The sequence below is a fragment of the Cervus canadensis genome, chromosome 10 (genome assembly GCF_019320065.1).
Source record: "Cervus canadensis isolate Bull #8, Minnesota chromosome 10, ASM1932006v1, whole genome shotgun sequence".
In the NCBI taxonomy this organism is placed as follows: domain Eukaryota; kingdom Metazoa; phylum Chordata; class Mammalia; order Artiodactyla; family Cervidae; genus Cervus; species Cervus canadensis.
This window is the reverse complement of record NC_057395.1, coordinates 39,961,330-40,025,178: the sequence shown is the minus strand read 5'-3', so window position 1 is coordinate 40,025,178 and position 63,849 is coordinate 39,961,330. Positions and strand designations below refer to the sequence as shown.

Sequence of the window (63,849 nt, the reverse complement as noted above, 5' to 3'; positions counted from 1 at the left end):
CTGAGTGCCTACCTAAGTTGATTAGGTGCAGCCTGAATCAATGAAAGCTTTAGCAAAAAGATGCTCAAGCTACCCACAGTGAAGTCTGGTCATTCTGCAAATGTGGGCTGGCCCCAGAAATCCTTAAGGGGCCCATGATGCATCAGAACAAAAGTGAAAGTGAAAGTCGCTCAGTCATGTCTGACTCTTTGCAACCCCATGGACTATACATCCATGGACTTCTCCAGGCCAGAATACTAGAGTGGGTAGCCTTTCCCTTCTCCAGGGATCTTCCCAACCCAGGGATCAAACCCAGGTCTCCCGAATTGCAGGCAGATTCTTTACCAGCTGACCACAAGGGAAGCCTGTGTCAGAACAAAGGGGCAGCTCTATTATGATTGTAATAACAGAAAGTAGGTTCATTGAGCACCAGCATTAAACATCCTTCAGGCCAAGTAGGCTGCTAAACCTTCCCACACTCTGTCCCCCTGGTCTTCGAGGTCATACTGAATTCAGGGAATCGAGACACAGAAAAATCTCCAGGCTTTGGCTCCAGGGGCTGTGCTGCCAGTCATCCTGCGGAACTAATCTTCCAACCACTCCGACCGCAGGGCTCTGTGTGCTTCTCTAAATGAACTGCCATCTGCTTGCCCTGCCTACTCAGAGCATCATTCCAAAAGCAATCTGCCCCCCTACACTCCATGGCTTTTGGTTTCCTGCAAGAAGTGAGAGCATCTGTATCCGTGATTCTCATTCCTCACGACACGCTGAAGTGGGTGCTGGTCTAGAACCAGGAGAGGTGAGCAGTGTGGGCACAGGTGAGTGGCAGACTCAGGGCGCACTGTCCCTCTGCCCTAGAGCTTGGGTCCCTGTGGTCCACGCACAGTGAGTGAATAAGCATGGCCAGTTCTTCCAGGCTGTCCTCCATACAGCAAAAACTTCTTAAATAATATTTTGGGTTAATGTTTTTGTAAAATTTACTGTTTTCCTTGCATTTTTTCTTCTTCTACTGTCAGACTTAATTTTAGCAATTTTGATGGAAAATTTTCTAAGTGGCTTTACATGTTTCTTTACATTTTTCTTTCAGGGCAGCTTGAAAAAAAAACTTTATTATGGAGAATTTTGAAGATACACAAAAGTAGTTCATAGTAGAAACCCGCAGTGTGCCCTCTGCCAGGTCTGGCCTCTGGGCTCACATCACATCTGTGGAACCAATCACGCTGTGAGTGTAGCAGGAATATGGTCATTATCATGGTGAATGTCTCTGCCAGGCATTTGCACTGCTATGAAAGATTATGTTGAGTGAATAGATCACAGTTTATCTGTCCTTCTGCTGATGGACATTTGAGTTGGTTTTGATTGGAAGATGGAGCCAGCAAAAATACTGAAAATGTTCCTGCCTGTGACACTGGAGACTCTGTACGCTCACTTCTTGCCCTTCTTACTTTTATTTAAGTATAGTTGATTTATAATTGGGTTAATTTCTACTGTACAGCAAAGTGATTCAGTTACATGCATATGTGCATTCTTTTTAATATTCTTTTCCATTATGGTTTGTTACAGGATATTGAATATATTTCTATGTGCTATACAGTAGGATCTTATTGTTTATCCATTCTGTATATAATGGTTTGTATCTGCTAATCCCAAACTCCCAACCCATCTGTCCCCCACCATCCCTCCCCTTGGCAACCACAAGTCTGTTCTCTATGTCAGTGAGTCTGTTTCTATTTCATAGATATGTTCATTTGTGTCATATTTTAGATTTCACATATAAGTGATTGTATTTGTCTTTCTCTGACTTACTTTACTCGGTATGATAATTGCTGCTGCTGCTGCTAAGTTGCTTCAGTCGTGTCTGACTCTGTGTGACCCCATAGACGGCAGCCCACCAGGCTCCGCCATCCCTGAGATTCTCCAGGCAAGAAAACTGGAGTGGGTTGCCATTTCCTTCTCCAATACATGAAAGTGAAAAGTGAAAGTGAAATCACTCAGTCATGTCCGACTCTTCGAGACCCCATGGACTTTAGCCTACCAGGCTCCTCTGTCCATGGGATTTTCCAGGCAAGAGTACTGGAGTGGGTTGCCATGGCCTTCTCCATGATAATTGCTAAGTCCTTCCATTTTATTTTAAATGGCATCTCATTTTTTATGGCTGAGTAGTATTCCGCTGTATATATGTACCACATCTTTATCCATTCATCTGTCAATGGACATTCACATTGTTTCCATGTCTTGCCTATTGTGAATAGTGCTGCTATGAACATCGGGGTGCATGTTTTTTTTTTTTTTGAATTACAGTTTTCTCTGGATATATGCTCGGGAGTGGGATTGCTGGGTCATAAGGTAGTTCTATTTTTAGTTTTCTGAGCAACCTCTATACTGTCCTCCATAGTGGCTGCACGAATTTACATTTCCACCATCAGTGTAGGAGGGTTCCCTTTTCTCCATACCCTCTCCAGTATTAAGTATTTGTAGAATTTTTAATGATGGCCATTCTGACCAGTGTGAGGTGATACCTCATTGTGGTTTTGATTTGCATTTCTCTAATAATTAGTGATGCTGAGCATCTTTTCACTTGCTTGTTGACTTTCTGTATTTCTTCTTTGGAGAATAGGTCTTCTGCCCATTTTTCAATTGAGTTATTTGCTTTTTTTTTTTTTGCTGGGTTATATGAGCTGTTTGTATATTTTGGAGATTAAGTCCTTGTTGGTCACATTGTTTGCAAATGTTTTCTCCCATTCTGTAGGTTGTCTTTTCCTTTTGTTTATTATTTCCTTTGCTGTGCAGAAGCTTGTAAGTCTGATTAGGTCCCGTTTGTTTCTTTTTGTTTTTATTAGTGTTGCCTTGGGAGATTGCCCTAAGATGACACTGGTGCGATTTATGTCAGAGAACATTTTGCCTATGATCTCTTCTGGGGGTTTTATGGTATCGTGTCTTATGTTTAAGTCTTTAAGTCACTTTGAGTTTATTTTTGTATATGGTGTGAGTGGGTTCTAACGTCACTGACTTACATGAGGCTGTCCAGCTTTCCCAGCTTTGCTGAACGGACTGTATTTTCTCTATTGTATATCCTTTCCTCCTTTGTCATAGATTAATTGACTCTAGGTGTGAGCATTTCATTTATCTTGAGCATAAAAATTTAGGAGTGAAATTGCTGGATCAGAGACTAGAGGTGAGTTAAGACTTAGGAAATGATGCCAAACAGGTTTCCAAGGTGATTGTGCCAATTTATTCCTGCCTGGGATTAGTAGCTTTAAGAGCTGGGAACATGCCTTCAAATATTAAAATAATTTAAATATTTGAACCACTCAGTTGAGGCCTGGTATGACTTGAGTGATCTGAACCATCTTCATTTCAACAGAGATATGGAAAATATTGCTCAAGGATACAGAGAGGAAGGTCGTTTTGGGAGATGCCCAGTGGTTTTCTCACCTCCAGGTATGACCCTCTGCTTAGAGCTCCTCTCTGTTAAGTTTTATGCTCAGGGGAATCCTCCACCAGCTTCCAAGGTGGAAAGCAGAGTACCTGGATCCTGCCTGTCCCAGCTATAGACTCAGCCTTAGAAAATAACAAATCGGAAAATCCTTGCATGGCCCTGTAATGAAATCTTACAGTAAAAGTAAATGTATAAGTTAAATTTTAGGTGAAAGAATTGCTACTTGTGGGTGATATGATTGTGTATCTGGGAGATTTAACTGAAAGATGAATAGAAATAATAAGAAAATTCAGTAATGTGACTAATTACAAATTTAACATTCAATAAGCAATGGCTTTCTGATGTTCAAGGAACCTGTTAGAAAATATAACGGAAGGAAAATTCACTTGCAATGCCCACAAACGACAGAATATCTAGGAATAGACTCAATTAAGATGAATTTAAAGGAACCAAAACTTTATAGCTCCAGTAAAACTTAAAAAATATTGAACAAATAGCAAGATACACCCTATTTATTAATAACAAGAACTGACATTATGCTTTTTCCTCCCTATGCTCAATCACTTCAGTCATGTTCAACTCTTTGTGACCCTATGGACTGTAGCCCACAAGGCTCCTCTGTCCATGGGATTCTCCCGGCAAGAATCCTGGAGTGGGTTGCCATGCTTATCTAAAAATTTAATGCAATCTCAATTAAAAATATCTATTTCTTAATTAGACAAGCTGATTCTAAAGTTCATATGAGGACTTCCCTGGTGGTAGAGTTGTTAAAAATCCACCTGCCTGTGCAGGGGACATGAGTTCAGTCCCAGGTCCAGGAAGATCCCACATGCTGTGGAGCACCTAAGCCCATATGCCGCAACTACTGAAGCCTGTGTGCATAAAACCTGTGCTCTGCAACAAAAGAAGCCACCTCGATGAATAGCTAGCACACTGCAACTAGAGCAGCCCCCACTCACTGCAATTGGAGAAAGCTTGCACAAAGCAAAGAAGACCCAGTGCAGCCAAAAATAAATAAGTAGAAGTATAAGATTTACACAAAGAATCTATGAAAAAATTTAGACATCAAAAAAATAAAGTTCATATCATGCAAAACTAGCCAAGAAAATGCTATAAAAGAAAGCTAATAGGTGAGACTGCCCTTCTAAATAATGATAACTAGGGCTTCCCTGGTAGCTCAGCTGGTAAAGAATCTGCCTGCAATGCAGGAGGCCCCAGTTTGATTCCTGGGTCAGAAGATCCCCCGGAGAAGGGATAGGCTACTCATTCCAGTATTCTTAGGCTTCCCTGGTTGCTCAGTTGGTAAAGAATCCACCTGCAATGCGGGAGACTTGGGTTTGATCCCTGGCTTGGGAAGATCACCTGGAGGAGAACATGGCAAACCACCCCAGTATTCTTGCCTGGAGAATCCCATGGATAGAGGAGCCTGGCGGGCTACAGTCCATGGGGTCGCAAAGAGTCGGACATGACTGAGTGACTAAGCACGCATAAAACTGTACTTACTTAAAGGTGCTTGAAACAGCATATGAATGTACAGTGAGATCAATGGGACAAATAAGAGAGCCCAGAAATAGACCCCAACACATATGGAAAGATGACATTTCAAAGCAATGAAAAAAAGATAGATTATTCAATAAATGACTCTAGGACAGCTGAGTGCCAGCTGGAGCCATGGCTTGCTCCTTACACTGAAGAAAATTCCAGATGGAGAAAAGTACTTTAAAAACATAAAAGCACGGAAAGAAGCTTGAGGGTTGTTTTGTTTTTTTAAAAAATCTCCAAATAGGGAAGATTTTTCTAAATAAGACATAAAACCCAGAAGCCATAAAGGAAAAGGCTGCTACGTTTACACACCCATAAAGGTTTTATAGACGATTAACAGGTACAAACTATTATGTATAAAATAAGCTATAAGAATATATTATACAGTATGCAGGCTACAGCCAATATTTTATAATGCCTATAAATGGAGTATAACCTTTAAAAATTGTGATTCACTATATTGTGTACCTGTAATTTATATAATACTGTACATCAACTATACTTTTTTACAGTAGATTAATTTTCTAAGGAAAAAAGTTTATTTAGGGAAAAATAGTTATTTCTAAAAGTTTTTTGAAATGACAGACTTGGAAAAAACATTTGCTACTAAAACAACAAAGGTCTAACTGCCTTAATACTGAAAGAACTGTTATTTAAAAAACAGAAAAAGCTGGTTAATATGCGTAATCCAACATCCAAAGGAAAAGTGAACAAAAGACAAGAGCAGGTAGTTTATATATGAAAAGGTGCTCAACCTAATTCACAATAAAAGCAAAATGGAAATTCCAACCAGACAATAAAAATTGAAACGACGGATAATCCACATTGGACACCACCAGAGGCGGTGCTGGTGAGAGGCCAAAGACTCTCTGTTCTCCAGGGCTCATTGGTTCAGTGTCAAAAACTGGACGCATGTACCTCTGCATCCGGCACTTCTTCCTCTACAGATTCTGAGGGCAGAATTCCATAACTGAAAATTGTTTATAATAGCACTAAACTGGAAACAATTCAAATGGCCTTTCAGTAAGGCCTGGCCAAGTGTGCTCTAGAATTGGGACTGACAAGCTGTTTCTTAAAGGGCCACATAGTATTTTAGGCTTCTGGGGCGAAGAAGCAGCACAGAGTTTATTACGTAGGGACTTCTTTAAAACTATTCTCAGTCAAATATGAAAACAGATGTCTTTGGTCTCAGGTCTAGGATATCTGCACAATGAAATGCTATCCAGAGTATGACGAGGCATGTCCAAATATTTATTGTGTGAAAAAGCCCCAAGACATATGTTTTAAAAAGTAAGAGGTAGTCAGTTCAGTTAAGTTGCTTGGTCGTGTCTGACTCCTTGCGACCCCATGGACTGCAAGATATGCAATCAACACACAAATATCAGTTGTGTTTCTATACACTCACAATGAACAGTGCGAAAAGGAAATTAAGAAAATAATCTCATTTACAGTAGCACAAAAAGAATGCAATACTTAGGAATTAATTTAACCAAGGAGGTGAAAGACTTACATACTGAAAAGTATAAAACATTGCTAAAAGAAACTAAAGACACAAATAAATGAAAGGCATTTTGTGTTCATGGATTGGAAGACTTAATATCATCAGGATGTTACTATTACCCAAACTGATCTATAGAGTCAAATATAATCCCTATCAAAACCTCAAAGATATTTTTGCAGAAATAGAAAATTTCATTCTTAAATTCATATAGACTCTCAAGAGACTGCAAATAGCTAAAACAATCTTTAAAAAAAACAGAGTTGGAGAACTCATACTTCAGTATGGTACTGGCATAAAGACAGACATACAGACCACTGGAACAGAATACAGAGCTTGGAAATAAACCTCACATACAGGGCCAAATGATTATTGGCGAGAGTACTAACACTATAGATGAGGAAAGGACAATCTTTTCAACAAATGGTGCACAGAAAACATTCAACTCTACACAGATGGCCAATAAACACATGAAACAATGCTCAAACGTCACTCATCATTAAGGAAATGCAAATCAAAACTTTACAGCAATAAGGATGGCTGTTATCAAAAACCCAGAAAAGAACAAGTGTTGGCAAGGATGTGGAGAGATTGGAACACCTATTCACTGTTGGTGGGAATGTAAAATGTTGCAACTGTTCTGGAAAACAGCTTGGTTATTCCTTGAAAACTAAAAAATAAAATTACTATGTGATCCAACAATTCCACTTTTGGGTTTATATGCAGGGTCTATAAAAAAGCAGGGTTTCTTGGAGAGAGATCTGTGCACCCATGTTTGTAGTAGTATTATCCATAGTAGCCAAAAAGGCTGAAGCAACCCAAGTATCCATTGACAGATGAATGGATAAACAAGATATGAGATACACTCATACACACACACACACACACACACACACACACACTGAAATATTATTCAGCCTGAAAAAGAAATGACATTCTAATATACACTACCACATAAATGACATTATTTGAATGGAACTTGAAGACATTATTTGAAGTGAAATAAGAAAGATACAAAAGGACAAATATTGTATGATTTCACTTACATGAGGTACCTGAAACAGTCAAATTCATAGAGACAGAAAGTAGAATGGCAATCACCATGGGCTGGGGGCAGGGGGGTATAGGGAGTTATTGTTTACTGGGAATAGATTTCAGTTTGGGGTGATGAAAGAATTCGGAACATAAAAAGTAGTTATGGCTGAACAATAACATGAATATACTTAAGGTCATTGAATTGTACACTTAAAAATGGTTAAAATGGCAAATTTTATATTATATATATTTTATCAGATTAATAAAAGAATATTATATAACTTTTAGAAAGCAAAGGATGTAATAATAAGCTGCCAATTATACAAATTTATGTACATATATATGTGTATATAGGAAATTTCTGAATGACATGTGAGAAATATGGTGGGTTTCTGGGATGGCAGAGAGCCTTGTTTAGTCACTAAGTCATGTCAGCAACTCTCTTGCGATCCTATGGACTGTAGCCCACCAGACACTTCCATCCATGGTATTTCCCAGGCAAGAATACTGGAGTGAGTTGCCATTTTCTTCTCCAGGGGAATCTTCCTGACCCAGGGAATGAACCCGCGTCTCCTGCATTGGCAGGTGGGTTCTTTACCACTGAGTCACTAAAGAAGCCCAACAGAGAGCCTTACTCTTTCAATAAAAACTCTGGATTTAGAAAGAAATATTTGCCATAAAATAGTAAACTGTTTTCAACAGTCATAGATCATCAAAATCCCTTCTGCCACACCAAACTTATAATTCCCAATCTACTTCCCACACTGGTCACACCACACCTACTGCTAAAGTCAACATCAGCCTACTCAGCACCTTTGTGTAATTAGAATAAGGCAACCACTCCTCTGGGTGGATATGACTCTCAGTCATGCAGCCTGGAGGGCAGAAAGAAGGACGGGTTTCAGGCTCACTAGCCCTTCATTGGGGTGCCATTTTTGCAGTGCGCAACATGTACAGCTGTTCATGGTGTTTCTGCCTGGGGCCAATTTTTCCCTACTTGACCAATGTTATTTTTCATAGACCAAGAAAGAATACATAGCACCTTTGTTAAAAATACAATTTCCTTTAAAAAAAGTTTCTTTGAAAAGCTTACGAAAGATAAGGGGAGTAGTCCACTCTTTTCAGTTGATACAGTACAAAAAGCACCATCCAGATTTTCTGTTAATTGTTGATTACAGTGATATTCATAACCATATGACCTGTGAAACTTTCTGGTTACTTGAAATTTTAATTTTTCTCTCAGAAAGTCCTAACTGTTTAGTTACTAGGGAAAACTCTCTTGTTCTTTATTTTTCTTTCTATCAGTTGGATCCCTATAACCAGCTGTGTTGAGTGATGTGGTCTATCTGGATGTGGTCTGAAGACTTTGATGCACCACTGTGAGGCCAGAAGTTATAGGGTCAGTGTGATGTCTGATTTCAGATAAACAAAATGCACACCAAGTGGTTTCTGTATTGCCTTTTTTTTTTTTTTTAAGAATAATGTTTGAAAAAAAAAAAGAATAATGTTTGGTACAAGCCTTATGACCCCATGAAAGAACTGTGATTATTTGTCATACTTATGCACCACAGATTCATTACAAATCTGGAAAATGAAAATGACCTGGAAATACTGAGTCAGCAGCCATGAAATTAAAAGACACTTACTCCTTGGAAGGAAAGTTATGACCAACCTAGACAGCATATTAAAAAGCAGAGACATTGCCAACAAAGGTCCGTTTAGTCAAGGCTATGGTTTGCCAGTGGTCATGTATGGATGTGAGAGTTGGACTATAAAGAAAGCTGAGCGCCAAAGAATTGATGCTTTTGAACTGTGGTGTTGGAGAACTCTTGAGAGTCCCTTGGACTGCAAGGAGATCCAACTAGTCCATCCTAAAGGAGATCAGTCCTGGGTGTTCACTGGAAGGACTGATGAAGCTGAAACTCCAATACTTTGGCCACTTGATGCGAAGAGCTGACTCATTGGAAAAGACCCTGATGCTGGGAAAGATTGAGGGCAGGAGGAGAAGGGGACGACAGGATGAGATAGTTGGATGGCATCACCGACTCAATGGACATGAGTTTGGGTGGACTCCGGGAGTTGGTGATGGACAGGGAGGCCTGGTGTGCCACAGTTCATGGGGTCGCAAAGAGTCGGACACGACTGAGCGACTGAACTGAACTGAACTGAACTGAACTGAAGTGGCCAAGCAAGAAGGAAGGTCTCAGCTACACTGACTGCTGGTTTTGGCCCTTTCTCCTTAGATAAACATGTTTGCGAATCTCGATGACCCTAAGACCATGATAAGCAGGTGCTTTGTAAAACCAGACTGTTCTGAACCTAAAGGTAACTCTCTTCCTATTAAACATAAAAAAGACCTACTTTCAAATGTATTCTGTCCTTTAAAAATATTTTTCAACTTAGAGAAAAGTTGATTACTTACACTTTACCCAGATCCCCCTAATGTTACTATCTAGCATAATCATTTAAAAGTTAAGAAGTAGTCATGGGTACAGTATTATTAACCCATCTGCAGACTTTATTTGGACTTGAACAGTTTTCCCACATCTGCATTTGGCTGTCACATATCCTTAATCTCCTTAGATCTGCGACTTTCCCTGTCTTCCCTTGTCTTTCATGGGCAGGAGGAGAAGCTTTCATGAAAAGCACTGGCCACTTATTTAGCAGGACATCCTCCATTTGGGTTTGTCTCACTTCCTGTATCCTATCAGGGGAGCAGCATGTTGACATCTTTTTACAGTGGTATTGTCTTTGATCACTTGGTTATGGTGCTATCTCCTGACCATAAGATTACTGTTTTCCTCTTTGTAATTAATAAATATCTTGTGGGTGGGGACACTTGAGACTGCAAATATCTTGTTTGCCCACAAACTTTTGCTGACAACTTGAACATTCATTTGTGGATCCGAGAACTATTAGATTGGTTTTCTCCAGGAGATTTTCTGTTCCCCTCTTTCTTTCTACATTTACTAATTAGAAATCTTTTATACGGAAGAGCTGGCATTTCTCCCTTATTTACTTGTTAATTTTGAAAACTTCATTTACTTATATCAATATGTGCTTATGGATATTTATTTTATTCTATGGGTTATAGTTCAACATTGTTATTTATTTTATTGCTTCCATTGCTCCAACTTTAGCCATGAGAAGTTCTGTCACGTTGTTCCTGAAGCATCTGCCACATCCCCATTCTTTTCAAGTACTTCCTTCCTTACTGATCCGACAAGATGCTTTAGGCTCTTCATAGCAGCACTATTTACGACAGCCAAGATCCAGAAGCCACCTAAGTGACCATGAGCAGAGGAGTGGATAAAGAAGATGTGGCACATAGATACAATGGAATATTACTCTGCCTTAAAAAAGAGTGACATTTTGCCATTTGCAGCAATATGGTTGAACTTTCAGGGTATTATGCTTAGTGAAATAAGAGAAGGAAATACTACATGATTCACTTAAATGTTGAATCTAGGGGACTTCACTGGTGGTCCAGTGGCTAAGACTCCAATGCAGGGAGCCCAGGGTTTGATCCCTGGTTGAGGAACTAAACATGCCCACAACTAAGAGTTCAAAGGCCTCAATTAAAAGGTCTCACAACACCACAACTGTGTGCAGCCAAATCAACAAATAAAGATCTGGTACAGCCAAATAAATACTTTTAAAATGTGGAATCTAAAAAATAAAACAAGCTAGTGAATATAACAAAAAAGAAACAGACTCACAGACATAGAGAATAAATTAGTGGTTACTGGGAGCGGGGGGAGAAAGAAGGAGGAAGCAGCAAAATAGGGATAAGGGATTAAAAGATACAAACTACTATATATTAAATAAATAGGTATAGGGATACATTGTACAGCACAGAGATTACAGCCAATATTTTATAATAACTGTAAATGGAGTATAACCTTTAAAAATTGTGAATCACTATGTTGTAAACCTGAAACTTACAAAATATTGTAAATCAAGTATACCCCAGTTTGAAAAAAATTTATGCTTCTGGCTCACCTTGTATTTTCCCCATCTCGCTGCAAGAAAAGAAGCACAAGCAATATTGCTATCTAATTAATCATGAATAAAAGTAAATATATTTATTGACAGTGGTGTGATAGGATTAAAATAATACCCTAGACCTCCATATCACCTCCATTCAGAGCCTCTGCAACTAGCTTAAGTACCATGGTTTCATTCATTTTAGGTACTTTCTAGAACAGTGCAGGACACATGTATGCTGCATGCTCAGTCGCTAAGTTGTGTCCGACTCTCTGTGACCCCATGGACCATACATACCCCACCAGGCTCCTCTGTCCATGGGATTCTCCAGGCAAGAATACTGGAGTGGGTTGCCGTGCCCTCCTCCAGGGGGTCTTCCCAACCCAGGGATTGAACCCAGGTCTCTCACATTGCAGGCGGATTCTTTGCCATCTGAGCCACAGGGGAAGCCCACAGGACACATAGCTGGTCATAAGATAACATCTCTGAGAATGCGTGTTCCACACAGGCATTTTTCTTTCTTAGCCTCAGAAAAATTATCCTCTTGGCTAAATTCAGGTTTCTCTTCCTTAGGACACTGGAGAAAATGGATACATCACATCTCTGTTCACCTCATGCTCAGAACAGCCCTCAATTCTGGACCTTAATTCCAGAGCCCAGGATGGAAAAGGTAAGGGAAAAGACAGTGGGACACAGCAGGGATTCAATTCAAAGTCAAAAAGTCACCACCTCCAGAGGGCCTCTGAGCCTGTCAGTCCCCAGTCAACAGGGCTCCCCAGCTCAGTTTCCAGGTTGTTATTGCTGTTTTTCCCTAAATCTGCTCATTCTCAGGCTTGGCACTGTTTAAATCTTGATGAGAAAGGGCAAGAAAGCAAAGTAAGCAAACATAAGGACTTTTCTCTGCAAATGTTGCCTGGGTATGTTGGCTCTGGCCTCCAGCCAAGAAAAACATAGATGATCCAAGAATCACCACCCTCCAACTTGGACCTGCCACCCTTCAGCTCAGAGGTTTTCTTATTTTGCAGGCAGCGATAAAGAAGTGAGTCTGGTTTAACCCCAGTCCTGAGGCCCCTTGGCTGGTGGCTCTGTCTTACACATCTCAGCTTGTCCCAAGCATGATACAGGGTACTGCTGGGCACTTTTTCCGTGGCATCCAGCAGAAAAGCTGGGTGGTGTTTAAGAAAAAGCAAAGTGAATTAAAAAACAGAAGATTGAGGTTCAAGAACCCCCCCCCCCCGCCCCGCCCCCCCGCATCAGTCAACCTTGGGCTCAGAGAGGGAATAAAACCAGGCTGATGCAAAGATACCACCTACTTTCTAGGTTCTTGAAAATGATTTTTTTGGGGGGGTCCTGTTGACTGATAGCAAGTCCTGTAGCAACAATAGGAATTCCTAGGATCAGGCCAGGCTTAGAGTTGACCAAAAGCCCCAGGTTTAAAAGCTACATGATACTGAAGTTCTGACTATCAGAGCTAAAAGAACTGACTAGATGGGACATTCAAATCATTCACTTTGTAACAGCGGTAATAATCATACTAGTGACCACACATTCACATGCCTAATATCTGAAGGATATTCAACTCCAGTCCCAACCACCAGCCCATACAATAGGTAGTTTTACCTTTCATGGCAGTTTTTTTTTTTTTTTAATGGCCACCAGTCTTTGACTATAAGAGCTTTGTCCCTCGCCTTGAATCCTGCTACTTCTAGACAAACCTGCTCCATCTTGATAACTTGGTCTTCAGTTGCCAAGACCCAGCCACCATAGGTTTTTCTTTCCCAGGTGAGGACATCCAGCCACACAGACTGATTAAACTTCAATTGTCGGGGACTCCCTGGTGGTCCAGGGGTTAAGAATCTGCCTTGCAATGCGAGGGACACAGGTTCGATCTCTGGCCAGGGAATTAAGATCCTACATGCCAAGGAGCAACTAAGCCCGTGGACCACAACTACTGAGCCCGCTCTGGAGCCCGTGAGCCACAACAAGAGAGTCCCTGTGCTGCAGCAAAAGATCCCACATGATGCAACAAAGATCTTGTTATGCTGCAAATAAGACCTGATGCATAAATAAACATTGAAATTAAAAAATAAATAATATAAAGGCCTGACACATAAACATTAAAATAAAATAAATAAAAATTAAAAATAAATAAAAATAAAATAAATAAACATTTAAAAAAAAACCCTCCAATTGTCTCTCCAGTAGACAGCGGACCTATATTGCTAGAAGGGTCTAAATAAGTACATAAAGGTTAAGCTTTTCTTTTTGTTCCTTTGAATTAACATTCCTATTTGGCATGGCTTGTGCTTTGAGTAAAGCATTTGCAGGTTGCATCGTTTGACTCCCTGCATTTTCGGATGGTTGTCTCTGCCTCTGGGCGGTGGAGTCCATCAAGTCTTCTGCTGGTGGATGTGAACAGACGGCACATAGGGCTGTGCTCACGTGGCTGCTTGGCACCCCTTCCTGCCCTCTGTGTCCAATTGCCCCTGTGTGCCCAGTGAGATAATTCTCCAGTGGCACATGGCAGTAAAGGACCAGTAAGTAACAGAACCAGGGTTTTACCAGGATGTCCTTGTTAATTTTTCTCAAGCGGGCTCTCTCTGTTTCTTCATTTTCCTTTTTTTTGGCTGCAAGCACAGCTTCCCAGGTGGTGCTAGTGGTAAAGAACCCACTCCTGCCAATGCAGGAGACTTGGGTTCAACCCCTGGGTTAGGAAGATCCCCTGGAGGAGGGCATGGCAACCCACTCCAGTACTCTTGCCTGGAGAATCTCCATGGACAGAGGAGCCTGGTGGGCTACACTCCATAGGGTCACAAAGAGTCAGACATGACTGAAGTGACTTAGCACGCATGTACAGCTTGCAGGATCTTAGTTTCCCAACTTGGGATAGAACCCATGCCCTTGGCAGTGAAAGTACTGAGTCCCAACCAGTGGACCACCAAGGAATTCCTCTTTGTCTTCTGAAATAACTCAGAATCCCTGTGCCCCACCAGCAAAGTTGGAAAATCATCAAGTTACATGAAATAGCCTCTTAATAAAGTCCAATTAATTAATGTTTCCTTTGTGTTCATGCTTTTGTTTGTGTTTCCACTTTACTGCTGCATGTTGGCCCTGCCTATGGTCGCCTCTCAGAAAACTTGTGATGAATGATCAGATGGAGGAAGGAACAGACCCTGTAGGCCCAGACTTCCACGGCTCAGTGAGACAGTCTTGTTTCAACCTGCCTGGCCTGACCTCTCCCAGAGCTCTCCAGAACCATGAAGAAGGCCAAGGAAACCCCTGGGAGGCAAGGTGTTTTCGCAGAGAGGACAGCTGAGGCAGTTAAATGGGTGACATCCACAGAAGCTACTTTTTGCCAGGTCAGAGCGGTCTGCTTGGCAGCTGTGGCAGACCCTTGTGGATGGTGAGTTTAGAAAACTCAGGGTAGGGTCCATAAGGACCCAGGAAAGGCCAGAGAGTAAATCGTCTGTATGGTCACCACTCAACTCTGCCCCTACAGTGTGGAAGGAGCCCTAGACAACACACAAACCAGGGGCGTGGCTGTGCTTCACTTTACCTACAAGACCTGGCGGTGGGGAGGCTGTAATTTGCTGACTCCTGACTCAGGAGATGGTGGTCAAAAAACAGGGCTGGGCCTTGCCCTCAGCTGTTCAGATGGAAAATTTCTTTTTTTTTTTTTTTTTCATGTCTTCATTTAACAAACACTTAAACAGCCACATTAGGCCACAGACGTTTGGAAAGTGAAAAGTGAAAGTTGCTCGGTCGGTCCGACTCTTTGCGACACCATGGACGGTATAGTCCATGGAATTCTCCAAGCCATTTCCCTTCTCCAGGGGATTTTCCCAACCCAGGGATCAAACCCAGGTCTCCTGCACTGCAGGTGGATTCTTTACCAGCTGAGCCACAAGGGAGGCCCAGACATTGGGAAGAACTTTATAAATATCGATGCACTTAATTATCACAATGATCCTATTAATATTAGGCAAGTATTTACTATTATTCTCCCTGGTTTGGTACAGAGAGGTTAGGTAACTTGCCCAAGGCACACAGCAGTAAGTGGGAGCATCAGGGTTTGAATGCAAGCAGCCTGTGTTCTTTCCCATCATCCTGTGCTGTGCAGAGGCAGGCTGGCATTCATGGAAGGAACACACTGGGCACCCTGGTCTGTGTTGGCCTAGAGGGAGGGGACAGGGACTGAGGTGATGAAGACCCAGTTCTGAGATGGGCAGGATCCTTATGGGGCCTTCTCAGGACAGACTACCCCCGACTTCTGAAGTCTTCCACCTCCCTCTTTTCTGTACAAAATATTTAGCCAAAGAATAAATTTCATCAGAGAGATGAGAAAATATAGAAACAAAGGAAAGCAGTCCAAGACCAAATAATAATAGTTTTGTCACGAAGCAAACTCTCATAAACTGTCTTTAGTTCCTTCTCAAGAGCTGCAGATAATATTGAGCCATATCCTGTGAGCTATCTTGTAGATACTGAAACCCCCACCAGATGCAAGAAGTTAACTACTTGATGACCAGACTGTAGCCATGACATAAGCTGCCACAATTCCAGGAATTGGCTTCAAAGAAATGGGAACAAATTGACCTTGGAACTGAAGATTAACCATACCTATAACCATCAAGATGATGCTGGTCAGACCACCAACGACCAATTTCAAGATGACTGTCAGAGCTGACTGTGCCGCTTCTCTATGTAGCCCCTCCCATAAGAGCTTTTGCCCACTGACGGTGGGGGGAGCTGGCCTTTGGATAGGAGTCTGCCTTCTCCCCTGGTTGCTGGTCTCTGGAATAAAGCAAACTTTCCTTTCCACCAACACCTGCCTCTCAGGTATTAGCTTTGGAGCAGTGAGCAGCTGGACCTGAGTTCTGTAACATTCCTACCCTCAAGGAACTCTGTGGGAACTGTGCAGATCAACAAGGAAAAGCTTAAGATGCAGGATGACTCTACTTCTAAGAAAGCAAAGTTGCAAAACTCACCTTCAGGGATAAAGGTCAGAAAACTGGTGGCCTTATAAAGGACAATGGAGGACACAGAGACATTCTGCAGTGCTGGAAGGGGCGTCTTCAACTAGGCATCCCATATATTTGGGTTAAAAAATTGTCAAGCTGACCCAGTAAAATACACACATTTGAAAGGAAACAGACCTGGGGGTGTTGGGTGGAAGCTGGCAGGTGGTGAGGCAGCTGTCCAAGCTGTTGCTCTCCAAGGTCTCATCCAGGTACTGGAGGGTCCTTTGGCCCCAGTGGAGGTCATCTCCCAGAGGAGATGGAGTCATGGACAGTGACATGAACTCTGAATGAGTGCCTCTGGGGGCAACACTGACCTCCCTCCTCAGCAGGCAGACAGCTGGGAGCTGCTTCCAGACCGGAGTCAAGGCCTTTCCCACAGACCCCTTTGGGATGGACTGTGATACTTGCCATGAAGCCTGGGTACAGATGTAGGATCCACAACACACTCACCCAGGGGACCCCACAGACAGGGAGAGGGTCTCTCTTTGGCCATCAGCCAGGACTGTGTCCCTGACCTTACTCAGGGCCCTGTGGGGTGGGCTCAGACTGTCAACTCCTTGCAGACAGGAATCCTCTTGGGAATCTGGTGCCTTGCACAGAGACTTGGGAAATGACCTGCCCACGCCCTGGCACTGGTTTTAGGCAGAACTGTGGCCATGCCATAGGCACGTGATGTAATAGGATTATATGACCTCAGAGTCACGGAGGAGTCAAACAAGATGCTCTGTGTAGAAGTGCTCAGCCCACTGCCAGGCAAGAGGCAACACTGCATGGATGTTAACTGCCATCCTTGGAGAGGGACTGTCCGACGTGAAGGTCACGGCTATGACCTCAGCCAGATCAACTGTGCCAGAGGTCTCCACTAGAGCATCCAACCAGCTGTTCAGGTGCCATCTGCGGCCCCACCTCTGGAAGCCTGGGCTCTGCCTGAAATGTCAATCAAAACCTTGATAAAGTTATATAATGAACAGATGTGTGAACTAGCTGAAGAGGGATGTTCCAAGTCTGGCTGACACATGGAGAGGCTGAACTCCCTACAATATCAATATGAGGCCCTGCTGCAGACAGCAAGACGGGTTCTAACAGTCTCTTGTGTCCAAAGAGAAACATGGGAGGGCTGTTCCAGCCACCTCTGAAAATGCTGGGCTTGTGTGCAACTGGACACGAGGTTATGAGCAGATGGCCTCTGGAGACAGGCCTCACTCCCACAGCCCAACAGCCTCAAACACGGTGGATTGTGAAGTTATGTGTTGTATGAGCTGATCTGACTGAAATTCTAATTCCAGAAGTGAGTCATGGACTTGGCACCAATACTGTGGGTGATGTGCACACGAATGGTTTTTGCTGCCTTGTTTGTAGTGGCCAAAAAAACTGGAAACCACCAGAATGTCTAACATTAGGGGCATGGTTGAAGAAACTGATACACACCTCTGTTTAAAAATAAATTAAACCTGTGTCTTTTGACCTAGAAGGAGTTTTACAGTGTCTTGTTAAGAGAGAAAATCAAGTTGCACAGTGTTTAATGCACTGAGAATAATCCCATTTTAATAAAAGGATAAAAGCCCATCTTTTATATGTAAACATTCGCATATGTTTGTGCAGGGGTGGAAGGGGTATGGAAGGATACACAACTGAAGGAGTAGGGAGAGATTATTAGCTTTTCCTTTCTCTTCATTTTTTTTTATTTGGAGATTTCAAATTTACAGAAAAGTTGCCAAAATTAAAAGTGGTACAAAGAACCCTTACATATCTATTGTCAAGATTCATCTGCTGTTAACATTTTATCCTTTAGCTTTATGATTTATACATGTTTCCTGCCCACCCTTCACTTACTTGCAATTTCTACACACACACACACATACACATTTTTTTTTTGCTGATCCATGTGAGGGTTAGTTACATACATCATGGTCATTCACCCCTAGACTCCAGAATGTATTTCCTAAGAACAAAGAGGTTCTATTACATCACCACAGCACAGCCTTTGGCTTAAGGAATTAAACACTGATACAAAGTATGTTCTCTGATAATGAGAATTAAACTAGAAATCAGTAACAGAAAGACAGATGAAAACATTCCCCCAAGATATGGAAACTAAAAAACTTGCTTCTAAATAATCCAGGAGTCAAAGAAGAAATCATGAGAGAAATGAGAGAACAGTATGAATTTAACAACGTTAAGTAATACAATCTTTGACCTAATCCACCGATTACACTCGTATAATTCTTCATGTCCTTTGCATGTGATTTGACACTACTGTACGACCAACTGGCGTGAGCAGAATTTATCTCCCCCGCTCTAACTGAACCGAGGATGGGAAGCATGATTTGCTTGAGCTGAAGGAACGGGGGCTGAGTGAGAATGTGCCGGTTCCTGAACAAGGCTTGACATTTTGGCGAAATGTAAACATATGAGTGATCCCTGGGCTGGAAAGATCCCTTGGAGAAGGGAATGGCTACCCACTCCAGTAGTCTTGCCTAGAAAATTTCATGGAGAGAGGAACCTGGTGGGCTACAGTCCATGGGATCGCAAAGAGTCAGACACGACTGAGCATGCATGTGCACACAGACACACACACATACACAAAGATACAAGCAGTATATTTGCTTTTCAGCCACCACTTATCCTCAACTCAAAACTCAAGATGACACGAATTAGCAGGTGTCACTCAGAGCGCAGATCAGTCTGTCTGGAATCCCTGACATTTCATTGCAGAGGAATGAGACAACAGGTCCACCCGTGGGGACACACACACACCCGGGGCTTGTATATACAGCTGTCGGCTCTCCCTTGAAGAGCCGGGTTGAAGAGCTGGGTTGGAAAAACCCATTAGTTCAGTTCAGTTCAGTCGTGTTCAACTCTTTGTGACCCCATGGGCTGCAGCATGCCAGGCTTCCTGTCCACCACCAACTCCCGGAGCTTCCTCAAACTCATGTCCATAGAGTCAGTGATACCATCCAACCATCTAATCCTCAGTTGTGCCCTTCTCCTCCCACAGTAGTATATATAATGGTCATCTGAGTTAAATTCGCCCATTCCAGTCCATTTTAGTTCACTGATTCCTAAAATATTGATGTTCACTCTTGCCATCTTCTGCTTGACCACTACTAATTTACCTTGATTCAAGGACCTAACATTCCAGGTTCCTATGCAATATTGCTCTTTACAGCATCAGACTTTACTTCCATCACCAGTCACATCCACAACTGGGTGTTATTTTTGCTTTGGCTCTGTCTTTTCATTCTTTCTGGAGTTAGTTCTCCACCGAACTCCAGTAGCATATTGGGCACCTACCAACTTGGGGAGTTCATCTTTCAGTGTCCTATCTTTGTGCCTTTTCATGCTGTTCATGGAGTTCTCAAGGCAAGAATATTGAAGTGGTTTGCCATTCCCTTTTCCAGTGGACTATGTTTTGTCAGAACTCTACACCATGACCTGTCTGTCTTGGGTGACCCTACACAGCATGGCTCATAATTTCATTGAGTTAGACAAGGCTGCAGTCCATGTGATTAGACTGGTTAGTTTTCTGTGACTGTGATTTTCAGTCTGTCTGCCCTCTGATGGATAAAGATAATACATTTATGCAAGATTCCTAATGGGAGAGACTGACTGAGGGGGTCACTTAAGCGTTAAAACAGATACACTCAGAGAGTAGAATATGACACACCTGTAATGTTAAAAACCTAAACCTTAAGGCCAAGTGTACATCAGATGACAGCTGGCCCCCCTCCCAGTCTGCTGGGGGTCCCTGGAAGGCCAGGCTGGGGAAATGCTGGTGCTGACTCTCTGAAAGGGAAGAGGGTGAAAACAGCCCAGAAGACCCTTTTTTAATTTTTTTAATTGAAGGGTAATTGCTCTACAGAATTTTGTTGTTTTCTGTCAAACCTCAACATGAATCAGCCATAGGTATACATATGTCCCCTCCCTCTTGAACCTCCTTCCAGAAGACCCCCTTCTTGAAGGCTGATCATTGTTGCCCTGGGAAACCTGGTACCTGAGTGACCCCATGTGTCCAGCCTGTGTCTCGTGGGGGGAGGGGAAAGGGACTGGCTCCCTGGAGCCCTGAGCCCATCCCACTTATCAGAAACAAGCAACAGGACAGCCTCAGATTTCCACTTGGGGAAGACACACACATTTCCCTTGAATGAAGGGATTCCAGTTCCCTCTAAGCACAGATTCGAGAACAGAGGTCCTGGTGTACAAGGATCACAGATGCAAAATTTTACACGTGCAGAGCTTTCTTTGCATTCTCAAAGGGATTTGTGTCCCACCACCCCCCAAAATAAGAACTAGCTCTTAAGAGAGTTGGAAAGCAAACTGGTTAGACTGGCCATAGGTTGTCACAAGAAAATATTTTATTTGAGAACATTTGATACTGTGGGAAGCATTTCTACTAAATCCAAAAGCACCCGACTGATGGTCCACTTCCACTCCCCACAAGCCCGCCAACAGCCTCGGCTGGCAGATGCGAGGTGTGTCTGTCCACGGCTGACCCCTCCCACCACCGCACACCTCTGTCGGGGGCACAATCAAACAGCAGGCTGCCCAGCTCCTCCAGCCCCAAACTGACCTCACTTCACAGGACAAGGGAACAGCTCCCACCTCCCAGCCGGGGCCTCAGCCGGACATGCTCACAGGAGAAAGGTGAGGCGAAGTCACACACCGACACTGTGACCAAAGTCAGCGCGTGCCCCGCTCTGGGGACAGCACAGCCAGGTTGGGACCAGCTGGGCCAGCATGTGGTCGTCACCAGGACAGCACAGGGCCTCGCGGACACAGCAGGGACCTTGGACCACAATCACCCTGCTCACTTTAAATGGGACAGAACTTCTCTCCTCAGGAACATCAGCTCAGGCCTTTCTGGCTCAATGGGATGTCGGCTGAAGGTCTGCACACCTGTCAGTCTTGGCAGACCTTGGGAGTCCAAGGTGCAGGCGAAAGCCTGTCCAGTGACTGTGCTGAAAAGGCGCTCACCACTTACGCCGCCACCCAAGCCCCTCAGCTCCGCGGAGCTCAGAACCTGCAGTGGGTGAGCACCTGCCGCCGGCCCTCCTGTTGGCCCTTTCCTCCAAGCGCCTGTGCCGTGAAGAGCCGCGCTCACGTCAGCCCTCTCCTCCAAGCGCGTGAGCCGTGAGGAGCCGCACTCACGTCAGCCCAGTCAGCCCTCTCCTCCAAGTACATGCACGCCGTGAGGAGCAGCACTCACGTCAGCCCAATCAGCCCTTTCCTCCAAGTACATGCACCCTGTGAGGAGCCGCACTCACGTCAGCCCTCTCCTTCAAGCGTGTGCGCTATGAGGAGCCGCGCTCACGTCAGCGTCGTAGACGCAGAAAGAATGCGTGCTTACACTCCGTGCTCTCCAGGGGGTAATACTTGTCATAAAAGTCTAAGACGTACTCTTCCGTCTTGAACCCGAACTTCTGGTAGAGCAGCATGGCAGGGTTGCTGGCGGAGACATGCAGGGTCACGTCCTTGCCCATGCACGTCTGCAAGAATGGAGAAGCACACTGAGAATGAGAGGGCCTCGGGGAAAAGGAGTGAATGGAGAGAGTCCCTGACGTGCAGGCAGTCAGGTACGGAGGTTGGAGGAGTCTGGCCTGAGGCTGGGGCGCGGAACCACCAGCCAGCGCCAGTGCGGGGACCCAGGCCCGCTCAGCCGTGGCCAAAACCCTCGCTGAAACGTTCCAGACTGAGGAGGTGGACGGTAAGCTGATTGAATGTTTTTCTCCAGTTTTTAATGAAACTTGCTCAGTAATTCCCACATGTTGGTGTCTGTCCACCTTTGATGAGGCCTCTTAGTTTAGGAAGCTTTAAGGACCCTGGGGTTGTAAAACCTCCAGTTTTTTCTCTCTGGAGCAAAGAGCCACCGGGGATATTCCATTGCCAACTGTTTTATAATTCAGTTACATTTAAGTATATCCAGCGTAACAATACCAGACACTATGACAATCTTGAAGAAACAAGGGACGAGACCAGACGTTCTGTTTTTAAAAACTAGATGTCATCCTGCAAGACAGTCATAAACGCTCCCTGCCTGGACCTACTAGGAAAGATGTCAAGGTATGAAACCTCAAGACTTCTGTTTAATTATACAAGCTGGGTACCCCCTAGGGACATTCTGAATCCCAAAGACACCCTCAGCACTCCCAGACTTCTCCGAACTGAGGTTTCTTCATGCAGCACCAGCCTTATCCTGTGGGGAAGAGGGGTATCTGTTCTACTGCAGCTAGGCAGGTTCTCAGACTCTAATTAGCCACACAGAAGACAGCACCGGAAGTTTCATGAACTCAGAATTGGCTCTTTAGTGAGGAGATGCTAAGATTGTGGACTTCATGAATCCTGGAGGTTTTACAACCCCAGGGTCCTCCAGGCTTCCTATACTAAGAAGACTCATCAAAGGTGGACAGACACCAACATGTGGGAGTTATTGAGCAAGTTTCATTAAAAACTGGGAAAAAACATTCAATCACCATCTCCTATTTAAAAAGAATCTTGCCCACATGACACACAATGCTCCATACTGAATGGCTTCTAAGTAAGTCACCAGATGAATTCTGGGGTAAAAAAAAACCTTGCCTGTGTTTCTGGTGTTAGTGTATATATATATATGGTCTATCTTCCTCAAAGGTGATACAGATACATCAAAGGATGGATTACTTAGATGGTTCACAGCAGCTTACACAGTGACAGTAACAATAACAGAATGTACCTACTACTGATAGCATGAGTTTTTTGTTTTGTTTTGGTCATGCTAGGTGGCATATGGGATCTAGTTCCCCCACCAGGGATGGAACCTGCACCCCCTGCACTGGGAGTGCAATCTTAATCACTAGACTACCAGGGAAGTCGCTGATAAATGGTTTTGTTAAAATGTTTAACAATACCCAAGAACTAAAAATTACAGGTTCACCCCCACTTCTCAGAGTCACCGCAGTGGTGACTCCCAAGACCAGAAGCAGTTACAAGATGGATGGTCCGGGACTTCCCGGGTGGTCCAGTGGCTAAGACTGCATGCAACCAAGGCAGGGGGCCCTGGTTCGATTCCTGGTCAGGGAATGACCAGGAATTTGATTCCCATGTGCTGCAACTAAAAGTTTGCTGCAATGAAGATCAAAGATCCCACGTGCTGCAAGTAATACCTGGTGTAGCCAAATAAAAACTAATTTAAAAAAAAGATAGTCTGAGTGTTGCAGGCTCTCACCTCTGTACTTGTCTCATTTTATTTATTACACATGTCCACAAACTGATTTCTTTGAAACTTGGGTTTAAGGAGTGACCTCTTTGGGGGTGAGGCTTCTGTCTGGGCGTAAATAACCTTGTGGACAACAGAGCTGGCTCCCCTTCACCTGGTATTGCCTGGCTCTGGCCCTGTCCCCACTCCAAGCCTTTCAGGGCAGCTCAAGGCAGGTGGGCAGACAGTAAGCAGAGACAACATACCTGAATCAGATGATAAATCATGAAAGTCGCGATCCCCGCTCTTCTCCAGTCAGGATGGACAAACAGAAACGAAATATAAGCTTCGTTGTACTTCACGTCGGGGACCATGAAGCCGAAGGCTATGATGACTTTCTTATAGAGGACGACGACGCTGAAGTCAGGGTACTGCAGGCACTCGGACAGGTCGACGCCTACAGAGAGAGGCGATCAGAGTCAGCGCAGGCTCTGGGATGAGTGAGCGGCAGGCTGTTCAGTCTGTGCTTCAGCTGCACCTGCCTGCTAAAAAGACCCAGGCTGCAGACAGAGACACCACTGCAGATGCCACACATAAATACCAAAATTAGCATTGTGTGGTCTGTGTACATAAGTTAAAAGAAGGGAAGCAGGACAGGGTGGGTAGGAGAGAGCACGCAGGCTGGAACTGGACACACCTGGCTTTGCGCGCCAGCTGGCACTTACCCCAACGCCCTGCCTTGGGAATCTGCCTCAGGTGAGATGAGAGATACCCAGACCTGAAGGGAAGATCCGAGACCGCCCAAATCGTTGTGGTCTTTACCTCATATACAGACCACTGACAAGCTCTTTGGTACAAATGCCACTTTTTACAATAAAGGAGTTAAATATCACATAATTCCATGCTTATTGTTTGGAAGCCACCTCGCACAGAGGCAGGAAGAAGCAGACACTCCCAGAATGTTCCTTTCAGCCCCATCCCAGCCCCCACCAAATGCACTGACATCCTAACAAAATTTTATCCCCTAGAAGACGTATTGTTTCCTTTACATTTCAAAGCAGAGCCACAAAGAACATACTTATATTTAGCAATGAGGGAGTCCTTTAATCAGTGACTTCAGAGACTATATATAATATGGTAAGGCTGATAAAATGACAAATCGCACTGGGTCTATTATTTTCAAAGTCTGTGATTGGGGTTTTTGGCTTTTTAAAAACAACTTTTGGCTGTACTAACACTAAGGACCAGTTAGTAAACAAAGCACACAGAAATTATTAAGCAAACATCAAAAGTGTCCAGACACACCCAAGCCACCAGCCCGTGGTGCTGATGGGTATAACCTGGGATCTTGACACATGCGGGAGAAAACAGGGTAAACCGTTTCTTCTGAAACCAGAGACAAACAGGGAAGAGGAACAAACAGCACTGTTTATTGCTTTAACTGCTTGCTTCTTCCCGATCTTGGGAAAGAAAGAGACGTTCATATTTTAAACTGTCTATATAAGCAGAGACAAACTGAGTGAAACCATATGAGTAAAGGTTTTGGGGTCACATGACACACACTAGTTTTAAAAACTGCTGAAGTGAACAATACGGAAGGTGGATCTGCTGAGCTTGGATAGGGAGAACATACCAGGCCAGAAGAACTCCTGACACATGGAGTTTATGGTTGGGATGTGATTTGGCCGGACATAGCAGTAATCGAGAGGGGCATCTGGCTCCGGCGTCCAGTGCGGGTCCCCCCTGTGTCGGTGGGAGCGGATCTGGGAGAGCAGCTGCAGTTTGGGTGGCTTTGTTTCGTAATCACGCCTCCAGAATCCAGAAAAGAAACATGGAAGACAAGGAAAATACCCATTACTCCCAGTCATCTGATTCACAATGCTCCTCGATCTGCTCAAAATTTTAAATTAATTCTCACTACTTTCTACGTCAGCCAACTTAAGAGCTACAGCATTCTTCTGGTATGACACTTAAAATGATCTCTACTAACATTCGTCAGACCAGACCTGTTGGAACCTGCCAGGAAGTCCACTAGTGCTGGTGAGCCTTAATATGGACTGCGGAAACAGAAATGGCTTCCTAATTCCACCCTCTGACCCAGGACAGAGCCTGGGGAGGAAGGCCCAACCACGCCTGGACAGCTGGGGACCCCGGGGCAAGGAGCAGGCTCGTATGCTGACGCATGGGTCTGCCCGGGGGGACGATAGGGGGCTGGGCCAGGAGGACACGTGACGGGTGGCAGAGATAACTGTCAGTCATGCACAGCCCAGTGCGGGTGGGGGTGGGAACTCTCTGGCCAGCTCGCTGTCCATGTGCTGCCTACATGTGAAATTCATCATCAGTCCACGGACAAGTCCCACTGTCCCACTGTCTCCTTTTGCAGACAACTATGTACAATTTGAAATTTAACATAAAACAATGAGTATGATAATCAGAATGAAATCTCAGAGTTGACTTATCCTTGCCTTGTATATTTCTTTCAAAGGGACCAACTTTTCTGCAATAATATACAGTTGAAACAAGCTGTATATTGTTTCAGAAGGAGACTAGACACAGAGCAGAAGCCTGGTCCTTGCCGATGCCAGGTCATAGATATGGGGGGGATGGGGCTGGCTCAGAACCTACAAGCATCACTGCTCGTGCCACACCCAGTGTCACAGTTCTCCTCTGTGTACCTGATGTAGGGTTTCAGGATCCGAGACGTGTACGGGCTGACGATGCTCTGGTCCACAGCCATATCTTCTGATCCCACCAAACGGTACAGAAACTTTGTGCTCTGGTGCCGGAATCCTTTCCTGGATGGCAAGGCAGTCTATGAGAAAGACAGGCCAGTTATACCAAAATAGAATTACTCAAAGGGCTGGTTTCATTTCTACAGATGAGTAGTACTTAGGACATTTTTATGTGTCAGAAAGTAGGTCTTTCCATAGGACTTAGCTTGAAAATTTAAGGTTCATAAAAACTTCATAGGTACCTTTGCATAAAACTTGATATGAAAACCTAATTCCAGTTTAATAGTTTAAAGGCAAAATAATTAAAAATATTAAGTTACATATAGCTTCTCCAAGTTTCACGTTGTCTATAAGGCACCTTGAATCCATTCATCAAATATCAGTCAGCCCAAGCATCAAGTGGGTCACACACACACACACACACACACACACACACACACACACACACGGCTCCTGTCTCATGAAGGATCTCTGTTACCATGGCAGAAATCACTGCTGCATGTGTATATGGATTTATTACAGTACGTCTCTACTGAGTAAATCTCACAAAAGTAGGACTGACATAGATTATTATCCCTACAACACAGTGTGAGTGGAGAGGACTGACCAGAGGGTCCAGGGGACATGGTCCCTGCTCCCCACAGGCCTGCAGACGCCTGCTGTCCACATAGGGCTGCTTAAGGGCCCTCGGTCACGTCGTAACAGAACACGGACAATTAGGTTTCACAGCAAAGAGCTCAGACAGAAGATTAAAAAGTACATTTACAAAGCGGTCTGCCAGGGGTTGGATGAAGTTTAGAAACCTGAGTTGTTTTTGTAGAATCAGCTTGCTCTTGGCCTAGAAAATAACTTTGTTGGGAGAAGAGCATGAATTCCTTCCTTAATAATTTTGCTTTGATTACTTTCCCAAACTGGACACCAAAACTTTCAGAGGCCAACCAACTCTGAAATTCTGCCAGGACTTTGAGTTTTCAAGTGAAATTCAAACTTGGGGTACACAGTTTCCAAGTATAGCCCATGTTTCCTCCTGAGCCTGAAGGTATACTCCTCTCCTGTATCAAAAGGCGAAGTCAATGTCCCCTCCTCTGGAACCTGGCAGGCCTGAGGTAAGCCTGACTGGTCAGAACATGGCAGAAGTAATAACATTCTGGGACCTCTGAGCCCAGGCTGTAAGGGAGCTGGTGGCTTCTGCTTCCTTCCTCCTCGAGTCCAGCTGCTGCGGTGCCCAGGTGGGACACTGAAGGCCTGGTGGCCACATGTAAACAGGCTCTAGTGGACCAACCTCCAGCTAAGTGGAGCCACAAGATACCCCTTCCTTCAGCTCATGAAGCAGAAGAAATACCCAACTGAACCCAGTCAACCCACAGTCTCGGAAGAATTAGTTATTGTTTTAAGCTACTAAGTTTTGGGGTGATGTGCAACATGAGAACAGGTAACACCAGCCACCAAGCCTATGAACAGCATCAAGTCAGCATGTGGAGGTGAGGTCTGTGAGACCCCCAGATATGCACAGTCCTCACCCTGTCTGTCTCCCCAGCTTCCACATCAGTTTAACTATCCTTAGCTTCTGCCTGGTCCACGAACTACCCCTGCCCCCTACCAGGCTCCTCCCTACAACACTCACGCCACCCCATCCATCTCCACACAAGGCCAGAGCCTACTTTTAAAAACTAATAAAAGTCACCTTCCTGGTCTGAAACTCCTACGTGGCTTCCAGCTGTGCATTCAGAATACGACGCAGACTCCTGTCCCACGCCCTGCAGGATCCACAACCCCATCGACCAGGTCCACGGTCCACCACCATTAAGACATTCCCACCCCACGTGCCAAATGAAATCCTGCCTCGGGGCCTTCCTGCCCTGAACCTTCCTGGATGGGCTCCTCCTGTGGATCAGGACATGGATCGAGCATCACCTCCACAAAAGGTGCAGTCCGCCCCCCACCCCCGCTCCCCATGGCACTCACTTGGAGGAAACGTCCCTGCTGGTTGAGTACTGTCATCTCCCTGCTCCTGGTGTCAGAGATATCCTCTGTCTGAAGTCACTGTCTAATCCACAGCCAGGCCCTAACTCCTTTCAATTCCATGAAGGCTGAGAGGTGAGGAAGCTGCAGAAAAAAAGTCTTAGGCTTCTGGAGGTTTAAGGGTCATGAGGTTTAAGGCAAGAAGACATCTGTTTCCACGACAGAAGTGCAAGCGCTGATGCAGAAGCTGTGGCAAGTCACACAGAATACTTAGGTGAGATAAGTGACAGAAGGTGGCTGCACTAAACAACAGATTGTCAGTATAGATAGAACAGCCATCCACTGGAAGAAGCTGCCATCCAGGGCTTTAATAACTAGAGAGGAGAAGTCAGTGCCTGGCTTCAGGCTTCAAAGCTGCAAAGGACAGCTGACTCTTTTTTTTTTTTTCTCTTAGGCTGACTCTCTTATGAGGAGGGGCTACTGCAGCTGGTGGTGTTAAGCTGAAGCCAGTGCTCACTCACCATCTGATTTATGCTCCGTCTACACAGCCTGTGCTCTGTAAATGGAACAACAGAGCCTGGATGACAGCACATCTGTTTTCAACATGGTTTTCTGAATACTTTAAGCCCACTGCTGAGACCCACTGCCAAAACTGAAAAGCAGAGAGGAAAAAAAAGGCCAACCTCCTCCCCCACCCCCAGAAAGGAACAGAATATCTAAAAACTGTGGCGTAACTACTAAAAGTGTAATATAGGCATAATGGGAATAGCAGGAGGAGCACATAGGACACAAGAAATACCTGAAATGGTAACAGCTGAGAATTTCCCCAAGTTAATCAGACACCAAACCAAAACCACAGATCCAAGGGGCTCACAGAATGAGGAAGATAAATGCTAAGAAGCCTATCAGTCACCTGTAACAAAAGGGCAGAGGTGCCAGGCAAGATAAATGTGAGCAAAAGCACTTCAAGTGTGTGAATACAAATAAATATCAAAAACAAAGAAAAAATCTGAAAGCTAACAGGGCATATGAGAATAAGAGAAGACCACCTATAAAGAAGCAAGCATTAAGAATGACAATGCAGCTCCAGGAACAAGCTGATAGTGAGATGATGATGCTAAATGTCAACAGGAAAAAAAAAATGACAATTTTATATCCAGCTATACTATCATTGAAATGCGAGAGTGAGGATGTTCTGAACCTCAAAAAGACCACATTTTAAGAACTGTTACAAAAAATGCTTCAGCAAGAAATTAGCCTGGAAGAAATGATGGGAAGTGAGGCTGAATGAAAAGTTTAAGTTTAGTGAGGTTTACTGTCAACTAAATAAGCAACACAATGGAAAAAAAAAAATGAGAGCAGGCAGAGGTAGCTTTTTGTTTGCAGGGCGAGGATCACATGGTAATACTAAAAAAAAAAAAATACAGAAAAAGAAATACATGTCTTAAGTTAGGACCTATAAAAAGAATAAAAACGGAACATACGATTTTCTCTATAGAAAAGAACCAACATCACATAGACTATTTTCTCTGACTACAATATAATCTGATTAGAAATTAAATCAATTACTAAAAAATAGTATAAAAATTCTCACGTATCTGAAAACTAAGAGTTATTTAGCACTAAATAACTCTCGGGTTAAAGAGGAAAGGCTAACAAAAATTGCAAAACACTAAATACTGAACTATAAAAAAAGTCACATCATTTCAAAAGTCATGAGTAATGGCTAAAATATCACAGGGACAGTTACAGCTATGAATATACTGATCAGAGGATGAGAAGGCAAGTGGACTGAACAAACGCATTTACGGCTGCTCCCCTATGTAACCGTATTAAAGTGATACTAATATTCCAGAGTAAGATGGGGGATGATACACAAACATTTAATTTTACTTCTTCCCAAAACTCCACCACAGCTATAGAAATAGACTTTAAAAATAAATAAATAAAAGACAAACACACAAGAACAAAAAGATCAAAAGAAACCACAGTAACTGGGGAGCAAACAGATACAAATTAAGAGATTTCAAGCCAGAATCTGGAGCTGGCTTTGGGTGAAGTGAGAACCAGCCCAACCTGTACTGCAGAATCCTCTTACAATGCAAGTGGCAGCACAAGTTTCGTCTGGAACCAGGAATAAGGCAGGCAGAGAACTAAGGTGCAGGTTAAAGCTGTGTGCAGAGCAGTAAGACCCCTCAGCAGGGCTGTGCTCTCTGAGACTCCAAGGGACAACCTATGCCAGGCCCTTCTCTTGGCTTCTGATGTGGCTGCAAGGCCTGTGCCCCTCAGTTCTGCAGACACACTGCTCGAACTGCTGCCTGGGCCGCCACAGGGCGTCTCTCCTGTGTGTCTCTCCTGTTCTTGGAAGGACACCAGTCACGCTGGGCTAAGGGCCCCTTTGCCCCATGCAACCTCAGCTTAACTACTTATATCTGCAAAGGCCCTATTTCCACGTGAGGTCACATGCACAGGCACCAGGAGTCAGGACAATACACACTTTTGGGGACACAATTCAGTCTGCATCAGTGACCCGCAAAACCCATTAAGCCTGTCTTCTTCCGGAAGCCTTCATCTAACAGCAGCAATGTCCTCACATGGCTCCATCCATGCTTCCTACACTGTTTATGGATAAAGAATTTAAAAAGGCAGAGGGTATGGTTAACACTAAAAGTGAGAGTCACTTCCTCTGGGGGAGCAGGCAGTCTGCAGAATTAAGGTGGTTTTAATGCCCTTTTTCTTAACCCAGGAGCTAGATTCATAGTTATTGATCTAATTAACCTCTAAACTATACCCATATGTGTTCTTATATGGGTATGATGCCTTTCATAATTTCAACAGTTAAGTATAGGGATTAAAAGGAACAAAGAACAGGTGAGCAGATGACTGCAACAAAAGCATATGAATAAGTGGCAACTGACTAAGACCAGGAGAGCCCAAACCTAAGGTGGCCGTGAGGACAGGCCAGACCCAGTGCCTCAGGTCAGCAAGGCAACAGGGACATCAGGTCCAACTGAAGCTGAGGGCGGGCAGGGGGCCATGGACTGAGGGTCTCTTGGGTCAAGAGGTATTAAAGCTCCAATGACACTTCTGCCATCCACATACAGAAACAACCTCTCCCTTCAGGGCAGACCAGACTCTCTGGAGGCTCCAATGAGAGATTCTGATGCAGCCAAGGGTGGAAGTTCTGTCCAGAAAACAGGGAGGCCCAGGGAAAGTTTAACAACTGTATGGTCAGCCCCTGGCTCTCCCGACAAGGTTCCTAAGATGCAGGCAGGCAGGTTACGGCTTCCCGGAAGGAGAAACAGGGAAAAGAATTACAGGGATCCAGCTGGAGTGAAGGTCTTTGGAAACCACAGAACCCAGAGACCGAATCCAGCCTGTTTTCGTCCATACTGTTCTGGCACACAGTGACGCCCTTTCATCACATGTCATGTATGCTGCCCTCATACTACACAGCAGAGCTGGCTAGCGAAGCTACAGCTACTTACTCTCTGACCCTTCACAGAAAAGGCTTGCAAACCTCTGGTCAAGAGGGTTCAATAGCCAAATAACAGGAGTGCTCCAAACAAACAGAAATAGATGCCAGGAAATTCCAGAACTCAACAAAGAGCATTTCAAATAGAAAGGCCCATAGGCAAAGGCCTAGCACTGGGAAGAACAGCCCCACATGCAGTGCAGTGCTGGGTAACCAGAATACCAGCAGCGAAGTCCACACCCCACCAGTGTCCAGAGAAGACAGGTAAAAGGTCAGACCACCACAGAAGAAGACAGGAAAGAGTCCAAACAGTCCAGACACACAATGCACAACCAACCAGGAAACAGGAGAATGTTCTAACTTCACCTGTAATCAAAGAAATGCATCCAAAAAACAAACAAAAAAAACACAAGACTTCATTTTATAGCCATCAGAATAGCAAAACTAGTTAAGAGATGGTCAGCAGCAATGCCAGCAAGACACAGGGAGAGAGGCTAGCTGGCTCCTGCCGTGGGAAGGCGGAGTCTGGCACTTGTGGTGGAATCACCTGTCTCTGGAGCGCTCACACACCAGTGTCCTCCGGCCACGTGGACACCATGCTGACCTGCTGCTCTTCCTGCAGGGTGTCTCCTAACTACACTGACAAAACCACGCCTTCACTCCTGCTCAGCTCAGTGTCCGGTACACTGGCACACTGTACATCCTCAACAAACCTGCCAATCAAAGCTACAACCCAGACCACGAGCAGCCGCCCTCGGAGACTTAAAAGACATGAAGAGAATGTCTAGGTTCTGTCTGGAATACCCAGAAGGAAAACAGAAACCCAAACTCAGATGTATTCAGGAATGTTCACGTTGGACAATTAAACACTGCCCAGCCGTCTTTGCACTTCTTCCCTCACTGTTCTTCCACTCTCCTGAATGCACCAGGGAGCCGCAGTCCCAGGAGTTGGAGAGCGAGACAACACCCACCTGGTACCGGTCAAGGATTCTAAAGTCCTGACAGGTCGTCCTGTACGTGGCCTGTCCAGCTGGAAGCCTGGAAACTCCTCCGTCTTTGGCCCCGTAAATTCCGTCCACTAACAGGAGTGCAGCGTTCACGACCTGGTCCAGGTCAAAGAGCGGCAGCCCCCGGTCCCTCTTTGCCTGCCGGACGATCAGCTTCCGCTTCAGCCGCCGGGCCTCAGGGGTCATGGCCACGGCCCCAGGACAGGCCTCCAGCCGCCTGAGGAGCAGCTTCTCCTCATAGATGCTCACGGGGGTGAACTTGGGCCCCTTGGGCTTCCGGTCCTTCTCCAGCACAGGTTTCCTCTTCTCTCGCGCCCTTGTCTGCAAAGACGTGTTGGAGTCTGTGTCTTCACTGTCGATGTCCATCCTGTCGGGCTTCTCTTCCTCACTCTCCACCTCCTGCTTGATCTGCTCAGGGGCCCTGACCTTCTTTCTGCCCCCGAGCCCTGTCCCTGAGGCAGCCGCGCTGACAGGGGGCGGGACATACTCCATCCCAGGGTCTATGACACCGTCTCCTTCCATCTCATCATCATCTGTGAGGAGCAGAAAGCAGGTAAGGAAATGCGGCCCCACCGCCCCCCAGGGAGAGCGCACCCACTCCCGCCCAGGGCCACACAGGCCCTGAGGCCCCAGCACAATGGCTCACCGTGAAACAAGGCCTGTGGTGGCATCACGTCTGGAATGAGGTCGGCTTCCGAAAGCAGACTGGGCGTGGCTGAGTGAGAGGCCGGGGTCCCTGGGGCAGAGAAGTCCAGGGATGGCGAGGGTGATGGGCTCGTGAGCGGGGTGCGGTCCGAGGAGCTCAGGGACGAAAAGTCGATGACTTCTCCCTTCTCCAGAATCACATCTGGCCTGCGGCCTCGGCTGATGAACTTTACAGGCGTGGAAGAGCTGCTCCGGTCAGCAAAGCCAGCCGCCTCCTTCTGGGCTCTCCTGATGTCCTTGGCTTCCTGAGTCCGAGACCTTTTCTCTTTCAGTTCCATGGCAGATTCCACAGGATTCCGACTCGCTCGCTTTCTAAGTCCCTCGACAGTGATGATGGGATCTAAAGTTGGTTTGGAGGCTGCTGGTGAAGAACAAAAGATCTAAATTTTTAAATACCAATTCAGCTAGCTACTTTTAACAACTTATTGTGAATCTACTACTACCATAGAAAGAGAAATGTTCAATGAGTGCCCTGAACTAAGATTAAAATTTCTCTTAACCAGGAAAAAGGAATTATAATGCAAATACAAACACTTCCACACAGTCTTTCACTTACTGGAACTGGTAAAAGTTAAAAGTTTAGAAACTGGGGTGGCTCAGGGATGATAAAGAATCTGCAATGCAAGAGGCCTGGGTTCAATCCCTGTGTCAGGAAGATCCCCTGAAGAAGGGAATGGCAACTCACTCCAGTATTCTTGCCTGGAGAATTCCATGGACAGAGGAGCCTGGCAGGCTACAGTCCATAGGGTCACAAAGAGTTGGACACGACTGAGTGACTAACACTAAAAGTTTGATAATCTCAGAGAGCACAGGGGGAAATAGGTATTTTCATGTCTTTTGGTAGAGCAAAAGTTTATCATATCTTTTTGGAGGGTAATTTGGTAATATGACTAAAATTTTGAATAAATATATGCTTTTTGATACAACAACCTATTTCTAGCAATTTATCACAAAATATTGGCAAATGTATATAATTACAGTATTGTTTAAATAACAAAAACGATAGAAATAACCAAAATGTGCATCAACAAGGTAATGGTTTAGTAAGTTATCATGCAGCTACTCAGTGAAATGCAATGAAATAAAAGAAACAGGATAGACCTACATGTACTGCTATGGAAAGATGGCCAAGATATACTGGTAAGTGTGGAAAAAATGGAGAAGAGGTAATACAGTATGAACCAGTTTGTTTGTTTGTTTGTTTGTTTGTTTTTTTAAAGAAAATGCTTAAACATACAAAGAAGACTTCTAAAAGCACTCACAAGAGACAACAGTGGCTCTGCTGAAGTTAAGCTGTGGGAGGTGGGAGAGGGACTTTCAGACTTTATAGCTTCAATACTATGTGATTTATTCCCAGTTATATTGTTAAAAAGTTAGAAGTTCATTATTAAAACAATTTTAGATTAAAAAAATCAGATCAATATGTGATAGTAAGGAGCTACTATTAGTTTTTTATAACTGAGAAAATGCCATTATGGTGAGGCTACAGGAAAGAATCCTTATGGCTAATAATGAAATATTTAAGAAGGAACTGCTGATACCTGGAAGTTCCTTCTAAATAATCCAAGGGTGTGGATGGGTCGGGGGCTGGGAGGAAGCACCCAGGGGCCCAGATAAATGAGACAAAAGTAGATTTCCAGGGTTAACAGCTAAAGTGAAGACAAAGGTGTGAAGGGATTCACTACATGACTCTCTTCACATCCATATATTTAACATTTTACATACTAAAAAGGTTAAAAACATAAAAACCTGACTGAAAACAGACAACCTTTCAGACACCAAAGGAAATTTATAAAGTTGCTAAGTCATGTCTGACTCTTTTGCGACTCCACGGCCTATACCACACCAGGCTCCTGTTTAGGGGATTCCTTATTAGGAAGTTACAAAATATTTTTGTACAGTATTTACGGCATAAAAACCTGTGTTACAAGAAAACTGGGGATCAGAGCAGCTCCAGGGAGGCCACGGTGCTGTGCCTGGTAAAAGTGGGTCGTCTACACTGGCATTTCCGGGCTTACGACAGTACCTTTCACTTTCAGAGCGGAGGCGGACAGCTTCTCTCCCTCGGGTTTCAGGGTCGGGGGCCTGTTGTGGACGAGCTTCCACCATCCTGGTTCTCCGAACTCCTGAGCTCCCGAGCGGAAGTACATGGGGCTCCCCACGCTGAGGCAGCCAGCGACCGTGCTCCACCAGGTGGAGGTCTTCTTCCTGACAGCCCAGGGATTTAAAAATTACTGGTTTTACAGCTCTCTCCTTACTAGAGAGTCTCTGCCTCCAGGTCTGGGATGGGCTATGGAGCCTGCCTCTTCGAAGGAACAGAGCTCCTCAGGTAAGGGAGAGGCACGGGGGCTGTATGGCTTCAAATCCCGTCTCCACCACCCCTTCTATTAATAGCTGCCTCAGGTTCCTCATCTTTAAAATCAGGATAATAAAACTTGCAAGGCTGATGAGGGGATTAATGCCATAAAACAGAGCTCATAAAACACTTCTTATCAGAATCCACATGATTACAGAGTTCCAGTTGGGAAGATCCCCTAGAGCAGGGAATGGCAACCCACTCCAGCATTCTTGCCTGGGAAATCCTGGCAGGCTACAGTCCATGGAGCCTCACACAACTTAACGACTAGACAACAACAGGCTAATTTAAGTTGAGCTGCTTTTATGTATGGGGAGAAAGCGAAAAGTGAAAGTGAAGTCGCTCAGTCGTGTCCAACTCTTTGCAACCCCGTGGACTGTAGCCCACCAGGCTCCTCCGTCCATGGGATTCTCCAGGCAAGAATATTGGAATGGGTTGCTATTTCCTTCTCCAGGGGATCTTCCCGACCCAGGGATTGGACCCAGGGATTGGACCCAGGTCTCCCACATTGCAGGCAGACACTTTAACCTCTGAGCCACCAGAGGGAAATGGCAACCCACTCCAGTATTCTTGACTGGAGCATCCCGTGGACAGAGGAACCTGGTGGGCTGCTGTCCATGGGGTCGCAGAGAGTCAGACACGACTGAGGCAACTTAGCATGCATGCATGCATGCATGGGAGAAGAATCTGCCTGCCAATGCAGCAGACACAGACTGGATCCCTGGGTCAGGAAGACCCCCTGGAGTAGGAAATGGCAACCCACCCCAGCATTCTTGCTGGGAAATCCTGGTGGGCTACAGTCTGTGGGGTCACATAGAATCGGACATGACTGAGCATGCACAGCACACAAAATGTCAACTATTCAGGTTCCTGTAAAAAACTGGTCTATTATTTAAGGAAAGTGTTCTATTTCCACCTCGAAAACATAAACCCATGACCAGAAATCCTGGAGAATCGTCTTTCATACAAAGGCCAGTCTAACAGATGGAAAATACTGCTGAAAAAGCAAAGGAGAAAGGTATCCTTAAGAACAGAGATATACTAGACAAATACAAACCAGAACCTCACAAAAAACAAAAAGACTGTAAAGGGCCTAAGCACTGAGATGGGAGAATGACCCCCAGCCTCTGGCCCCAGAGTACCTCTCTTCTGCCACCAACTCACCTGGTTTTGAATCTTCCAGAACCCTGGCCCCACAGCCCAGAGGTCTGACCAGGGGAACCCACTCCACAGGTCTCTGGAGCTCTGTTCACTTTTCTTCCCATTGTCCTATTTGGCTACAAATCCCTCTAGTGAATTTCCCATTTCAGTTATTGTACTTCTCAGCTCCAGAACTTCTTTTTTATTTACTTAGGTCTTCTATCTCTTTGATGATATTTCTGTTTCATTCATACCTTGCTGCCTGATGTTTCCCACCTCTTCCTTTAGCTCTCTGGGCATCTCTAAGCTGTTCTAAAGTCTTTGACTAGTAAATCCATTATTAGGTCCTTCTTCAGGGACAGTTTCGGGTTAGTTTATTTTCTCCCTTCAAATGGGTCATACTTTCTGGTTCTCTGTATTCCTTGGGGTTTGTCTGTTGAAAACAAACATGGGACATTTGGATGTCAGTCTTTCCTCTTTCCCCAGGGTTCACTGGACATGATGGCTGCAGGCTGTCTCTGTGCCAGGGATCAGCTGGACCAAAAACTCAAGGTCCTCTTGGCTCACGTCTAAGCCTGTGACTTCCCCCGGGCATGCATGGAGACTAATCGCCCCTGTATAGACGGTTGCTTTCGAACATCTGCAGTCTTCAATGTCTGGCTCCAAAAGAGGGACAAAGAGGAAAGTGAAGGTGGGGAAGAAGGTGCCAGCCCTTAAGTTCCTTTAAAGTCAATCCAGCCAGAGGGGCAGGGCCTGCAACAGTGTGGGGAGGTGCAATGACAAAGGCTGCCTATCCCTTTGTCAGCACTTCTGTGATCAGAAGCAGCAGCGGGAGATCAGAGCACAAATATGATTGGAGGACACGGTCCTATGTGTCTACCCAGACCCCACACTGTGCCAAGCTGCTCCTGGAAGGTGTGTGTGGGTGTCTGTCATGGGGCTGAAGGGTGTGAGGTCATTAGACACTACCGTAATCAGAGCTAAAACTGACCAAATGGACTGTAATTTATGGTTCAGCTTCTTCCAGAGGATAATCCACCAAGTAGAACAGCACTGACCATGAAAACCTGCCAAGATCTAATTTTATCAGTTTTTTTCCCCTTCCTTGCCTCTTATAAATGGGGTGTATTAAGTTCCATAAATAGACCTAAATCATTAAACTAAGACAACAGATTTCCTTTCCTTAAGAAAAAACCAGTTAAACTGTCAATTCTTTTCTTATGCCACTAAATATCTCCAGAACAAAAATAGCTCCTTTTGTAAAAAGGCACCGAATCTATTTCTCCTCATGGCAGCCTGCAGACGGTCACCCCTCCCCGATTCTGCAGCAACTACGGCATAGCTATGACTTCTCAGCACCTGAGGACACAGGCGAGGACAGGCACAAACTCCCCGTGCCCACCTTTTATCGTGTCCATATAGGTCCAATTCTGCAGGTTTCATGCATCTCACCCAGGACTTCAGAAGGCAGCTAACAATCACAGTCTCAAATAATCCGCCAATGCAACTGCCAACTTGCTAAACCCGATAGCAATGAAAATCTTGCTTGATGCACATGTACCTTCAGCTTCAATGTCTGGTCTGGATGTCTGTGGCCCAGCATCCCTATATCTGATGACCCAAGGAGCGGGTCACAGAGGAGGAGCAAACTCAAAGCATCATGATGAAAAAGTAACGAATGTGGAATAAGAAATGGAAATCCACTCCAGTATTCTCCCCTGGAAAATTCCATGGACAGAGCCTGGCTGGCTACAGTTCATCGGGTCACAGAGAGTCAGACATGACTGAGCAACTGAGCACCCAAAACATATATTGCTTAGAACATATAGGTACCATCTTGCAGGGAATGCAATATACTTCATATTAAGTCAGATTTCCAAAGTGTCTGAATCTATTTTTTTAACTTTTTATTTTATATCTGAGTACAGTTGATTAACAATGTTGTATAAATTTCAGGTATACAGTAAAGTGATTCAGTTATGCATATAGATGTATCTATTCTTTTTCAAATTATTTTCCCAACTAAGTTGTTATAGAATATCGAGCAGTTTCCTGTGCTATACAGCAGTAGGTCCTTATCACTTATCCATTTTAAAAATAGCAATATGGAGCTTCCCTGATAGCTCAGTGATGAGGAATCCACCTGCCAATGCAGGAGGTACGGGTTCCATCTCTGGTCCAGGAAGGTCCCCCCTAACAAAGCAACTAAACTCATGTGCCAGGACTACTGAGCCTATGCTCTAGAATCCAGGAACCACAACTACTGAAGCCTGTGTGCTCTAGAGCCTGTGCTTCGCAGCAAGAGAAGCCACCACAATGAGAAGCCCAGGCATTGAAACTAGAGAATAGCCCCTGCTCACTGCAAGGGGACCTTCTCACTAGAGAAAGTCTATGCAGCAACAAAGACCCAGCATAGCCAAAAATAATAAATAAATAAGTACAATTAAAAAAAAAAAGAGTAACAAATGAATAAACCACATGCCATGTGAATCTTCCCAGACCTGGCAAAGTGTTATGAATGCCAAAAAGGACACAACGGTTTCTACCTTCCAGAGGTAATAAAGACAAACACTAGTAATTAACCAAGAGCAACTTCAATGAGTCCAGTCAATAACTGACATTATTACTCTTCTTCTGACCTCCTATAAGGCACTGATTCTAAAAGGATATAATAGTCCTCTGTCCTCAAATTAGTCACCTACCCAGCTATTAAATAGCCTCATTTAATCAAACTCTGTTTTTCAACAGTCTAAGAATCTGTTCAAACATCTTTCTGCTCAGTAGAAACCAGCAGTTTCCCCCGGATGTAGGGTAAGAAGTATGGAAACCTACACTTATATCTATGCTGGTAATTATACCCACCTCTGCTGAGATTGTTAACTTAAAGTGAAATCATCTTCTGGATTGAAAAATTCTTAGGACCTGCCGCAAGTGTATACGCTAAAGCTCTAAAGGCTTGCATTAAGCTGTCTTAAGTTGCATGTATTTTGTTCTTTACATCTTCATTCAAGGATAAGACTTTTAAAAGTCACATTACCTATTTCCTAGTAGAAAAGTCCAGTGTTTCTCGATAAAGGCGCAGATATCTTCCTTCCACCGGAAATAGCCCTGCCTCCCACTGCCTTCCAGGGACAAGTTGTACATCGCCAGCACGACCACCTAGAACATGAGTGCACAGGTTGGGAGAAAAAAACACCAACAGGAGGAACGTTTGCTGTCTGAGTGGGCATCAGGGGAGGGGAAGGATAATACCCTGGAGCATCTTCAGTACAGAATTCTACTTCCTGTTTGCCTTCCACAGATGAGCATCACTGAGCCTTGTAATCATGTGCACTTGCTCCTCACATGTCACCACAATGAGACTGCTGTGTGGCTGAGCTGGTGACGGGTAAGGACTGTCCTAAGCACCCCCATCCCCGCCCCCTCCATCACTCAAAGGCAGCACTAAATACCGTGTTAACCACAGGCATCAGGAGGCCCCAGGGCCTGCTCCAGCTGGCGTTGCTGATGAATAATGCTGACCTTTACTAAATATTCGGAGCATCACCCCTGCACATACACTTTCTAAGCCCTTCAGAGGCAAAAATAAGAGACTATCAGAATTTCAGAGCTGAAGACAAAGTGAGGGACCATCTACTCTGGGTTTAGCCTTTCTCAGCCATGGCCAACTCCTCCTGAGATGAAACTGGCATGGACAAGGGGCAGAGACCTGACAGGCCTGGCTGCCCTGCTTATCCTCAGAAAGCACGACATCCCCAGCTCCACCACATCGGGCCCAACCGTGTATTTCACAGGTAATGCATTCACAGCCCCAAATGGGAAAGTACTTTCCAGAAATATAAATAACACACTGTATAAAAAAGAACAAAGAAGTAAAAATAATTTTAAATCCACCATGAAGAAATAATCCTTTTTAACATTTTCAGTGACTGTCCTGTCGGACATTTCTCTTCTCATCTAAAGAAAGTTTTATAGTCGTATATGGACAAGAAGCTATACATGCTATTCAAAACCATGTTTTCATCCTTATAAAAATAATGATTAAGTTTGGGCCAATGAAACTGAAAAGGGGACAGAGAATCTAAGATGAGAATCCTTCCATAATTCCAAATCTGCCTATGTGTGCACACATCAGAATAATGCTAATATTAATCTGATCTTGCCAAGACAAAGTAGTCCATGTATGCTTTGAAAAAAAAAATCCCAGTTAGAATATTCATTAGATTGTAAACATCCTCAGTACAAGCTTCATTTTCTACTCACATATTGTCGGGCAAGTCAAAAAAGTATCCCTAAAACCACCACTGACAGATTTCATAGATGTCCTAATAAAAGTAATGATAATTAAGATGACAGCCCCAAGCTGCAAACACAACTACAATCTTTAAGGCCACCGTAAGTGACTTAGAGGGTATAACATAAAATCACCTTCTCATTATCCCGTTTATTTCCCCTCATAGTAAAAAGTGCTAGGGATAATTAACCTATGTATTTGTCTGCTTATCATCTAAAATAAATGTCCAGAAAGTCAGCTGCCTGGGGCTGGGGTCTTCTTGGCTGTCTCATTCACCACAGAAAAGAAAGAGCTGGATGAGAATTAGCTGGTCTTGACTAGACTCTGCTCTCCAGGCCTAGAACAGTGCATGGTGCATTGTACGCACTCAGTATTTGTTAAAAGAATAAATGTAACAACTGAGTGAAAGTGGAAGTCACTCAGTCCTGTCTGACTCTTTGCAATCCCAGACTATACCGTCCATGAAATTCTCCAGGCCAGAATACTGGAGTAGGTAGCCTTTCCCTCCTCCAGGGGATCTTCCCAACCCAGGGATGAAACCCAGATCTCCCGCATTGCGGGCGGATTCTTTACCAGCTGAGCCATGAGTAAGTGATGTCTAATTCATTCTTTTTAGAACTTAAAAGGCTGCATATACCATTGGTGTCTTGTTATAAACATATTAATATAAAAACAACCCCCCCAAAATTAACGCAACCTGGAGATCAGTTAAAAGATACTATTCAGGCTGTAGCTGGGCAGGGTTAGGTTGGCCAACTTTTTTTTTAATTGAAGCACAGTTGCTTTACAATATCGTGTTGTTTTCAGGTGTACAGTGTAGTGATTCACCATCTTCACATTTTTTAGAATGGTTTTATTTTTCTAAAAACAGCTGCCAGAAAAATGTGAACCTCTTCCATTAAAATCAGAATTTGGTATTATATATCAATGGTGTGGGTGAGAGTTTCAAGAATCTCAAACCCAGTGTGCTAAGTCGGCAGTGAGTAATTTTACTAAGAACTCTTTTCTCCACATATTCAGTATGATTTTCATTGTGAAATAAAGTGACCCTCAAAACAAATCAAAAGCTCATATATAAGGTCCTCATTCTCTAGACACTAACTCCAATAAATCTGGGGGAGACCAACCTCACAAACTCTAGAGGGAAGAGCTTTTACTCACTTGCTGCCATGTCAGCTTCAGCCTCTCATACTGCTCCTTGCCATCTTCTGAGCAATCGGAACAGGTAAACCTAAAAAAATTATCGCCCTTAAGGTAACTGAGCTGTTCCCTCAGCTGACCTAGGAGGAAAACGAAAAGGTACATCACTAGAACAGAGGTAACCAAAGGTTTAATCAGTTTACCAACCATTCCCCAAGTTTCCCAGGCTGTCTTCCATTTTTCTTTCAGCCAACCCAAGTCAGCAGGTTATTCTTCTAACATCAAGTGCATGCCCAGTAAGATAGATCCGTGGTTCCCTGACTTTCAGAAGAAAGACACTGGGAAGACAGGTAGGGTTGTCCTCACTGGCTGTTCCAACTGTTAACATTCCTGACTCCTACAGGAGGTCTCCTCACATATCCTGCAAGAAATATCTGAGCTCCCACTGTTCCATTGGGCTAGGAACTGGGAACAGGATGCCCAGGGCAGTCGTGCTGAGCGCCCTGAGGCTTACAGCTGCTGCGAGGGGCACAGGGGTGCAAGCAGGTAACATAGCATCACAGCGGCTCTCCATCCTGTGTATCAGAACCACCCAAGAAGCTGTTTGTTTTAATATGCCTGGGCTTGTCCCACACAAAGTTAATCAACCTCTAGATGCAGTGCATTTTCTGAAGTTCCCCAGGGGATGCTGAAGCTCTGGGAGACATGAAGACCCCTGGAGTGGAATGTGATGGGCTCAGTAGGGCAACGTGAGGGCACTTAAAAGAAATGCCAACCTACATTAGGAAGACAGGAAAGCTGGAAAAAGTAGGGGCACTGGGGATTGAAGGATGGTTAGAATTGGCAGGTGAAAAAAGGTGCTGGGGGTGTGAGGAGGATAGAGGTTGCGAAGACACATGTTCCACAAAGGAAATTTATATGTGCAAAGTCCCAGGGAGAAGAAAGACCCACTTGTGGAGAATGAAAAGCTCACCCTGGCTACAGAGCTCTGTGGGGATTATCTGTGGGGAGAGGAGGAACATGAAGGAGAGGCTGGAGCATTTGCAGGTACCCAGCAGGAAGGGCAGTTTACAGTGTAGGCTGTGAGGACAGGGGAGAGCCACCCAGGGCACCCAGCCATCCAGAACCCTGGGTCTATAAGCAGAGACAGCTCAAGAGCAAAAACTAGCTAGTGCGTGCAAGTGTGCATGTGTATGTGTGTGCTCACACGCGCTCGTATGTACTCAGTCGTGCCCGACTCTTTGTGACTTCACGGGCTGTAGCCCATCAGGCTCCTCTGTCCATGGTATTTTCCAGGCAAGATAACTAGAATGGGCTGCCATTTCCTACTCCAGGGGATTTACTTGACCTAGGGATTGAACCCGTGTCTCCTGCACTGGCAGGTGGATTCTTTACTCCTGAGCCACCTGGGAAGCCCCCAAAACTAGCTTATAGGTAGTAAATTTTAGGTTTGCTTTCTGTGAAAATGGTGTCACTTTATTAAATAGTAATTAGGAATCTGAATAGCTGAATCCATCTTAAAAACATCTCCACATACCAGAAAATGACCCAGTTCACAACAAAAAATAAACACACACACATATCTAAATTTCTCACATATCTAAATTTCTCTGACCTGGTTACAGGTTCCATTACACAGAGTATTCCTCCAATACATGTGTCTTTACAGTCTCCATCTAATGGAAAAGCCCTGCTTTGGTAACAGCCCTGATGCCTGGCAAAGGACCTCCTGGTGTGTGTGTGTGTGTGTGTATCTACTGCCAGCAGATCAAGGAGGCCAGCAAGTAGAAAACACTAGAAACAGGCGCAACACATTTCTAATCTGCTAATTCCTTATATCAGCAAACTATCGCAGCTGTTTTCCATGTAAGTTAAATATTACCCAAGTTATAAGTCTGAACTTCAGCTCTATGCTGGGCCTAGAATTTGTCTGCAAATCCACAGTAATGTGACCCTGATAGAAAAATGCAGCTGATTCTTTAAGTCACACAGAATTTCTAATTTTTATTGGGTGGCAATCAAGAACGTTAATTTAACAACGTGATAGAGGTTAGCAGTCATATTTATTAGGACAAATGTGTCTATGTTTTATATATATCTTCAGTTAAGCAACTAAACTAGTAATAAATGTAAGAGTTATCTTTTTATTTAGATCTACTTCACATTCCTGCTTCTTTCACAGGTTAGGAAAACACATCTTCCCAAAGGAACTGACAGAGCAAAGGAAAGGAGAAGCTCCTTACTGGCCGGGATCCACTTCTGGCACTTGTCGCAGAAGTAGGACAGCTGCTCCTCCATCCACGACACGTCCCCTTCATCACTGTTGAGGGAGTCCCCGCTCTGGTCGTGAGACAAGTCCACGGATGCCTGGTCCTCCGACTCCACGATCAGCAGGGTCTCCCCCTCCACCTCCCCCTCCTCCAGCCCCTCGGACGTTGATGTTCTCGTGGCTTCATCGTCGTGCCGACTGATCAAACCGCTCAGGTGGATGCTACCCTCCATCCCTCCCGGCTCACAGGGTCAGGGTTCTCAGGAACAACCCCAATCCCTGGACACCAAGCTTGAAGGGCTCCTCGCTGACCACACAAACAGAAACTCTCACAAGGGTGTCTGCCCACCCCTACACAGACACAAGGGGCTCTAAAGACAGTATTTAGAATATATGAGCCATTGTCCTTTTTCTGACCAAGTTTAAAAGGTCAGTAAGCAAAAAAGCTTTCACTAAGCTGTTCTCCATCAACACACACATTGAATGCTGTCTCTTTCATCAATACTTCACACACACTTCAAGTCACGTTTCTTGAGATCCCTTTGCCAACACCATTTTCTCTCTTTCTGCTTCAAGCTGCTCAGTCAGAAGAATCTGTTCTCCCAAAAGACGAATATTTTCTTTTTTCCGATTTTGCCTTTCAATGTCTCTGATCACTCCATCACGAAGCCTCTAAAAATGTAAGAAAGAGATTTCAGTAAAACTGGAACAGGCAGTTCCCATCCTTGCATCATTCAAATCTAAAACACTGTTTAGATACACTTAAAATTTTTAGATTCCAACTACCCAATTACTATTTTAATTTGTATAAATGTAATAAAGAAACTATAAAACTAACTTGGAAGAGTGCCATAGTATTATTACAGACTTCTCATCGTCTTTTAGGAAATTCCACATTGTTTGATACAAATATGGTAAATAACAATTAAAAATTAAAAACTGGGGCTTCCGTTGGTGGTCTAGTGTGTAAGAATCCTCCTGCCAATGCAGGGGACACAGATTTGATCCCTGCTTCTGCTGGGAAGATTCCCCATGCTTCAGGGCAACACTAAGCCTGTGTACCACTATTTAGCAGATGAGCCTCAACGCCCTAGAGTCTGTACTCCATCGCAGTGAAAAGCCTGAGGACTGCAACCTGTAATGAAGAGTAGCCTCCATGCCCGGAAATCAGAGAAAGCCCGAGCACAGCAACAATGACCCAGCACAGCCAAAATTAAATCTCCTTTAAAAAAAAAAAAGAAAAACTGCCACTGTACTGAATTTTAGTTTAGTTGATATATGACACTTTAAAATTTGATAGCAATGGAAAAAATAAATAAAACAAAAAAGTGAAAAACAAACAAAAACAGAAGAGAAAAAAAGAAAGAGAGCTAAATAAAAATTTGAGGAGCGAATTCCCAGGTGGTCCAGTAGTTAAGAATCTGCGCTTCCACTGGTTGGGGAACAAAGACCCCACAGAGGCCACCTATGTCCCCCGCCCCCTCAAAAAAAACCTTGATGAGAGTTAAAGTAACCGTGAACTACATTCCTGTTAGCAACTGTCTTAGCTGAATAATAAATATCATAGAAAAAAAGTACTAATATTTGAACAAAGTGTAAGGATGCGAGAAAGTAAAGAACCTGACTTGTTCTATTACGTAAAGAGAATAAGTAAAAATTACACAGAATTACCATCAACTACCTAATGGGCAGAGAAGGGGGAAAAAAGAAAGCTATCACCAGAGGAAAAACAAAGGGCCAGCAATGGCAGTTACTTTCACAAACACTAACGACAGAAGATTCCAGAATATGAATGTGGCATCTAAGATGACTTTCTAAAGCATCAATCCAGTCATTACTAATAACTAACATTTTATAGTTTACAGGTCATTAAATACTCTCATAACAGTGGCCTGTGAGGCAGAATAACGGGGGCAGGGCATAGGACCTGGTATGTTTTTTTGTTTTTGTTTTTTTAATTTTAAACCAGACCTCTTTCAAATAAACTACCAGAGAAGTATCTCCATCTGCAAGGCCAGCTTGCAATTCATCAACAAGCACCAAGTTACAGATCTGCTTGTCTTTGGTTTTTCAATTTACTATTATGTATACCTTAACAACTCACCAAATACCTTGGTGCTGGCCCTCCTCCAGGCCTGGAGCCTCAGTTCCCATTATCAGGGAGCTGGGAAATTTAAGAGTCCTGGGACTGATAACACAACTGAAACCCACTTGTCCTGAACCCTGCGCTCTGGGCCAGATCTCCAGATAGAATCGGAAGCTCTCATTCTATCTTCCTTCCCCAGCTCCTGTCCTGTGTGCCTTCCGTCAGGACACACTTACACACCCCACCCAACTCCTGAAGCCCACACCTTCCACACCTACTCTGAGGTCCTCCCTTCCTTTCTCAGACTTTGGCACGTGGCTTGGGTTCTTGTTCTCCATCCATCATTTGCTAGTTTTCCCCCCAAGTTTCAAGATCTGTGCCAACTGCCTGGCACACCCTTCCTGGGAATTCCGGTTGACAACTGTGCTGACCACCCAGACGTCTTCATTACCATAACTTACAGCTGGAAGTTGGCTCCTGGTGCAGTTCTTACTCCTAGGGCAGTACTGCCAGTTTTGCTGGCTTCCTGTGAGGATGAGTGCTCCCTACAGCGTCTGGTATGTGGTATACAGTCAGGAAGCAATGGTGCCAACCACTGGTTTATTTCTTGCTTCCCTGAACCTTCCAACACACCCAACTATGTCAAATCACATGTCCTGTTTCCCAGGAAGTAAGCCACATGAATGACTGGAGGTACAACAAACACAAGTTATTCTGGTCAACCTTCACCTCTAACTTCCAAATAGCTAAATCTTCCACTTTTCACATTCTAACATCAGTTCTCAACCCTGGCTGCATGTTAGAACCCCTGAATCGCTTTTAAAATATACTTCAGCGGGATCCACACCCACAAGAGATTCTGATTTGACAGGTCTGGAGCAGGACCCAGGCGGTTTCACGGTATTAAAAAAAAACAACAACAAATTTCCCAGGAACATTGGCATGTGTAGCTGGAGATCAGAACCAAGCTTGCGCCCAGCCTTACTCTATACTCGGAAAAACCCCTGCTCCCTGACTTCAGAGCTACATTCAATACAGCATCCTCTACCCCCTTGTCAAATTTCCTCCCATCACCACCTTTTCCTTCTTAGAGAAGGAAGCCTCCTGCCTATGTTCGGAAAGCTACCCCCTTAGCTGTCTTAGTTGCTCAGTCGTGCAGGACTCTCTCTGCGACCCCACGGACTGTAGTCCCTCAGGCTCCTCTGTCCATGGAAATTCTCCAGGCCAGAATACCGGAGTGAGTTGCCATGCCCTCCTCCAGGGGATCTTGCCCACCCAGAGATGGAACCCACGACTCCCGCATTGCAGGCACATTCTTTACCCTCTGAGCCGCCAGGGAAGTCCCTTAGAGCCCTATTTTAAGCCCAAATCTCTCATCTCCTCGGTGTCCTATCATCGTTAATCATTCCATTCCCTCCGCTAAATCCCAATACCACCGTCGGCTTCGTCTCCTGATTTCCAGAGCGTGGAACAGGACAGGCCTCGCCGGCAGCATCTCCGCACAACCAGCACACGCACCGACCTCCCCCTCCCACCGCTGCCCGCGCCCACACCCGGCGACCCGGGTTCCACCGCCCCCCGCCCCTCCCGGCGCTCGACCCTCAGGCCCACGACGAGCTGCGCTTCCTCTTCTTTCTTCCCTACGAGCTCGGGGCCAAGGCTTGCTCCCGGGAGTCACGCTGACCGATTGGGAAAAGGAAGACGCGAGAGCTGAGAGACACAGCGCGAACAGTCCGCCTCCCGCGCTCCGACCCCGGCGGCCCGGGGGCCGGGGTGGGGGGCGTCTCTGAGCCCAGTGTACCCGGGGACTACCCCCTCACCCCCAGGACCGTTCCTCCCAAGGACGGGGGAGGGGGTCCCCGGCCCCGGAGGAGGGAGGAAAGGAGAGGAAAAGAGGCGCCACACGGAGCCAGGCCCCAGGCCCGAACCGCGCGGGCCCGGGACACCGACCTGCTGGTCCTGGCGCTGCTTCAGATGCACGCCCGCCACGGTGGCCGCCGTCAGCAGCACCGAGAGGCCCAACACCACCTTGGAGCGCCTCGACATCCCCCGCGCCTGCCTGCTGGTCGGTCGCGGCCTCCGCTCGCAGCGCTTGAGGCCCGGGGCCGCCGCCGCCGCCGCCGAGTGCGCGTCGCCGCCCGGGGCGGGGCCAGGCGCGATGCCTCGAGCGCAGAGCCCGGCCGCTGCCAGGCGCGGGGAGTCGAGCGCCGAGCGCCGCCCTTACTCCGCCAGAGAGCGTGACTTCTGGCGGGGCCTGGGGAGGACCCGAGTGACCAGATCGTCTCCTTGCCCTGCGGGCTGGAAAGGGGCCACTTCCAAGAGCCCCTGCCCAGAGCTGGCCCCGGCATCACCACCCGGGACGGGGTTTGGAGGCCTGAGCCCCTTCCTCTCATCCGCCGTCCTCTGCGGCGGGAGTGTCGGGAAGCAGGATCTCCGGCTTGAGTACCTTGCGGACCCTCAGCCGCGCATGTCCCGTCGGAGCGCTGGGCGCTGCCACGCCACCATCCCAAAACTCAGCACTTGTTGCCCCTTGGCGGGGGAGGGCACCAGGAGAGGGAGTTTTCCTGGTGAGACGTGGCAGACGTCCCCCTGCTTCCACATTGACGCTGTGGGAGGGCGAGGCAGGGTCTGGATTTTCTTGACGTCGTCGTCGGGAAACATTCTGGCTGCAGAGCCAGCTCTCCAGGCAGCGGTACCTGTCCTGCTGGTACGAAAGACGCTGTCATCTTGTCTCCAAGTAACCCTTGGGACATCCCGTCTACACCAGTTTCCGCGTTCAGGTGCCCGCGTTACTCTGTTCAGTTCAGTTGCTGATTCTTTTCGACCCCATGGACTACATACAGCACGCCAGGCTTCCCTGTCCATCACCAGCTCCCGGAGTTTACTCAAACTCATGTCCATTGCGGAGAAGACAATGGCAACCCACTCCAGTACTCTTGCCTGGAAAATCCCATGGACGGAGGAGCCTGGTAGGCTGCAGTCCATGGGGTCGCTAAGAGTCGGACACGACTGAGCGACTTCATTTTCACTTTTCACTTTCATGCACTGGAGAAGGCAATGGCAACCCACTCCAGTGTTCTTGCCTGGAGAATCCCAGGGACGGGGGAGCCTAGTGGGCTGCTGTCTATGGGGTCGCACAGAGTCAGACACGACTGAAGCGACTTAGCAGCAGCAGCAGCAGCAGTATGTCCATTGAGTCGGTGATGCCATCCAACCATCTCATCCGCTGTCCTCCCCTTCTCCTCCCGCCTTCAATCTTTCCCAGCATCAGGGTCTTTTCAAATGAGTCAGTTCTTCACATCAGGTGGCCAGAGTATTGGAGTTTCAACCTTAACATCAGTCCTTCCAATGAATATTCAGAGTCTGCTTTTTCTTGATGTCGTTGGAAAACCTTCTGGCTGCAGGGCAAGCTCTCCAGGCAGCGCTTCCTCTCCTGCTGGTACGAAAGACACTGCCACTTTGTCTCCAGGTAACCCTTGAGACATCCTGTCTACACCGGTTTCCACGTTCAGGTGCCTGCGTTACTAGGGTCAGAAATGATGGAGCAAAGCGGAGAACTGAGAAGCTCACGGAAGAAGATACTATGCCCAGCTCACACAGACAATGGGCTTTCCAAGGAAGAGGTATTATGATCAAGAAACGGTTGGATGGCATCACTGACCCAATGGACATGAGTTTGAGCAAACTTCAGGAGATAGTGAAGGACAGGGAAGTCTGGCATGCTACCGTCTATGGAATCGCAGAGTCGGAGGCAACTTAGCAACTGAACACAATATTTTGATTTCCTCCTGTGCAAACAACTGTGGACACTGTTGATTTGGGCTGAGTCTCACCCTGAGGTTTCTTCCACCTTGATCTCTGTAGTGCTTTGCTATTCCAGGGTCTGTTGTGCAGAGTGTCAGTTGCTTAAAGTGAATGCTGCTCTCCAGAAATGTAATGAGATAAAAATAACTTTTAAAGTGAAAATACCCTTATCAAATATTTCACCTGCAGCATTTTTCTCTGCAGAGGAGGAAGTACCATTGAGTTGGAGAATAGGGTCCCTGTGCTGACCTTGGAATTAGAAGCAGTTTAATTCAGGGCATATTTGGCTGTTTCTCTAAAGAAAAAAAAGGTATACTAGACTACTTTTTACTTGCGGTAGACTCCAGATATTTTCTCCCTCTTAGTCAGTGAGCCTTCAGTAAAGCTGCATGTCTTAGAATGTATGTCAGAGTGAGATGGTCTTTCATTCTGCCATGACTGATTTTTCAGCTTGTCTTTTTGACATGGATTGTTATTCTGCTTTTCAAAAGTCGCTCATGGGGATTCACTGGCTGTTCAGGAGTTAGGACTCTGTACTTTCACTTCCATGTCCCAATTCCTTAAGATCCCTCAAGCCTTAAGGTGTGGCCTCCCCCTCACAAAATATACCTTATGAGTTAACAGTGTCAAATTCAGAAATGGATTATCTGTTAACGTGGTCTCAAAGAGCTGGACACGACTGAGTGACTGAACTGAACTGAATTATGATTTCAATAAAGTTATTAAAAGAAGGCAAAAAAAAATAAAGCTGTTTGTATGTATCAATTAATTTCATCTGCACAATAGGTGCTATATATATTTTTAATAGGTGCTATTATTATGCCCATTTTACAAAGGAGGAAGGTAACTTGCCCAGAGTCCACAGCCTGAAAGTTACAGAGCAACATAATTGGTTTTTAGTTTTGTTTTCAAAAGACATAAAAGATTAAACTCACCTGGTTTAAAAGTGAATTCACTTGGTTTAACGGAGAACTTTTACCTTAAGGCAATCAACAAGACGAATGTGTATAAGTAGACTTTCAATTCTGTATTTCAGGTACTTACAGAATGGGAGGAGTGGAAAGAAAGGGAGGCAGTTAAGGTTAGTCACACAGGTGGGAGGAGAGAAAGAAACAAGAGAACAGGAAAGCAACAGACTCCCCGTAGGTTCTGAGGTCAGAGCACTGGCCTCTCAGGATGTTCATTTGGCCTCTGACGGCTACACCGCGTTCACATGGGCCTCAAATTCAGTTTTCGAGTATCCCATTCTTCCCTTTGTGGGAGCCTTGCTGCCCTCTGGCAGGATGTTGTTCTCAGGAAGTGGCCTCAGTGAGTGAAGCTCTATGACAAAGGGCTTCTGGCTTCACTGGGGACAGTACCTAACCTCCGGGGGCCTCAGTTTCCCCCTCTGCACTGTGGGGACAGTGATATGTCTGCTGCCCCCTGGGCTTGCTGGTTGAGATAACAAATGAGCAGCATGACAGCACCAAGTCAGGTATGTGGCAGTAATGCATGTCATGCTCTGGCCAGTAAGTCTTCAGTGATCCCTAGGAGTGGCGAGATGGGGACCCCCTCGGCCCTGAGGGGAGGGGGAATCCTTGTCTTCACAGCCTTGGGAGAAGTCTGTTCATTTGCAGCTCAGAGGGCCTTTCAGCAACATCCCAGCTGGAGGCAGCGCAAGCGTTCTCACCACACTTGCCCCAACCGTGATTCAAAATTCTTGGTGTGGCTGGCTGAGTTCCTTTGGATTCAAAATCCAGTCACGTTGTCAGAGAAAAATGTCAACCTCACCGGTTGTTAATGGAAGAAAGGAGCTGTTAGATCCTTTAAAGACAGGCAATTTCGACTGCCGTAAATTTATGAATCATTGTGAAAAAAATAATGGCTTTAACTGACAATACCACACGTTAGCAAAGACGTAGAACAGTTGGAACTCGCTGTGCTCTGGGTGGGAGTGTCTCTTGCAACCACTTCAGCTGAATCTACTGGAGCTGAACCAGTTTGAATCCTGTGACCCAGAACCTTCAACCCCAGATGGAGGCCCCACAGAACTGCATACGTGTGTGCACCCAAAACATGTGCAAGTGTATCTGTGTGTATCCCACTTGCAGAAGTCTGCAGGTGCTTACCTTACTGGGGGTGGGGGCAGCGTGGGAGAGTATTTCCTGAAAAAACAGAGTGTGAGTGGGTCTTCTGGGACGCTGATGTCATCCTGTTTCCTAATCTTTTTTTTTCCCCTTTAATATTTATTTATTTGGCTGTGCCGGGTCCTAATTGCGGCATGCGAAATCTTGGTTGCAACACGTGGGATCTAGTTACCTGGCCAAGGATCAAACCTAGGCCCTCTGCAGTGGGAGCTCAGAATCTTAACCACTGGACCACCAGGGAAGTCCCATTTCCTAATCTTGATGCTGCTACTGGGTATTCATGAAGATGAATCAAGTGGTAATAGATTTTGTGCTCATATCTATATGCATGGCCTACTGTTATACAAAATCTTATATAAGGGACGTCCTTGGCAGTCCAGCAATTAAGGCTTCGTGCTTTTACTGCTGAGGGCTCCAGTTCAATCCCTAGCTGGGAAACTAAGGTTCCATAAGCTGTGGGGCAAGGCAAAAAAAAAAAAAATCTTACGTAAAATTATGAACTGAATAAAAAAGGCTTCACATTTTATCACTGCTTCTTGCACCAAGAAAGTTTTTTCTCCATGATGACTATCAAGAATTGAGGTCTTATTAACTGAAGTAAGTCAGATAAACACAAATACATGATCTCACTTATATGTGGAATTTTTTTTAACGTTACAAATGAACTTATTTATAAAACAGAAATAGACTCATAGACATAGAAAACAAACTTGTGGTTTCCAAAAGGAATGGGGGAATAAATTAGGAGTACGGGATTAACATATACACGCTACTATATACTATATAATATAGGTAAAGAACAAGAACCTACAGTATAGCACAGAGAACTATACTCAATATCTTGTAGTGGAAAAGAATTTGAAAAAGTATACACACACACACACATACACACATATATATATATTTGTTGTTGTTTAGTAGCTAAGTCATGTAGGACTTGCAACTCCATGGACTGTAGCCCGCCAGGCTCCTCTGTCCCTGGAATTTCCCAGGCAAGAATGCTGGAGTGGGTTGCCATTTCCTTCTTCAGGGGATCTGCCCAACCCAGGGATCAAACCCAAGTCTCCTGCATCTCCTGCATTGGCAAGTGAATTCTTCACCACTGAGCCACCTGGGAAGCCCCTGGTGCGTGATACTTCTTCCTAAGTAAAACCACCGGGAGACCTAAACACTGCCATCAGATTGAACTTACCATCTAAGACAAAAATATGAATCTGACCTTCTCAGAAATCTCTCAAGGGCTCCCCATACCTTAGGATAAGGCTCCAAACTGCTTAGAATAGCAAACTACCCTTTGCCCTTCCCTGCAGTCTCTGCAAAGTAAAAGTGAAAGTGAAAGTCGCTCTGTCATCTCTGACTCTTTGCAACCTCATGGACTGTACATCCATGGAATTCTCCAGGTCAGAATACTGGAGTGGGTACCCTTTCCTTTCTCCAGGGGATCTCACCAACCCAGGGATCAAACCCAGGTCTCCTGCACTGCAGGCCATTTCTTTACCAGCTGAGCCACAAAGTCAAAAGCAAGTGCAGCTGGAGATCAGCGGCTTGTAGGAGAACCGAGCAATGGAAAGGAAGTGGAGGAAGTACAGCCCCCTTCCCGTGTTTGAACACTATGGTCATCAGCGCTGCTTCCACCTGCACCCGTGCAAGGGTGGGATTTGAAAAAATGCCTTCACCACTGAGTGTAATGTGGCTTCTGTCCTGCAGGTTTGAATTGGGGCCAGGTCCTCGAAGCTCTTGTGGATTTCCAAGTCGCTGGTAATATTAATCATCTACTCTCATCTAGAGGGAGGTGTTCATAGGCAAGCAAAGGTTCAACGTTGAATAAATGGTGGGCAGGAGTGCGCAGGTGAGGGCGGAGGCATAGTGAACTTGAAGGTCATGTGGGGCAGTGCTGAGGAAAAAAGAGGAGGCAGAGAGGCCACTGTTTGTTTAGGAAGAAGGTGGAGGGCATTGCTGAAGTGGCACCAGTAATCATCTTTTATGTACATGTTCCAATCTCAGCACCAAATGGTTTGGAAACATCGTACCACATGGGACCCCAGAAGGGACCATTAGGAGTGTTTAAAAAGCAAATGTAGGGCCCTGCTTCATGTATGGCCCCGTGTGGGCCCTAGCAGATACTTAAGCAATAGGGTCCCATCTTCCTTGAGCTTAGCTTCTCATTTCAGCCATCCACCGTCCAAACTGTCCTTGAAGGAAGGCGGCCTGTTGGAGAAAATAGACTTTCTCTCAGTAGGTCCAACACAGTCTTCCCTCTAGTGCTGGAACTGATCAATGGAAATGGATCAATGGGAATTCAACGGAGGAACTATATAATTCTACACTGGAGGTGTGTCTCTTCTCTCCCACTCAGGAAATTATTCAATCATTTATTTATATCAATATGGACTTATAAATACATGCAACATCCTGCAATTTAATTTTGTGGCAAGAAATAGATATGGACGTCAGCTAGTTTATACACGAATCTATGAAGTATTGTGAAGTTTTCAGATAATTGAAGGAAGAGATGAATGACCAAGACATGGGAAGGAAAGAAGCTGGAAAATCTTCACTGAGTGTTCAAAGGTCTCTCTTTTGTCCAGCAGTGCCATCCAGGAGATAGGACATGAGCCACAGGTGTCATCTTATATTTTCTTGTACCATATCAAGAACAAGAAAAGAAAAACAGAAATGAAAAAATAAACAGGTGAAATGAACTTTTATATATTTTATTTGACCCAATATACCTGAACTATCCTTCCAACATGTAATCAATATAGAAATTTGTCAATGAGATATTTCACATTTTGTTTTTGTATCTAGCCTTCAAACTCTGTAATTTACACTTACACATGGTAAGCAGTGAACACTCTTTCCCCATTTGTCCAGATCTTCCCCACTGCCTTAGGATAACTTCTGTCTTCATTTTGCATGAATCTTTCCAGAGTTTAAGTATGTGTAAGCAAATACAAATATTTTCCCTCATTTTTACCAAAAAGGCAGCAAAATGTACCCACTGAAATAGCTTTTAATCACCTCATGTCTAATGATGTCATTTTTCCTATCTTGATATCTTTGTAGAAATTTAAAAAAATTCTTATATAGTCAGATGTAGTTTATTTAATTCTTGTATTATTATTATTTAATCTGCCACACCAGAAGATCTCTTCATTTCTGTCATATTTTAAACTTCTGGAGGCAAAAGCTGTATTTTGTTTGTCTCTGATAGCACTTTACCTATCACTGCACTTCCCACATGGTCAGTAAACGTAAGCTAAAGTGAAAAAGAAGATGAATAGATCTTTGTGGAATAAATGAGTTCATATTAGGAAAATGTACGCAACATTGATCCTTTTCCAGTAGTAACCAGTTTCATAACCATTGTACTTTTAAGATCATTAAAAACATATACAATAGTCTCAGCTTCTTTCTGTTTGGAATGGTTTTTGCTTATTTGCGTTTTAAGGATAGGTTGACAGCATTTGGGAACTTGGAGAAAGAGAAGTACAACAATCACATCAGAACATCATTCAAACCTAGCATACATAAATAACCCCCTCAAAAAAATGAATTAAGGTTTAGTATTTTTTTACAAGGGACAAACTAACATTCTTATTTGGGAACTTTTTGTGAGGAACATGAAGACATCAGGCAAAGAGTGCATAAATCAGACTAACATGGGGACAGAAGAAAGAATGAGATGTCCCCAGGAAGTCTCTTAGAAGCTAAATGGCACACAGAGCCCCACTCCACAGTCATTCCAGCATGCATTCTGTCCATGGCAAGGTCCCTCTTCAGGAGTGGTCTGCAGTGTGGAAGGTCTAATCCCCTTCTGATGACGGGATTATATGTCCTTTGAAAAACCTTTCTGCTCCTGAGGAAAATGGTCACTTTTCTTTTCATGCAGCTGTATTTTCACCAAGCAGGACAAAACGTAATCCTGAATTTGGTGGATTCCAAACACATGCTCCCCTTTGTTAGCAGCAGCAAATGTTTTGTCTAGGGTAGGGACCGCGTCTTTGCTTGGTGTCCCTGGAGCCTACCTAGGACAGTGTCCTGTGTTTGTCAGGCTCAGACAAGAAGCCTGCTCCCAAGAAAGCAACAGTGGAGAGTGAACCTTAGCTCCTTGTACACCACCACCCAGTACACAAATCAGATTAAAATAACTTTAAAATCTTAAGCATTTTAAAACACCTGGGGTATCACACAAGTAAAAGTGCAAATCTTTTTTTTTTGGTTGTTGCTGTGAACTATTTTTAAAGTACTGAATTTGTTATAATATTGCTTCTGTTGTATGTTTTAGCTTTTTGGCCATGAGTCACGTGGATCTTTGCTCCCAAAATTTTATTGATAGCTAATAATGATTAATTAATTTGGTTATTAATTAAGCAAAAATTTTTTAATGAGACCCCACGGATTGTACAGTCCATGGAATACTCCAGGCCAGAATACTGGAGTGGGTAGCCTTTCCCTTCTCCAAAGGATCTTGCCAACCCCGGGATCAAACCCAGGTCTCCTGTATTGTAGGCAGATTCTTTACCAGCTGAGCCACAAGGGAAGCCCTTATTAATCAATAATTAAGTTAATTTCACTAAACTTTTCACAACATCCATCTAGCTATTTCTCTCCATAGGAAGTGATTATAAAGAAATTTACCCATGCTTGACATTCGGCAAGTCTTCAGTTAAATTAGTGTTTATGGAGGGGCCTGACCCAGGCTCTGAACTGGATGGGGGGGGGGGAGCGGGTTACAAATATGAATAATACTTGGGCATCTCTTCTAAAGACCTGCATGCATACATACATTTTTCACTCTACTGTGATTGTTGGTTTGCCGGTTTATCTTGTCCATTAGACTATAGGCTTTTTGAAAATATATATTTATTTATTTTTGGCTGTGCTGGCTGTGCTGCACAGGCTTCCTCTAGTAGCAGTGCGCAGGCTTCCGATCTTGGTGACTTCTCTTGCTGTGGAGCACAGGCTCTAGGGGTACGAGCTTCAATAGTTGCAGCACCTGGGCTTCAGTAGTTGTGACTCAGGGGCTTAGTTGCTCTGAAGCAGGTGGAATCTTCCCAGATCAGGGATCGAACCCATGTCCTCCACATTGGCAGGCGGAGTCTTATCTACTGTACCACCAGGAAAGTCCCATAAGTTTGTTTTCTATATGTGTGAGTCTGTTTCTGTTTTGTTAATAAGTTCATTTGTATCATATTTTAGATTTCACATATAAGTGAAATCATATAGTATTTGTCTTTCTCTGACTTACTTCAGTTAGTATGATAATCTCTAGATCCATCCATCCATCCATGTTGCTGCAAGTGACATTATTTCATTCTTTCTTTTTCCTATTATTATATATTATATTTTACATAATATAAACAAAATCACTAATATAACTAAATGTCTAGTAGTTTAAACTACAATGAACTACAGAACAGGTGGAAAATGGATTTACTTACTGGTAGCAAATAAACATTCTTTCTTATGGCTGAGTAGTATACTGGTTGTGTATGTGTGTGTGTGTAACACATCTTCCTTATCCACTCATCTGTTGATGGACATTTAGGTTGCTTCTGTGTCCTAGCTATCGTAAATAGTGCTGCTGTGAAATTTGGGGTACACGTATCTTTTCTAATTACAGTTTTCTCTAGAGAATTAGTTTTCTCTAGATACATGCCCAGGAGTGGAATTGCTGGGTGCTGGGTCATGTGATAATTCTATTTTTAGTTTTTAAAGGAACCTCCATACTATTCTCCACAGTAGCTGCATCAATTTACATTCCTACCAATAATATAAGAGGGTTCCCTTTTCTCTGCACCCTCTCCAGCATTTACTGTTTGTAGACCTTATCTGAGGTTTTTCTCATGAAGAGGCTGGGGTTATGTGTGTTTAGGAGGCAAAGTGCCATTTTCATCACGTCTCATCAAGAGTGGGTATTAGACACATGACTAATCATGGTTGAGGTCCGTCTTGACCATCTAGCTGAGATAGTATTTATTGGGTTTGTACATTAAAATTACTTTTTTTTCCCTTTCTGTACTGTCCTCTTTGGAAAAAAAACAGTCACTGTGCGACCCACATTTGAGGATGGAGAGTCCACATCTTAGTCTCCAGACCTGTCAATATGTCTCACAGCAAAGAGGAATGAAGGATGAGGAGGGATGGTGAGAGGAAGGAAGAATTGGGATGATTATTAAGTTTCCTTTGGGGGCTTCTCTGGTGGTTCAGATGGTAAAGAATCCCCTTGCCATGCAGGAGACCTGGGTTTGATTCCTGGGTTGGGGAGATCTCCTGGAGAAGGGAAGAGCTACCCACTCCAGTATTCTGGCCTGGAGAATTCCCTGGATGTACAGTCCATGGCGTCACAGAGTCAGACACAACTGAGCGACTTTCACTTTTGACTTTAGGTTTCCTCTGGGGCTGCTGAATGAATGCTACTTACTGATGGGGAAGTCTGGGTTCAGGGAAAGGGGGAAGGAGAGATTTCGAGGAAACCTTCAGGACTTTTTCAGACTTACTGGGATGGTTTACAGAGACTCAGAATGGAGACACCAAATAAGCAATTGATCCAGGGGAATCTGAAACTCTAAGGAAGGTGTGGGTTGCACCTATGACTTAGAAGGAATTGAAATTTAACAATAAGAAATGGGTAAGATCTGCTTGGGAAAGAACGAAGGTAGGGAAGATGAAAGGAGCAAGCTTCCAGCTCTGAGGACAAGTTGAGAACAACAGTTCAGCTGAAGGAGGAAGAGAGAACAGAAAGTGATGTATGTAGGTACATACTGTAGAGCACGTAGTGTGCTTCTCAGACCCCAGTGCTTACCAGAATCACCAGAATCTGGGCAAAGCCCAGATTCCTGGGCATAGAAGTCTAGACAGTGCCTGGGGTTTGCATTTCTAACAAATTCCCAGGTCAGGCTGATGCTACTACCCTGAGGACCACAGTTCGAGACCCGCTGGCAGAATGAACGCTTTTGACTTGAATAGGCTTCAGAAAGCTGGGGGTGGGAGGGGGGATAAAGAAGGATTTTCAAAGATTGAAGATGAAGGGTATTTGCTTGCAGATGGGAGCGACTGATAGAGTGAGGGAGCTGAACCACACAGAAGGGGCAAAGTCCTTGATGATGGAAAAGGGGCTGGATTTGAAGCCTCATGGGGGCTTTGGCCTCTGGTGGAAGCTGGGCACTAATCCCATGCTGGCAAGTGTGCATAGATTTTGTGGATTAGAGGCAGGAGACTGAGGAAGCTTGTACCAGGGAGCTTCTATATATTCCATAAGGAATGAAGAGTTGGGACTTCCCTGGTGATCCAGTGGTTAAGAATCCACCTTGCAATGCAGAGGACACGCTTTGATCTCTGGTCAGATAACTAAGATCCTACATGCTGTATAGCAAGTGAGCATGTGCACCAAACTACTGAGCCTGAGCCTAAATGAAGATCCCATATGCTGCAACTAAGTCCTGATGCAGCCAAATAAATAATAATAAAGAATGAAGGGTTTATCTGGAAGATTCGACACTCTGTATTCTCAGGGAAGAATGAAAGCAGAGTGGAGAAAATGATAGAGGAGTTTTGAGGCAAGGGGCAATGTATGAACTCAACATCTTGGGGAATGGAAAATCAGTTTCCTAGATGAGCCTAATAGAACTTTTTTCCTGAAATCAGAAAATGTTCTATAATCTGTGCTATCCAATATGGTAGCCACTAGCCACATGAGACCGTTTGTCTTTAACTTAAATAAGAGTAGACATTTATTTCTTTAGACTCACTAGGCACATCTCATGCCTCAGTGGAGAAACAGAGTGGGCTTCAGGTTTGTGAAACCAGCTGGCCCTGGTTGGTCATTTTTCTTCAGCAAGGCTCCCCAGCTCAGGGATAGGCCCAGAGGAAGGTGGGTGGTACAGGCCTTTCAGCATGGGATTTTTTTCAGATGTGTGCAGCAAAGGAAGAAAGGATCAGAGAATTGAGGGTATTGGGGATGGAGGGGTTACCAGGCAGGACTATAGAATGTCTGGTGCGGGACACTGAACAAGAGCACTGAAGACAAGAGGACCCTCAAATGTGCCCCCACTGTTAGGATGACCCTTCTAGAACAGGCATTCATCTAACTTTATCTCTAGATTGTATCTCAAAGGTAAATTGTTGACAAGAAGCATCTCTTTATAGAACACTCCAGCTAATAAAGAAGAAATGATAGGGCTTCCCTGGTGGATCAGTGGTAAAGAATCTGCCTTCCAATGCAGGAGACACAGATTCGATCCCTGGTCCAGGAAGACCGCAAGTGCTGCGGAGCAACTAATCCCATGAGCCAAAAGAAAAAATATGCAAATCACAGCCACAGGAAGATATCTCCTTGCACCTGTCAGAATGATTATCATCGAGAAGTCTACAAATAAAAAAATGAAGGTAAGAATGTGGAAAAAGGGGATCCTTGTGCATTGTTGGTGAGAATGTAAATTGGGGCAGCTGCTATGCAGACAGTATGGAGATTCCTCAAAAAACTAAAAATAGAGCTACCATATAATCCAGCAATTCCATCCCTGGGGATAAGTCCAAAGAAAATGAAAAAAAAAGAAAAAAGAAGGGAAGATAGAATTAGAGCATCCACAGTCTATTCATACAAATCCCTAGAGAAATATGGATATAGGTAATACATATCAATGTTGCTAAACCCACACAATCGAGGGACAAGATATTTTACATCACTTGATGGAAGAACTCAACACCAACTGATGCATTCTTGCCAAAAAAACCCATTCTGAGTCTGATCGAGCTTCTAGATCCAGCAACCCCCTTGCAGAACACGTTAGTGTGGGGGCGAAGCAGAGGGAGGGGGATGGAATCAGCACTTCAGAATTGTGCGACATCCTATCAGACATACAACTTGGCTTCTTCAACAAATTAATTGCAAGGGGTGGGGGAAAGAGATGGAGAGGAAATCTAAAAGAATCTAAAATTCCACAAATAGGGACTTACCTAGTGATCTACTAGTTAAGATTCTGTGCTTCCACTGCAGGGGGCAAGGGTTCAATCCCACATGCAACCTGGCATGGTCAAAAAAGAAAAATAAATAAATAAAAAGGAAATTTTATCTCAGCCATAAAAAATGAAATTCTGACATTTGTAACAATGTGAATAAACATGAAGGGTATTATGCTAAGTGAAATAAGTCAGACAAAGACAAACACTACATGATCTCACTTATATGTATAGCACAGGGAATTACAGCCATTCTCTTGGAATAATTTATAATGGAATATAATCTGTAAAATTACTGAATCATCATGTTGTACATCTGACATTAATATGATATTGTAAATCAACTATACTTCAATTTCAAAAATTAAATGAAATCACATCATCTAATAGAATATAAAAATTGATAAATCAATAAATAGGACATTTCACATCATTACTAGAAAGAGAAAGCCAGTATCACTTTATTTAATCAGTGGTGAAAATATAGGTCGCAATATGTGGCGCTAGTGGTAAAGAATCCCCCAGCCAATGCAGGAGACAAGAGACACAGCTCTGATCCCTGAGTTGGAAAGATCCCCTGGAGGAAGAAATGGCAGCCCCCTCCCGTATTCTTGCCAAGAGAATCCCATAGACAGAGGAGCCTGGTGGGCTTCAAGCTGTGGGGTCGCAAAGAGTCAGACACGACTGAGCATCTGAGCTCATAGCCTAACCGAATGAGGTTGTTAAAGTTTAACCATTTACCACTGGCATGCCTGACAGAAGATCAAAGCCTGAGGTTGGCTTACTCCTTAAAAGGAATCTAGCCAGTATTAGAAAGGTGTTGAAGACTGATTAGCACCAAGCTAAGACTTTCTCCTGGACCTAAGTCAGAAGGGTCTCAATTAAAAAGAGAACCACCTTCTCACCTGGGGACTTCCATGTTAATATTTACCAGAGAGCAGTAAATACACCCCAAACAGCCACAGAGCCTTGACTGGTTGACAAACAACAATGGTGAGTTCATTGTTGGGAAGCCTTGTGGTAGGAAAATTACTGAGATATTCATTTGTATTCCGTTCAAGCAGTAATTTTTCCTCCATTCATACCAACCAGGTAGATGTTCCTTCATGCTTTCTAGGCTTCAGGGAGATCTGGGTTGAAAATCAAGGGCTTTTGAGGGCATCTCTCTTGCAGTCTATAAATAAAACTTAAAAAAAAAAAAAGAAAACTTAAACTCATGAGTTGGGGGGTGGGGTGTGGATGGAGGGAGGGCAGGAAGGTTGCTGAGGCTGGGCGGGGGAGGCGGAGGCCCATGATCCAGAAGCAGCGAGGAGAAGAGGTGGAGAAGGTGGCTCCATGGCAAACTCACCATTGGGATGGAAGCGTGGAGTCAGGTTAAAGAAAATAAAATCTTGTGACGTTGTCCCATACCTGAGTGTGTGGATCTGGATTCATACACAACTGTAAGCCTCTTATGGTGATTAGATCAGTAACTCATAATGATAATCAACTCACTCCCAAGCTTTATATATATATATATATATCTTACATTTCCAACAAGCTTTATTGTAGACATTGACAAGCTGATTCCAAAATTCATATGGAAATGCAAAGGACCTAGAAGAGTCAAAATAGTTATGAAAAAGAAGAATAAAGTTGAATGATTTACAGAACTTGATTCCAAGACTCATGAAGCCACAGTAATAAAGACAGTGTGGCATTAAAATACACAAATAAATCAACAGACTAGAATAGGTTCCAGCGATTGACCCACATGTATATGGACGACTGATTTTCAACAAAGGTACAAAGGTGATTCAGTAGAGACACAATAGTCCTTTCAACAAATGGTACCAGAACAATTGAATATTCATATGCAAAAGCTTGAACTTCAATCCACATCTTGTACCATACACAAAAATTAACTCAAAGCAGATCATAGACCTAAATTCAAGGCCATTAAACTACAAAATTTCTAGGAGAAATTTCTGGGAGAAAATGTTCCTAAAATTTTAAGAAAATCTCAAAATCTAAGAAAATTTTCTTAGATACATATAATACTATGATTCAAAAAGAACAATGGATAAACTGGACTACATCAAAATTTAAAACTGCTCTTCAAAGACATAGCTAAGAGG

General features: G+C 44.5%; 2 protein-coding genes across 3 annotated transcripts; both read right to left on the bottom strand.

Annotated features, from left to right (window-relative positions):
* Positions 1-20,834: 20,834 nt before the first annotated feature.
* On the bottom strand, positions 20,835-44,995 carry KAT14 (lysine acetyltransferase 14). Of its 2 annotated transcripts, none has more exons than XM_043479427.1 (10): positions 44,727-44,995; positions 42,505-42,623; positions 40,087-40,208; positions 35,580-35,761; positions 33,495-33,914; positions 32,813-33,381; positions 26,348-26,484; positions 25,306-25,481; positions 23,939-24,129; positions 20,835-21,987 (listed from the first exon to the last, which is right to left on the bottom strand). In XM_043479427.1, exons 1-10 carry the CDS (start codon positions 44,983-44,985, stop codon positions 21,814-21,816), a joined length of 2,349 nt encoding a protein of 782 aa, XP_043335362.1. In that variant the 5' UTR covers positions 44,986-44,995; the 3' UTR covers positions 20,835-21,813. The 2 variants fall into 2 exon arrangements, with proteins under 2 accessions (XP_043335362.1, XP_043335363.1); XM_043479428.1 differs by having other exon boundaries at positions 33,495-33,911.
* Positions 44,996-45,274: 279 nt separating this feature from the next.
* Positions 45,275-49,034, bottom strand: LOC122448250 (protein PET117 homolog, mitochondrial). The gene is made up of 2 exons (XM_043479429.1): positions 48,789-49,034; positions 45,275-45,424 (listed from the first exon to the last, which is right to left on the bottom strand). Exons 1-2 carry the CDS (start codon positions 48,882-48,884, stop codon positions 45,275-45,277), a joined length of 246 nt encoding a protein of 81 aa, XP_043335364.1. The 5' UTR covers positions 48,885-49,034.
* Positions 49,035-63,849: the final 14,815 nt, after the last annotated feature.

What these genes read in the sequence shown, in the direction of transcription:
- KAT14 (XM_043479427.1), bottom strand. Translation starts at nt 44,985, where the DNA reads ATGGAGGGTAGCATCCACCTGAGCGGTTTGATCAGTCGGCACGACGAT. An exon ending in CCAGAAGTGGATCCCGGCCA is followed by an intron (nt 42,624 to 44,726) that starts GTAAGGAGCTTC and finishes TTTTCCTCCTAG; the next exon opens with GTCAGCTGAGGGAACAGCTC. An exon ending in ACTTTTCTACTAGGAAATAG is followed by an intron (nt 35,762 to 40,086) that starts GTAATGTGACTT and finishes CTGGGCTGTCAG; the next exon opens with GAAGAAGACCTCCACCTGGT.
- LOC122448250 (XM_043479429.1), bottom strand. Translation starts at nt 48,884, where the DNA reads ATGTCGAGGCGCTCCAAGGTGGTGTTGGGCCTCTCGGTGCTGCTGACG. An exon ending in AGCAGCGCCAGGACCAGCAG is followed by an intron (nt 45,425 to 48,788) that starts GTCGGTGTCCCG and finishes TTACATTTTTAG; the next exon opens with AGGCTTCGTGATGGAGTGAT.